The 72,089-nt window shown below is 37.9% G+C and overlaps 1 protein-coding gene and 1 long non-coding RNA gene across 5 annotated transcripts; one reads left to right on the top strand and one right to left on the bottom strand.

The window, feature by feature from the left end:
• Nucleotides 1–34,587: 34,587 nt before the first annotated feature.
• PTGFR (prostaglandin F receptor) lies at nucleotides 34,588–57,003 on the bottom strand. 4 transcript variants are annotated; one of them, XM_074877200.1, is made up of 3 exons: nucleotides 56,943–57,003; nucleotides 54,940–55,787; nucleotides 34,588–36,776 (listed from the first exon to the last, which is right to left on the bottom strand). In XM_074877200.1, exons 2-3 carry the CDS (start codon nucleotides 55,726–55,728, stop codon nucleotides 36,471–36,473), a joined length of 1,095 nt encoding a protein of 364 aa, XP_074733301.1. In that variant the 5' UTR covers nucleotides 55,729–55,787; nucleotides 56,943–57,003; the 3' UTR covers nucleotides 34,588–36,470. The 4 variants fall into 4 exon arrangements, with proteins under 4 accessions (XP_074733301.1, XP_074733302.1, XP_074733300.1 ...); XM_074877201.1 differs by lacking the exon at nucleotides 56,943–57,003 and having other exon boundaries at nucleotides 34,588–35,006; nucleotides 36,522–36,776; nucleotides 54,940–55,788; XM_074877199.1 differs by lacking the exon at nucleotides 56,943–57,003 and having other exon boundaries at nucleotides 54,940–55,788.
• Nucleotides 57,004–61,115: 4,112 nt separating this feature from the next.
• On the top strand, nucleotides 61,116–62,987 carry LOC141946490 (uncharacterized). Its single transcript, XR_012629851.1, has 2 exons — nucleotides 61,116–61,336; nucleotides 62,885–62,987. It is a non-coding gene; the product is annotated as an uncharacterized LOC141946490 (long non-coding RNA).
• The last annotated feature ends 9,102 nt before the right edge of the window (nucleotides 62,988–72,089 follow it).

Below are 72,089 nucleotides of genomic sequence, written 5' to 3'. Positions count from 1 at the left end.
TTGTAAGTTCTCAAAGTCTCTTCTCAGTACTTTCACTTATATCACTAAATGCTAATTCCATAGATTCCTTCCTGAACTTCCTAAACTACCTAGTAGGAAACCTTTTTATAAAGGGTAGTCTAGCTAGCCTGCAGCCTTGGACCCGATTCCTCCTCACCTCCTCAAGGATTTGTGGATTTTCTAGTGACAGAAAACAGGAGTCTTCAGAACAGAAGTCGAGGTTTTAGGGCATTTTCCTACCAAGAGCTCACAGGAACTTTGGACAAGAGACTCATTCAACTATTACCTAGAACAAGAGACAATTGTATAGACTTATTTAAACACAGAGGTCTTAAGCCTGTAAACTAAACTGTGTGAAACTGAACTGTGTGACCTACACATTTACCCAGAGCAATGTCAGATGCCAGAGCAATCTATCTGGCATCTTGCTTCCAGTGCCAACATTGCTTTTACCACCTGGCACTGAAACTCTGTAAGATGTAGCAACATGTTTTGCAGAAGCTGTTTGTTTTCTGGCCGCATGGGCAATTCAACAGTTTAATTCATAGCATAAAATGAAACTTTGTCTAATTCTGGGTGGATGGTTTTAGTTTTATTCTCTTCAGTTCCTCATTTGCATGGGGTGTTTTAGGCATTATTTTCCCTTTGTACACTGACCAATGAGAGCTACAGTGCCTGTCCCAGCAAGCTAGTTTTCCTCTTTACCTTCATTTTCCTAGTTGTATTTTTTTATGGTGAGTTCTGTGATGTTGACTAATGCGTCGCCCATCACATGTGTGGGGAAATCATCCCTCCCCCCTGCTCAGTATACATTTTAGCACTGTATTAAATTCTATTAATTTCTCGCTCAGAGATAATACCAAGAGTCCATTCACCCTCTCTTCTCAAGGTGCAGAGAGGAAGTGTTTCATGAGCACATCTCAGCCCCAAACATTTTTGAGATGACAGGGGAGTTTATGGTTTCTTTTTTCTTTTTTCTCATTTAAACATTTTAAGAAGGACCATAGGTCACAGTCGCATTAAAGTCTTTTTCTTTGGAAATGCTCTCGTTGCTACAGGAAGCACAATGGCTCATATGACTTAATTCTACCTGGAAAACTAACAAGTAAGTGATCATAGAATACCTGAATAGATTTTCAGTGATCAAACTGAGTCTTTTACCAGACAGGGTCTAACTTATGCAGCTTTCTTTTGTGTGTGAAAAATCCCATTTCTCTTTGTTCATTTAACAGGGAAAGTCACCAGTCCCAGGTTGTTACTGAGGCTGCTATTATATGCTTTAGGTTTAGAGCAGTGCTCTTAATACTGTGAAACTGAACCCTACCTCAACAAGCTTACCCATTTTCCTAGTAAGTGCCAAACAAATTGTGAGGGAAAAAGAAGAAAAGAAAAAAAAAGTACAGCTTGCAAGACAAGAATGACAAGAACATCATTCCCTATGGATTTTAAGGTTTTGGCATTTATTGATATTAAATCCCTTTTCCTAAAAGGAGAGATCCCTTATAAAACAGATTTATATAATTTGTGTGGTAATTTGTTCATACAGAGTGGAAGAGATCCACATTTAAGGGCCTGCTCTGCTCTTTAGGACTGGAATCTCATTCTTTCATAGACTACATAGCTGTCCACATTAGAGAAACTTTGGCAACTCTTTGCTCTCTAAAAATTATGGACTATTCCTATGTCCTGGTTTTGGCTGAATACAGTTAATTTTCTTCCTAGTAGCTAGTATAGTGTTGCGTTTTGGATTTAGGATGAGAATAATGTTGATAACACAGTGATGTTTTAGTTAGTATAAACACTGCTTAGTAACAAGTCAATGACTATTCAGCTTCTCATGCTGCCCTGCCAGTGGAGGCTGAGGGGCACAAGAACCTGGGAGGGGACACAGCAAGGACAGATGACCCAAACTGGCTAAAGGGGTATTCCATACTATAGGACGCCATGCCCAGTACATAAACTGGGGGGAGTTGACTGAGGGGCATTGCAGCTCAGCTGGGCATCAATCAGCAGTTGGTGACTAATTGTATTGTGCATCACTTGTCTCGTATATTCTATTATTATTTTTATTTTCCCTTCCTTTTCTGTCCTATTAAACTGTCTTTATCTCAAATCTTGAGTTTTACTTTTTTTTTTCTGATTCTGTCCCCCATCCCACTGAGGGTGGGGGAAGTGAGCGAGCAGCTGCATGGTGCTTTATTGCTGGGTGGGATTGAACCACAACATCCTATCAAGCCTTTCCATGGAAAAATATTCTCAAATATTTGAGGCTATATAAGTACAAAAATATTCCAAATAGGAAAAACTTTAAAAAAAAAAAAAAAGGGGGGGGGGGGGAGGGAAGCTTGATGAATGTTTTTAATTGAAAATTTGGCAAAAACAAGAACAACAGAAAAATTACATTTCCAGATTAATCTGCTCTTCCTAAATCTTGTCTGGGAAAGAGCCAGCATGAAAAAAATTGGAAAGTAATGAGACTACACATTTCCCACAATACAGGTCACAGTAAAATTAAATGAGTTTCCTGATATAAGATTCTGAGTCCCATTCCTCACTGCACCCTGATGATGTAAAGGCCTCCCAGGACAAAAAGTGTGGAGAAAGAAGATTGTTTTCACAGAACCCTGCCCACTGCTAAAAAGAGCATCTAAAAACAAGGAACTCCAAAACAGATATAAGAAAATAAAATGTATGTGTTTTACCTTTGAAATTCACATCTTTTATTTTTCCTCAGATATATCCTGTGAGTTTGAAAGAAGAGATATCACAAAAAAAATATAGTTTTAACATTTTTCAAAAATTAAGTTCTGTGTCTGAAGTTGTTCTGTCATCTTTTCCTTTATGGCAACACAGAAGCAGTGTATCAAGGTATAATCATTTAGGTATAAGGTATAATCATTTGCCTTAGTTCTTCTATAAGAGGTGTATTATCATAGCTTATTTTAGGAGAACTGTATGCATTAATGCCAATCTGCAGTAATTTAGTAGAAATAGGCATATTTAATCCAAATATGCTATACACAGTTTTCATATACACAAGTACTTACACAGCTAAAATGCGTGTCAAAGCAATTTTAGATGTGTAAATTTAGCCAGCAGAAATAAGCTCTGAATAGATTGTTCAGCTGGGCTAGACTCTTTTTTTCAGGAAGTAAATTAACTGCACTGAAATTTTTACAGACATGTGCACTAACAGTATATATTATTCAGAAAAAGAAAAAAAATCATATCCTAGTGGATTTTATTTTTAAAGTATTATATGTCAGTGTCCTACTATTCAGTCCATTTAACCTTATTTATGAGGTTAATTTCTGCCAGTGAAAAAGACAGAGATATTAGAATGTTCTTCAATGAATCAAAGTTATAACAAGATCCCTTTGAAACTGAAGTCACTAAAGTTCACACATTAAAGAGAATGTATGGTTGTATTGAGAAGTACTTCAAAATTGGCTTTTCACAATAATCTGGTATTAGTGGACTACACAGCAGCAGCACTGGTAAACTATTCATTAGTGATTAACTGATTCAATACTGATTATTCCTTTACAGGAAAACATCCCTTGTTTGAGTCCTGAGTACTACTTTCTCATCATGCCATTTGAGGTTACACAGCTATGAAAACCCAGTTGTTTTCTGAGGGCTGTCCTAAGCCACAGATTCATCACAGAAATCTCAACTTCGGTGACTATCTGAATGTTGAGTATTAAAGTGTTTAGGCTAAAATATATTAGGCCCAAGTCCTGCACCACAGAAATCAAACACTGACTTTAAAATTTCCATCCTTGACGATAATCAGATTTGACTGTGTAAGGTCCTAAGCAACCTGATCTAAAGCTAGACCTACTTAGACTGGTGGTTTGTATCAAATGAACTCTTGAGGTCTCTTCCTACCTAAATTATTCTGTGATTTCCTGGAAAAAAAATCAGTAGGTAAAATGAAAAACTGCGAAGCAGAACATAAGAGGTTTTCACAGTAACTACAACAGAATTGTTGAATAATATTGCTAGAAACAAGATTCTGAAGTGAAGAGACAGAAATAACAGCTGAAGAATATTTTGTTGAAGAGTTACTCAAGAGTTACTTAAAATGGTCAAGTGAACCTTTCAAGGCACATGATAGCACAGGCTTTATAGACATAAATCCCCTTCCTTCTCCAGCATTTTAAAACAACGGTTTAAATGTGCTACTTTTTCCCTTTCCACAGATATGGGGAAAAGGACTGCTCAGATCATCAGAATGAGTTAACTTCTTTTTCTTTTTTCTTTTTTTGTTTTAATCAAACAGCAAAACTTCTAAAGGGTATGTCACAAACACTTTGAACTCAGGTGGAGTTGAAAGCACCAGGACACACTAAATACCTCTCACTCTTAGCTGAGCACTAGGATGTGTGCAACAATTCAAGGTCTGAAATGAAAATTCAAAGCTTACAAGGGAATGGTAAGGAAAGTGCATGGAAACTTCTGGTTCAAATGTGTCAGACTTGGAACTTTCACCATCAAGTACAACAAACAGCAATACCATAAAATGCACTTCTTCACAGGGCAACACCTGCAAGCCTCAAAACAGAAAACATTAAAATGGTTACTGGCATGAAATATTGAGCTCTAAAGCACATAATTAAGGATAACTTTACCTGTCAGTATAAAAGCAACATTTTTTCAGGGATTGCCAGTGAGAATTTTTACTTATTAAAAAAAAAAAATCTATTGAAAACTTGGATGTGAACTGAAAGAAAACAATTGGCAGTTAATTGGGAAACTAAATTGTATTGTGGAAGTTCTGATTACAGAGACAGGCTGAAAATTGGATTTTTCTATAGAAATCCAGCTCTTCTGGAACAAAAAACCTTGAACTGAGAAAATAAGATGAAAGAGGGAAGAACTTTACTTTCGCCTTTCTTTTCTGGCGAGCTACTTTTGCTCTTTTGTGTCAAAGTAGTTTCTTGTCTCATTAGAAGGTTTAAATTGGTTACTTTTTCCATGCTCCATTCTGTGTCACTGAGATTTGATGTTCAGACACTGATCCTGATGCAGAATCCAGTTACCAAGGCAAGAGAAGCAAAGGTTAAAACACTTGAGATGTATGAAAGCTGGATTCAGCCTTCAAAATTTTATTTCATTTGCAGCTATATGCACAGTCTCCTGAACACTGTGATGGATGTTTATTGTTGAGAAATATTTTCAGACTTTTGATCCCTAGCAAGACTAAGGGCAGCAGATGAGTTTGCTTGTACAGTACAAGGCAAGAGGACATTGAGGTGAAAAAGGTGAAAAGCTAGAGATAGCACTGCACCAACTGTCTGAACCATCTTCTTCTCTACCATTTGACTTGCACCTGGGAAAGCACTATGGTTGTACCAGTGAAGAGAATATTACAAATATCTTTCAAAGGCATGTCCTTTGAACACAGCTCTTTTACCTCTCTATTAGCTTGGTCAAACAAGAGAACACAAGAGTTTTAACTCCAACACCCTCATTTTTTCTGTTTTCTGAGAAATAAGTCTTTCCCAGGGCATGTTAGTATATTCAAAGTCACAGCTCCCAATATATTTGAACTAACAACACTTTATCACCATTCCTTCCTGCAAAAGCTGTTGGCTCAGCCACAGTAGGAGGGAATGGGATTATGAACAGGACTCATGCCACTTGCAAGGCCAAAGCTTACCATCTATTAGACATACATCACCAGTGTTTGAGAAAGAGGAAAAAAAGAATACATTGATCTTGTGAACTCACATTGAAGGACAGGCCAAAGAAAAGAGTCTAACTTGTATTAGATGTAAACTACAGTCACTGAACGACAATAAACATGAATGTTTCTTGACCTCATTATTTTCCTGTGCTGTACTACATTTCTGAAGTATCAGCCTGAGCCTAAGAACAGTCAGAGTCATTGTTAGACTGGCACTTCCGGGTAAAAAGCCATTTGGAACAGAATGAACACCAACACATGAAATAAACCAGTAAATAAGAAACTAGAAAGTCAGAAAAATGTAACAGATGACCTCACCTGAAATGTTCTTTAAGATAAATTACTATTCTGGAAAGACTAACAGCACAATTCCAAAGTAACACAACCAAATACACAACCAAATAACACTGGCCATGAAAAAAAAACCAAAACCAACAAACCAAAAAAACTATTACTTACAATTTATTGTAAATAAATAGATACAGCAATAAGGATTCATAGTAACACTATTATTGCAATCAAAGAAAGCAGATGATTAATACAGTCAATAACTGTTTGAAACATCCTGTGGTTTGGAAATGCTCACAGCTAAGTTTAGAAGCTTATCACATAGCACTGCCAAAACAAAGTCCAGAAGAGATGTCAGCAGCACCTTGCTCTCTCAAGCTCCAGAAAACCACCACTGAAGTACCTCAGAACCAGAAACAGTAAAAGCCTCAGCTATACCTACTGTGAAGTAGCAATCACAACCAAAAGGGAGAAAGAGAAACTCCTTGACTTTGACTTTTGGTTACAGTAACAACCGTGACTGAAATGGAAAAAGAAACACACAGAAACAAGGACAAGATTTGTGCCTTGGATTTTCCCCACAAGGGAGGACAGAGTCTCACAGCAGATCCATACTCACCTGTGTGAGGAATCTAGGTGCTCCCCACTTCTGCAGCCCCTTTACATGCACCCCTGACTTCAGAGTGAGCCAAACAAATCCCTCTCTCCCTTCACTCCCACTCACACCCTACTAGCTGAAACTCCTGATAAACTTGGATTTGAACTTGGATACCAGATTGTAGTCCAGAGCTCAGACACATTCTCTGTTTGTTCACTTGGAGTGAGGAACAGTGACATCTCAAGTCACATCAACTATCTGCCCAGTGAATATAAATAAGTCCTTATACCTGCTTAAATATAGAAAGTTACAGTCATCCATTATGACTTTGACATGACTCTAGAGGCCTTCAGAATGAAAAAACAGAACACTGAAGAAAATCCAAAGGGCCTTCTCTTGACTAAGGATAAAAACATCACTATGAAATGAAATGATCGTTTGATACTACAATGCCACCACTTTTAATCATGCACTTCAAGCAGGTTTATAAAAACATTTTCAGGTTAAAAGGGAATTCCCTACCCAAGTAACAAAAGAGACTGCACTGGCTTATGAGTTCTCTAGACGTTCAGATGTTAGAAAGCAAGAAAATTACATATGCCATACATAATATCAAGTTTGGTGATAACATCACCCAAAAGAGAGCATGTCCCCACAGCCAATACAGATCAAACCCATTCCATCAGGATCCTAAGGTCAGAGTCCATGGCAATACATTTGTTTACTCTTGGTCCTTACACATTTTGCTACATCTTGCTATCAGCTCCTGAACACAACCTATGAACTATGGCATTTCCCTGATTCCATTGCAGGGAGCATTCCAAGCCCTTCAGCAGTATAACAGGCAATCCCAGTACCATACTGATTATTTTTTCCACCTTACTCCTAAGGGACTTTACACAAATAAGGAGAGAGACAGAATCTGTAGGCACAGTCTTTGGCCTTACCTATAGCTGAATCTGTACTTACAGACTGCTGCTCTGTGTGAAGTACAAGAGAGGAGTCAACTCACTGAAAAATTTGTTAGACATTGGGCCCAGTTACTGAACAGAATATATAAAGTCACCAAGAGAGCAGGAGAGAAGATATCTGTGCCTGTCCATAGTGTGTGACTCATAAGTGAGATTATTTTAACAGTCTTTCCTTAAAAATTACACATGCATTCAACTATGTTTATAAACCGCAGATTCCCACTCAAATTTATGAAATGTCACATACCTTGTTTGAATTAAGTAGTCAGAAAAAAACAACGTAATTCCTTCATAAACAGGTATTTTTTGGAGGAACAGTCACATCAGAGCAGGGGAGAGCTCTCCCTGTGTCCCGCATTCCACAGTGGCTTACGCTGACTTCAGAACTGAGAGATGTTGCAATACACAGCCTGTCCTCCAAGGAAGTTCTCTGCTTCAGATTCTGCATGGACCATTACATCAGCTACCACCAAAACTGAAGGTTTAGTGCTCTGCTCCACACTTGTGTGAAAATCCTACCATGTTGCTTGCTAAGCATGCCATGCAAGTATGTCATAGCACACACAGTTGGGTAAAAAAAAACTTTTTTTAAAAGATATTATTGCAGAAATTAAAGTTAGCATTTCCTGACTCTATTGCATTAATTTTTGAGATCATGTTTTGATAAGCTGTGTTTTTAGTTCCCCTTATGTGTATTTAAGAAACAATAAGAGAAATACAAATTATCAGATTTACTCTGAGGGGTTTGATAGGGAATTTAATAGCTGATGAAGGTGCAAGGGTTGTGGAGGTTAGTGGTTTTGTTTTGATTCCTTCAAGATCTTCCTAAGGCTCTGCACAGATGTCCAGAGACCATTTCCACTCCATCTTTTTATATAAATGACAGATAGCAGAGAACTGGGGAATGTTCTGTTATCCTCCTTCCTGAGGATGCACATCAAACAAGATAGCTTTCCTGTTCAAAATCTATTTCTCCATTTTCAGAATTAAAAACATCTGGGTTTCCCATGTCAACTCATGACATCTTGAAACTATTCTGAAATAAATGAAAGATCATTTTTCCACTGCTCAATATTCTGACGAAGGCTGAGGAGTAATTTTACAGTAATTGGAAACAAAACATTATTGATTGTAAAAAAATATTTCAAAATGGAATTTTTTTAAGTCAAAATGTTTTTCAGCAGCAATACATGACATTAGTTTCCATAACGTTTCCAGAAAAGGTCAGCCATCTCAGTGTAATTGGGCTATTTCTGCACAGGGCACAGGACTGGGCCCCAGTAGAACCATGTCCTATTTCCCATTTACTATTACTGACCTTCAGCACATTAGCCTCTCTCTGTGGACCAGGGATGCCGACTTGCAAAGGGCTTTGTAATAAGCAGGTGAAAAGCACTTATCACCTCTTAGTCTAAACCTTATTAATTAATGACAGAATAATTGGTTTGGTCTTCTTGCTCGTTAGGTTTTGATGTGTTAAATTGGTTTATCCTAATGGATAGATTGCTAATGGATCACTTCTGTGAGATGAATTTCCAGTCAATGAATAATACAAAAAAAGTGTTTTCTTACAGACATTTAAAGCATGTATGTAAGGCTGTATAACACAGGCTTCACAAATACAGTGTGAAGTACCAGGAAGCCTAATTTAATCTGCATCTAGTTAGTTCTTTCAGAGATGAGATGTGTGAACCTTGTTATCTCAATTCATTGACAGAGTGTAGGCGTCTCCAGCCATAATAAATCCTATCTTCCATTTCTCAAGCCAGTAATAAAGCATAGAATTCAATGAGTCTAGTTTCTTTAGAGTCCTTTGAATCATTCTTAAAACTCTATTATTTTGAAATGTTCCTCCTGCATAAATGATCTCAAATCAATGTTTTGCAAAGATACAGGAATTTGCTTCCCAACATGTAATAGAAGAAAACTGTCAGCTACAGAAACTGTTATTTTGTTAATAAATTGATAGCTTTTTTTCCCCAAAAATTATTTAGAACTACTAATTTTCTGTCCTGTTCTCATCCTGAGGAAGAGAGTATAAAAAGTGAAAAATTGTATCCTCCCACTGAATGTCCTTTCTGAAACAATTCATTACTTGCTGTTTTTAAGTGGGCATCACATATGACTCATGGTGTTAAGATATAGTTTGTCAGAGACCAAGGAACAAGAGATATCATTTAATTTCTATTCATCTTGAGATTATATGTACAGGGATTTGTGTGTGAGAAATAGGCTATTCCTTCAATTCTAAGTAAGCAAGAGATATTCAAATTAAGGTACAGTAGCCAGGGCCAGGAAGAGTCATTTTTCAATTCCAAATAAATGCTGTGCTTCCTTCTAATGCTTTTGCTTTGTCCACCTCCCCACATCAGTCAGCACAGCCACCACAGAAGCCAGAGCACCTCTTGATCTTTGCCCTCCCACCACAGCCTTGACACGACTTTCTTCTCTTCTCTAGTCCTTCCCCCTGCCTCAACTCATACTTGGTAAGGACAGAACTAGCTGGCAAGGTGAAAATACACAATTATATTTATACTGGGTCCTTTGATGCCCTCTGATTCTCGCCAATTAATAAGTTCCTTCTCATATTTTACTCTATTTTTCATTACTACAACAGTTAGACACCAGAATGCCCTAGACTGTTTTTTGTGTTTTCTGCCTACTTATCTTACGGGCAGTTCAAGTAGACCGACAGCAGTCCTGGAAATTTTGTCCAAACAATTTTTTTGTCTATGTAATCCTGAATTTCTTCCAATTCCTGTTAATTCATAGCAAAAAGAAAAGATCACTCTATGTTCTTGGAGACATTCTGAAGCAACTGTCATACATTTTAGAAGCATCTGCTATAACATATTGAATCACTGCCAGGCCAGAGCATTGAAATCAAAGATTAAAAACCAAAATTACTCATGCTTTTTTAATAATTAGAAGGAAGCAGGTGTTTGCATTGTTTCAGGACATTATTTCAGCACAGCACCATATTGCCCCATATTATCTGTTACAGAATTACCATAAACACTGTAACTATCTATCATGCCTATTAGAAATAACAAATACAGCAATAACTAATTAATTATAGTCAATATATTATTAATTATAAAACATAATGCATAGGAATTATTCCAAAATAACATGAAGAAGTGAAAGCTGCATACCACTAAAGTAAAAAGTAACTGTTGTGAACACTAAGATCCAGAGTGTGCATTAATACCCAGGGAAATGCATGAACCTGGATCAGAGCAGAGTGAGAGTGAGAACTGACCATCAAGCTCACACCATTACAATGAGGAAGTCAGTATCTGACCAGTGAGTATATGTATTAAACACAAACATCTGGTATCAAACTACTGAAAGACCACTTTATCTTCTGTATCTATGTAATATATATATTAATTTTCTTTTCTCCTGCTCTGATCCTGAGGAAGAGAATTAAAAAAGTGAAAAATTAAATTTTTTTTTATATATAAAAGTTATAGCATCTTTTTCTTCCTTCTTCTGTGGCTATCCTTTGGTCCTGAAGGACAATGTCTTCATACCTTCTACTGTAACACCTAAGAAAATGAAGCAAGGAAGAGGTGAGAGAGAGACAATATGAAAGAGGACAAAGGAGAGAATAAGAGAGGAGATAAAATTAAATGGAGAGAAAAAAATTGTTTGTCTTGATGATTTTATTACTGAAGCTTCATTTCATTCTGGTCCCTAGCATAAATGAGAGAGATGCTAGCTGTGGAGAGGAAGAAGGAGGACAGCATGTTCACAGCTGATTGGAAGAAGTATTAGCTAGTTTTAGTTTACAAAGAGGAGCAAATATGCTTACTGAACCAGCCACACCAAACACATGAAATTTGCTTTTGAGAAAAGGCACACAGTGGAACTACTGGCATAGAAAAGCTCTCAGGAGAGATCTATGAAAGTGCTTGCACGAAATATAAGTTCTATCACCATAACAAAGCAAGCAAAGGGCAATTGTTCCAAACACCTGCGTTCTGCTCATCAATTTGTTGATCACACCCTTGTGATTCAATTTTGTTAGAAACCTGATGATCTCCCTGACAGCCTTTCATTAAGCAGTAAAAGCTCCACACCCAAACGTGTTAGTGTTATATTCATGCATTAGAAAACATATGGCACAAATTTGTAATTTGAGTTCTGTGCCATTGCTATTGCTGTTAGAGGCCACCTTTCTACTCTAACCTCAGAAGGAGACAAGAAGTAAATACAGACTCAGTAATTTCCTGTTGGGCTTGCCTTGTTATGGTTTTACTAATTTATTTTGTCATGTAAACACTTTCACAGATGTGTCTGACAACCTCCTCTAGTTCTATTATACGCCTTTTCTCAACAGCAAATTACTTGTGCTGAGGATGGCTTGCTCAGTGTGAATGTTTTCTCCTTTTGGCATGAAGCACTCACAGAAGTCAAGGTTGGTATAAATTTGTATCTTAAAGGCCAACTTCTCTCCCCATCTGTCAACCCATGTAACCCCATCTCCTCTGCACACTGAACAAAATCAAAATCACTGGCAGAAAACAAAACAGAAGAAGAAAGCAGCAGAAGTCTGAGAAAGCAATAATAATGGCTTATCATTCATGGAGCCGCAGGAGTTCAATGAAGTGAAAGGGAAGTTGTAAGTTCACTTCTTAGATGGCACAGTGATTTGGAAACAGAGATAGGACTAAACTCCACCTTCTGTCCCTGCTAGACCACCAGGCAATTGGATCTCATCTTGTCATGACCTGAGCAAACATGTCAAAAGAGCATTACCTAGTTTCTCACAGTTTAAACTGCATATTTATTCGTAAAGGACAGCTTGTGATCCATCTGATTGGATTGCCATACAGTATGCATTTGTTATCAGAGATTGCAACTAGAATACAATATTTTATTTAATTCTTTTACATATAGCTTCAGTAAGAAGGGAATTGAGAACTAGCTTTTCCTGCAGAATGACCATTATAATTTATTTAGATAAATACTGGCAAATTAATATAATCAAGAGACTGTCTCTACATCAGGCACCATTCAGTAGATTTGAGAATGACATGTCATCTTGCTGAAGGGATGAGCCAGATGTTCAACTTCTCTGTTCAGAGAACTTACTAAATAAAGACTGATAAGAGAAAGTGGCATGAGACAGCTGGGACTGGTTATGAAGAAGATGCTGTTGCTCGAGTGATACAGGAACTTAAAGACCCTTTGAAACAAACGTCCATCAGACCTGTGTGAAACTATGGAAAAACGTATCACAGTAGGCAAAAGCAAGCTAAGACTTTTCTTTTTAAAAAAAGTCCCAGCAGCACTAACATACAAGGAAATAGGGGGACAGCAAAAGCAAAGATTGTATCAGCAAGCAATGGGAGTGAGTGAGAAGGAAGACAAGCAGAAGGTAGTTTTATTTCTGGATATTGCTAGTTCTGAAATAGTTTTCAGTAGGCCTTGGTCTGGTTAGGCAGAGAAATAACTACAGTACTATATACTGACATATGACATATACCACACTAAAAATGACAAGAGACATTTAAACAAAGTATTAAAAGGGAGTAGAGTCTGTGACTATTTTAAAAGTAAAGAATTAGTCTCTGTGGAGCTGAGCTCTTTCAGGCTGTGTTACAGTTCAGATCTACAATAGAACATTCAGAAGGACTAGAAAACTTAGGAATTACATGTTGGCAAGCAAAAGGTAGTCAAATTTGAAGGCTGAATGTTATCCTGACACCAAGGACAAGGAAAAATTCAAAATAATGTGGGAGATAAAGACAGAAATGTGCACTTCAATCTTCAAGACTGCAAAACAAAACAGAAGGGTAAAATATCACTAAACAAACCCCTGTATTTGGGGAAAGATGCAAAAACTTCAAAAGATTCTATCACTTTGCAAGAATTTGGGAATATCAACAGAGTTTTCACAGCGTAAACACAAAGGATAAAAAGAGTAACAGTAACTCCAAGGAATTTTTCAGAGAACTGGCAAATATTACAGCAGAAGATAAATGGACTACATCTGAAAGGCAGTACAACATTTAAATTTAAAAGCATACATTCTTGGCTTCACAGTAAGTGGACTCAAATGCCCAAGCCAAAGGAATATTTCAAAGTGCCAAAAAGTTTCCATATCATGGCTGACCTTTGCCCATTTCTACCACCTCTGGTTTTATGGAATTCATAATATTTTTCCTGCACAATAAATATAAACAATTAACTTGTCCACTGATGCGTTCTAGCAGATGGTTTTTCAAAACACTTTAAAGCCTCAATTAAAAACAGATTCAAACCTAGAAGACACTACAATGAAGTACTTTCCAGATCTGATAGCACAACATCATGTAGCAACATGGATTTAAGCAGTTTTCAGGAAAGTATGATTTGAGACATGTGTTACTCCAGCTCTCTGACAGAATTAGATGAACCATCTTTATTAACGTGCTAAAGCACACAGCTTTACAAACTGTAAAAAACTACAAAACTTTGTTCTAAAACAAACGATATCATTGGCTAAAGTCTTATTTAACTGAAAAAACAGGAGTACACTGTTTGAGAAGTCTGGTCACATTACTGAGAAAATGCAAATACAGAGGAAAAGGAACGCAACAATAAAGTCTAAATGATGGGGGTCTGCACTTTAAGCTGATAATACCGTGCTGGATATACTCTAGCAAACACTGTCAATGCAGATGGTAGCATAAGGTCCAGATAGACATGAGCAGATCAAAACTAGTTTTATTCCCAGAACTGAGAAAGAAGGAAGGAATGAATACTGATTTGGAGGTGGTGATCTCAAATGAGAACAAACATACCGCATACTTAAACAACTGAGCAGAAGAACTAGGGGATTTATCTTCTCCTGACAGCTCTGAGGCTGTTTTAGGAACATCACAGTTCCTCCCACGAGGCAAGGCATCATAGACCATAACAGTACATTAACTGGTAATTTAGGTAATGGAGCGCTTGTCAGAAATTGAAATTGTGCCTTTAACTGTTGCTAGCCTTATGCATACCTAGAAAACAAAAATGTGAGGAATCACTCCTTTAAAGAACTGTTGGTGAGGAGCTGCGGGGCTGGCTATGGTGGGAAAACATGCATACGGGCAAAAGCACAAAACCAGTGCAAGTGCATACTGTTTGTGAGTTTCTACTGAACACCATTCACCAGCATTACTCATTAGAAAAGGTGCAAGAGAGGAAAATAAACTAAATTTTTAAAACATTTACTTCTATGAAGAATTTTTAGTCATAACATCTGCAAGGAAAATGAATACCACTTGAAAAAAAGAAACAGAGGTCTGAAACTATTCTTTTGAATGCCATGGAGCTTCTTTAAATTCAGAAATTGTTTAGAAGGGTAAAAGTATGCTTGGGAGCTCCAAGTAAAATATTTTGGCATTTGTTTCATATTCTTCAAGCTAGAAAATTTGATGTCTTTGCTTGTGGTGAACTATTGGCCTTACAAACAAGTCACACATCTCACCGACTTATGGACCTTGCTATCCTTAAAAGAGGAAAAAAAATGTTGAAAGTCATTAATAGTACATGGTCTTTCTTAACTCCTATTGCCAATATGCACAAATGTTAGACCCCTTACCACATGAATTATACAGGAATCCATGGAGATCATAATCCTTTGCTTTGTTTCATATTTACCTTTCATTCTGGTTCTTCATTGTCCTTAAGTGAATTAAACCTACTATATGTGAAACTTGATCATTAGAAGGTATTGGGTTTAAGGTAGAAATTAATTTTAATCACAGTTTTTATTGTTTTTTCTTTGCTAGTAAAAAAATCAAACTTTTTCTCCCTCTTCTCCTCCTTTACAATCTTATGTTAAAAACCCATGATAAAACTGTTTCTTTTAAGAACATCAACAATTGAAGTTGCTCATTTATAGATACATAATAAGTTAGGAAATGAAAAACTATTTGTACAGCATTACAGGTACAGTGTAATGGACCACAGTGGCCCAATATTTTCTTACACCTACTAATACGTTCCTTGACCTCTAAATTCATTCTTAAAAATGTAAACCACCTAGTTTGTGAACAAAATCAAGCATGTATCTCCCAGATGATAAAATTTTCATGTGCTGTTGCATGTGCAATTATTAGGTGATGCCTGAATATGTTTCAAATAGGAACTTTTATACTTTATTTCACAAATTATTATAGAGATTACATTGAAATTCAGCTGCAGAGCATTTCCAAATGCCTTGCTTTTGGACCAACACACCTGTACTTCACATATCACAGAGAACATACACATTCAAGAAATTAGAGACAGAAACAAAAATAAGGAAAGGCATTTGACATTTCCCAGTCAGATTTGCTCAATAATATTTGTGACAGGAATTATTCTCTAAAATGTCAAACTCGAAGGGGTATACAGTCAGCAAAGTTTTAGGTATTACATGACTACCCACACCCTACCTATTTTGCATTTGTCAGGAATATTATTATACAGATACTACACAAAGACAACATTATATTGGATACATAGTTTCCAGACTATGCAAAATAATCCCAAAATAAAATTAAATTAGGTCAAAGAAATTTCACATTGGATTTTCCCATTCTATTTCAAAAAGGAAGAAAGTATTTCCTTACAGCTGCCCTGGTTCAGCTCTGTTTACATATTATGTCAAGTTTCCAAACCTTCCTTCATTTGATTTGTTGATACAGTGTCCAGTAAAATATTCTTGATCATTAACCAGGCCTAAATATTTTTTTCTGTTTTGTTTTACATAAACATGTGGTTGGTTGGTTTTATTTAATTCAGAACATTTCAGTCATCCTAAAAATTATGAGGTTCTTAAGGCATACTTGAGGATAATTCCTCAAAGAGGGATTTTCCTGTTTTACATATTAAACCTGTGGATGAGATGGAAAGTATGACCAACAGCTTGTTTTCTCGTTCTGCTCTAGACCCTTTCAGGACTTCAGAAAAAGCAGCTGATTTTCTCTTTTTAGATATCTGAGACACAGAGCACGTCTCCAGCTGTTCCTGGCATCACCTGGGCAGACTTCAGCTGCTCCTCTCCACGTGAGGAATTTTACCACTGAAGCAAAATGAACAAGATGAACTGATGGTCCCACAAGAGCAGCAATTTGTGATTCCATCTTTCTTCACGGGTAACAAGTTTCTACACCCTCTCTCCAGTTATCCATTGGGCTCTGGCTTCATGAGCCTTTGTGTCTTCCTTGTACAGGGTTTTAAGCACCCTGTCATAATTTCAAAATCTAACAGATGTAGTGATTAGCTTGTACTGACTCCATCTGTTCAGCTATGAACTTCTTCCTGCTGGGATTGTAAATGCAGATGGGAAAGAAAATTACACTTAATTGTTTTGGGGTTTGGGTTGGGTTTTTTTCATCTGTACAATCTTCTGGAAGCTGAAATACAAAACAACAAAAGAACACAAAAGACAAAAGCCCAGAGCAAACAAACGTAGCAGAATTATTGCCATCTAGGTCAAATAAATCTAAGGAGATAATCCACTTATGATAGTCCTGTGATATGGAATTTGAAAGGGAAAATAGTGTAAGCCATTAGTGGATGAAAGCTGTAACAAATATATAGTAACAAACTACCAGACATCATCTCTCATAAGTAATTTTTTTCTGTGCTTCATCATGTCTTTAGACAAAATCATTTAGATTTCATAAACAAAGTTCTGACATTGATGAAAGAAAAGTAATTATTAGTATGACAAGTCCATTACTAAAACAGCTCAGTTAATGTCTAGCTCATAAGAATTCCATCCCCACTTTCTCACTCAGCCAGAACTTTAAAATGTGTTAATAAATCTGACTAAATCCCCTAAATAACTGATAGAGTCTAATAATTTTAGAAACTCTAATAAAAGTACTATTGAAAATCATTAATAATTCTATACCTTTATGAGCATAAACCAATTTCAGTCACAACATGAAGTACATTGCAAGAATGTACTTTGTAATACATTTTTCAGTGTAACACTAATAAAACTTACATCGCCCATCACATAAGCAAAAGTGTCTGATGCAAAGTGTCCTGTCTGGTGATCTTGATTATACACCAAGTCCCAAAAGCCCCAGGTACATAGAGAGGGAAAGAAGAACAGCAACTTAGGTGTAAAGCTCTTCTCTGCAGGGTAAACAGTATGGGAGCAGGGATCGTTTTACTGGAGCAGGACAGGAAGGGAACCCAGCATATAGGCTCTCTGCAGAGTACCTGCATAATTTTGAGAAGCATTTTACTGTGCCCCATGGGCAGAGACTGAATACTGGCCTGTGTAGCATCAGTAAGGCCCATGAACTTAATGGCACAGATAGGAAATAGAGTGGGTTTTGCCAGTAGTTTTATACACCTCTGCTTTCTGTTGCTCAACATGGTGCAATCCTGGCCGAGAATTGCACCTGTCTACTCTCAGAAATTGTCATATTTGCCCTTAAAGGGGGGAAAAGACTTTCAGGAGTCTCCTGAAAGACTACACAGAGATCCAAAAATGGATTGCAGTCATACAAATCATGTCGCAATACTGAAAAACCCTTCACTTCACAAGGACACTCAGAAGCATCTCAGCTTTGGCAGAAAGATCTCTTTGGCCTCCAGCTGATGGATGAAGATGATTATGTTTCAAAGCTCAGGCATTTTTCTACCCATGTCCCTCTCTGATCCCCTATGTAGCTTTATAGTATGCTCAATACAGAGGTGCAGGATCAAACACCATGCAAGTATCTTGATACAACTTGAAGGAAGAGTTTCTTCTTCACTTATCCCACATCCCTTTACATAAAAAACCTCCACAGTGCAGCCTTCACCTAAGGGGAGGGAAACCCATCTTCATGCCCTTCTCTGTCTGACCAGTCCCAGACATTTTTCCTGGTGATATTGGTGCTCTTCAGGAAGGTGGAGGAATAAAGTTGGGAACCTCTCAAACAAAGCACAGAATCAGTTCTAGTTCCTCCATATCTGAAAGAAAGCTCTCAACAATTTAACAATTACAGTCTAACATACTAAATATTGCCTAGCTTGAAGGCAGGTCCATCTTTTCTCCCACTGCATTTTAGAAGAGTATCTTTGCTCAAAAGTCTGGATAAAGATGGGAGTATCGATCTTCCAAAGAGTGGCCTGGCAAAAGAAAAGTCCCTTTTCTCTTCTTCCTGCTGTGGAAAGCACCTGTGCTTAAAGGAGGGATGGGCTGAGTACAAGCTCTGACCTTAGCGGGATGTGACAGCAGGTGAACTCCCTTCAAGGTCCTTCAGGATCTTGCAGCAGATTGTGCCCTGATTGTTGGTCCCATTGTCTGAAGTCACCTCTCACAACTTTAATGGCAAACCAATGCCATCTGATTAGAGGTAGCTAGAAATCTATCAAATCAGAAAATATTGATTCAGAAAGAAAAAAAAAAGAAAAAAGCAATAATTTTAATAAAATCTTTTTCAGAAAAAAACAGCTGAAATCGTGATCCCTCCTATGTCAAAAATAGGCAACACACCTTCAAACACAGCTGCTAGTGCAAGTTATTTGTATATGGGCTTATCTGTAAAAGAACGTTTATCTGAAAGAATGACACAATTACATGCAATGATTCAAAATGAATCAAAATTCCAATAAGACAAATGCATGGTGTTTTCAGTTGCAGCATTTTAAGGTTCTTTTTTTTGATAGTAAACAGCAAAATGGGAAACAAACAACTTCATTTAGAAATAGCAATAACAAAATTAATAAAGATCGGAGTGCATGGCATGGCAGGGGGAACTAGATGATCTTTAAGGTTCCTTCCAACCCAAACCATTCTATAATTAATTGATCACATTTTCCTGTGTATTTAAACTGACTTAGAACACTTCAATGCCTTGCAACACTATGGGCAACACTTAGTGTGACAGTAACAAGTGGAAGTATCACATTTTCCCATGTGGTTTGTTAATTATAGCTGAATAAGGTGATGGTCAATATTGCACACAATTAAATGATGAGTTAGGTAAATTGAAATCCATGCAGAGTTAAAACAACATTCCAAGATGATGTTACCACATAATAAAATATTTCAGATGAGGATAATTATATGCCAGGCTAAAATGATGAAAATAATGATCCTTTCTACAGAGGATAGAAATGGTTTATTCTTCCCTCTGCACCAATAAGAGTACCAGTGTGACTTTTATATTGAATAGATGTATTTTATTTACACAGACTATTTTCACATAATTAATTGTTGCACACAGAATTTGTTCCTTCTCTTGATATACAAGCCATTTTAATAATTATAAAGGGAAGTGCAAGGTTTGGAGCTTTCTTCAATTCTTACAAATTAAAACCTTTATGCTGTGTTATACATACGTATGTGTGTGTGCACATCTGTTTATGTACAGACATACTCCTAGCAGAAAAGTAATGTTCAAATAATTTGACTCCACTACTTCAATATTGCTGTTATGTTTTCACATTGCATATTCGTTATTATTATTTGGAGTATGATGCCAAGCAAGCATATATTCTGTGGTAAAAATATGAACATCTACAAATACTTAAACAGATAGGATTAGTTTATTAGCAGTTACAAGACTAGCATCTTATGTGAAAGCAGATAAAGTTATGGGGTTTTTTAGTTTGAAACCATATTGTTGTTTCTAAAATTAAAGATTTCTATATATTCTTAAAATTTTGTATTCATATAATTAACTAAACTTGAATTCTGTAGAAGTAGGAAACAGAGGAATCAGGAAAATGTGTTACTTTTTAAGAGCTAATAAGTATTTCCTCTCCAAGAAAAAATGTTAGAAATTTTATGATGTTTTCATAGTCTTTTGTTCTCAAAAGTAAGTTTTATTTCCAAAAAACAAATTGCACTTTTGACTTAAAAATTTTTTTCTCCTAAAAGATACAAACCAGCTTACATGTTCATTGTAACTGCATCCGTAGAGCAACTCAGTGATAGAGGCTCTCCTGTTAGCTACTATCATTTTCCAGTGTTGTAAGAAAGGTATTTTTACACCAGTCTGGAAGTTCAGGCTTCCTGCAAGTAGCACTCGAAGGACCAGGATCTGTGTGCAGCTCTTTAACATGTGCTCCACACCACCTCATTTCCCACATGAAACCTTTGTGCCTTCTCGCACAACCTGTCCCTTTCAAGGGGACTTCATATATCATTCTCTTCATCAAAGGCAGGAATATGTTGCAATTCTGAAGGAATTCATAATGGATACACCCCAAAGAAAGACTTTCTGGCTGGTGAACACCTTCTCAATTTATTTCCGACGGGATTTTATATTTATCAAGGTAAGAAAGCAAGCTTCTCTATCACATATACAACTAATAAAAACCTTCATTAAAGATAAGGAGGTTTCAAAGTTAAGCACTTGGGAGTTAGAAAATGCCTAAATTAGTGTTCGCTTTGCAGCCAAAGTTTACACTGTATGTACATATGCACCACAGAACAATCCTTAGCTGTTTTTCCCACCAGCTGTGAGCCAAATAACATATCATTCCCTAGTCCCATCTCCACAGACAGCTGAACTGCTTCAGTTGAATTTTTTCCCAAAAAGATTCCCTTCAGGAAGTCACCCAACATGAGTTTTTCAAGCAAAAGGTTAATGTTTCAAAATTCAATAAATGTAACCGGTCATACTTTTAGTTCTCATGGAGTCTTCTCAGATGGTCCCATAGGCAAGATTGCCACCTCTTTGCAAACATGTATATAGACAATGAACATCCTTCTGGAGGATTCAAGGACACAGAATTCACTAGAAAAGAAAAGGGTCCATCTGTTGCCCAACTGACCTACCCTCCCCTGCCATACAAGGAGCAGGAAAGGAATGGGATAGGTCATTATGAACATTACACTTAAGCCACATAGTTATTTCAGGACTGAGATCACATTGCATGAACCTGATCCATGCAGCTGTTCATGACACCACCTTGAATGACTATAACCCATATTGAGATCTGCCTCAGGTGCTATGAATCCCCATTCAGTTGTGCTGACCTGTCCCACAGTGTTCCATTTCCCACCTGATCTCAAGACAGAATCCATGTATCTGCTCAGCAAGCCTGGCTGCCATTATTTTATAATCTGTATTTCTGCTTGCTCTTTCCTTCCAGGTCGAGCATTCAATATTATACTACTGTTTCATATCCATAGCAAACTAATAACCAAAGACGGGCAGGTTTCTTCAGGCACTTGAGCTCGGAACATGATTTAAATTCCTGCCCCATGTAACATATACTAACAAGAGGTCTCTATTAGATTACATGAAAAGGACTTGCAGGTAAATCTTCTCTCTCTTGCAATTATTAAATTTACTATTAAGATTACTTACAACTGAGCATCATTTGTATGATACAACTATGACATGTGATTACATATAACTCCAGCATTTTAATTCCACTAGAATATAGACCCAAACTGGCCAATTTGATTGTATACTTATTTCTTTCATCTTTATTTGAACCATGGGCATTTATCATGAGCCAATTTCCTGAATGAATGCAAGGCCATCGCTTGAATTCCATTACAACATGCAAAGGTTCACGCTGCACTGACACTATTTCTGATATTCCTGCTACATTATTTGAAGTTAGATAAGGTATCACTCCACTGCACGCCGGAGCATGAAGTGTTGGCATATCCTTAAATTGTTTGGGGTGGTTTTCTTTTTCCATTACATGCTTTTTATTTCCATCACTGTGAGAATAGAATCAAATCCAAGACTGAATCTTTTTGCAGATTTAATCATGTTTCCCTTGTTTTAATTGCTATTTAAAAGCATATTAATACCTATCTACATACCTATCTTTATTGTACCAGCTCAAATTAAGTAATTTCTTGCCTTCAACAAATTATTTCAAAGCAGATGAAAAAAGTACAAGTCAATGCTTTAGAAAGCACAGCTGTGGCTGAGGTGTATGTAAGCTCCTGGCAGCAGTCAGAGAGCATTTTGCTAATGACATCCAGATAGGGATTCTCTTTTAGCTCCTTATGGTTTTCACAATTTGAACTCTGAACTTTTATAAACTGCTGTTACACAAACTAGGCTCTTCCTCCCAAGAAACCACAACTTAAGCAATGAAGATCCAGCCCTGAAATACATTCAAAAGATTTACCATCAAGGCATGAGAAATAAATACCGCTCTATTCACCAAACATACTTACTGTGTAGCACACAACTGCCACAGTTTGTGATGGTAACAAGGAGGGTAGCTTACTTTGATGAAAGTTGGATGTCAAAGAAGTTATCTGGCCTTTGGAGCCTTAAAAGTACAGCCCTACATTCTCTGGGGGCTTTTGCATTTCAGCTATAAAAGCTCATAGGGCTTTTTGTGGCTGAGTTTGAATCATATTTAAAAAATGAAAACCATGTGAGCCTCTTTATTTTTACTGCCGTACCATTAAACATCTGTAGACTGTCATAAGTGGGTTTACTGACATATAACTGAAAGCAAATCCCTTTATCTTCTCACCAAGAATAATGACATTAAGCTGAGGTGATCATCATTAAAAAAAGATCTCCATGGCTTCAGTGCCCAAATATATTCCTGAACATTCAAGAGAATCAAAAGTTCTGTTTCTCTGCAGATTTAAAAAAAAAAAAAAAAAAAAAAAAAGGAGAAAAAAAAAGAGCATGGCATAAACACAGATGACAGCACTTGAATTTCCACACCAAATAATAAATGGAAAAATAAAATAAACTGTATTTCAGCCCTCTTTGACTTCTAAAGTGTAACAGGAAGTTGGACTTCACATAAATCTTTATCACACCTTTCAGGTTATTTCAGCAAACTTTTTTCTATTAAAATATAATACAAATAAAAGAGAACTAGGTGTTAGTAAAATGAAATAATTCAAAGGAATTCTCACTAGCACCTTCTAAACTCTGTGTCTCACTCTACATCTACTGAGAATCCCAAGATCCCACAAGGAAAAAACAGCATGGATAGTTAGGGAACGTCCTGCACTTGGCATTTTACCGTGAGTGCTACAGTGATGCAATGAACAGGTTATATGACCATTAAAAACCGTAATAAATGAAACTTTTTCAGCTTACTAGTGAACACAAAAACTTATTATGTACTACTCAATTGTGACTGAATAACAATTTATGCCCATCCCTAATATTTCAAAGATAACCAGAGCTTGTTTTTCAGTAAAAATGTTTTCATTATTTTTCAAATTCTCTTAAGGCTGCCTAAAAAAATCTTCATTCTGTCTTGCTTTTTCTATCCACTCCACAATTCCAGCTTTTCCCTGTTTAGAATGCCATAACACTTTTAACTAGAATGATTTAGTTATATTTATCACGCAAAGAGTTTTGAGTAAATTGGAAAGGTAGGCAGTCTGGAGAAATGAAGCTGGCTGGAAGCTTTGGATGTTGGCATAACAACATCTAGTTTTGACACTGAGGGCGGAATCTGTATTTCTTTGTTGAGTGAAAGACAATAAAGCCTTCTGGTGGGTTAATTTATAGCCTTGGGATATTTTTAAAAAACCAAGTAGCTACTTTTATGTTTTGTCATGATGTCTCAAGAAGACATTTGTCAGGTTAGTCCTTTAATGCATCAGGAATCTTGTTTACATATTAATAAATTTAGATTAACTGTAAAGATTTTGGTAAATATTTGTCAGGCCTTTGTGGATACATGTTAAATATAAATAGAGTTCTATCCAGTCAAACAAACTGGGCAGATTCAAAGGGGCAGAGCTTCAAACTGCAAATGTACATTTTTAATAGCACATGAAGAAACAGCCAGGAAAGTGTGGAGCCTGGGCGCTATGACATTTTTTCCTGCAACCCCTGCATTGTTTTGCTAAATAGTTTGTTAAATAGTGGCATGTTGCCTCACACATGCAGCGTTATTAGCTAACAGTGAACAAGTTTTGCATAAATTAATATATCGGGGGGGGGGGGGTGGAGGTGGGGAAGGGAGGGATCTACTTATTCATCTTCCCCAGGTAAGTAGAAACTTTCCTCATAACCATAGATGGAATGGAGTCCTAACTAGTAAGGATGAGTCCCTCTCATGCAAGTTGAAGAAGTCACCCAGACCCTCCTTTCCTCCTGATGGCACAACTTGAACATACTGTCTTCAGCACAAGTGCCATTACTGAGCATCGTTATTTTAACCCTACTCACCCATCTATTATTATCTTAGGCAGGCCATGTGGTTGTGGACTGTCATGTTTACTTGAGGCATTAGAGTAGGACTAACAGATACATTGCACTCATGAAAAACTGCAATGTGAATCATTATTGCTTAGTAGCGGTAGAATCATTCACTGTAAGTATAACTCATCCCCACACCAGATCAAGCCACTCTGAACTGGCAGCACTATTTGTTAATACTGGGGTGGGGCCGGGGGCAGGGAGGGGGTGGTGTTGGAGGGGGATGATTTAGCAAGCACATCATATAGAAGTCATGAAATGAGTAACACAGTCCTAGGTTCCCCTCATGTTGTCACTGTTGTTCCTTGTAGAGAAAGCAGGTAAGATGCAGCAGAGCTGGTCTGATTCCCTTGGCCAAGCAGACCCTCCTGGTAAGAGGATGGGAGCTACAGGTGCTGTTTGTGTCCCCTCAGAGTGTTAATTCTGTTCAGCATGTGCCCTCCAATCAGAAATTTTCTTTAAAAGGTGACAGTTACAATGCCTGTCCTTACTCGTTGGTTTGCACAACAGAAAGGCTGAGAGGATGGCAACTGTGAATTTGCAGTACTAACACTGTGTACTGCATTATACTCAGTCCTCTGCCACGTGCATTTGACTGACAGTGGTTCTCAGTTTATTTATTCTGTTGGAACTCAGTATTTTTGCATCGCTTCTTGTTCTGAAAGATATTATACATTGATTTTGCTGCTAAGTACTTATGAACAAAACAGTGGAGGAGATGAGCATTTCTTAGTCCCGAACATAAGCAGTAGAGATGGACAGCTGGGGGAAGGAACTGTGAAATAAAAGCATACCAGAATTGTAACAGTGTAAAATCTTGTTACTTCTACCATAAAACCCCACCACTGAGACAGAAAATACAAAGCAATTAGAAAGGGGAAGAAAGAGGCAGAAAAACTAGAGGAAAGATGAAAACCAGAAATTACAAGAGGGTTTGGCAATGAGAGTCCTGAATAAAGTGCTATAGGTAGGTTTTCCTCTCTCTATTGGTTTGTTTCCTCTGTTTCTTCTGTAGTAGACTAGGATTACAGATTAAGCTATTTTTCCATGTGAGTAAAAATAATTGATTCTCAATGTGGGCACCACTTGAACTTAACAAATCTGCATCTGAAGGGGCAGTCCCACTTTCATACCAAATGAAATGAAAAACAAAGTTTCTTCCATATTGGGTAGTGGAACATAACACTAGAAATACCAGCAAAAATCACCCAGCCCTGCTTCGATTTCTCTTCCATTTCACAAAACCAGCAGTATTACTTTCCATAGAAAATGCTAATATCCCTTGAGCATATTTAAACTTGTTAATCCTGTGTCCTCAACTCCCTCTGAGACTGCTACACACTAGGTGAATCCCTTGACATGGAATTACTACCACATTGCAGGTTGATTTTATTAAATCGCCCAGGGCAGGAAATCCAAGTGTCTCAAGCAAATGAAGAATTCCTGTTCTGCTCCTGAGAGCTGTACCTTCCACACAGTCTTGTTTGAGAGATTTCCTTGCTCTGACTGCACATAGTCAGCAAGGCCTGAGGTAAGTGGGAAAATTTATAATTAGTTACTGCTCTCATGTGACCTCAATCTCCCTGAGAAATCAGGATCCCGAGAAGAGTGCTTTATTGGAGCTGCCCTCTGGGTAGCATGTTCTCACAGAACTGTATTTCATGTGAAATGTTTTATTATTAAAAAATAATCTACCACACAACTGATTTTTTTCTCCTTTTTCACAATGAAAATAATCCATATTCATCTCACCGTCCCGGCTTCAAACCAGCCTTTCTTGTACTGGCCAGAGTATAAATAAGAGATTTCACCTGCCTCAGAAATTGCGTAGTGGATGTGCTGATGCTGGAGGCTCGCAGGGTCTTTGGCTGCTCCACCCCACCTCCCTAGGGTGCCTGCACGTCCTGGCCGCAGGGCTCAGCAGCAGCCCCTGGCTCCAAAGGGCTTCCACAGGCCACTTGCTGATACGCCTAAAGCATCACATGCCAGCCTCAGGAGTGTCACCCGGAAGGGGGGGAGCTCTGACAAGTGGGATTTATCTGGGGTCTTTCTGGAGTGACCTGCAGAGTAAAACAGCCGGGGAAACATTACCACATCATCTTGCCTCTTGGCGAGAGCACGATCACAAAGAATGAGTCTTCTGGCTGGGATTCTGTTGGCATGTGTATGACACTATCATTTAACCCACTTTATACACTTTTCCTTGTCTCCAGCCAAGTTTTTTCCTTGTTTGGCAATATGGATTAAGATACAGAAATATGGACTAAGCTTATGCATTCAGGCCATGGTACTGGACTCTGTCAAAAGCTATTTTGAAATCCAAGAAGGCTACATCTGTAACTTTCTCCATCTGTTCTTTGCATAATTTCCCTGAAAATAAGTATACCAGACAACATCACACTTGAGATTTTTACATTTTATGAAGTTATACTGTCTCGGTTTTGTCATTCAGGATTTTTCCAGATGTTTTGTGATCTCACTTGTAATTAACAAGATCCAAGTCTGACACTAGCACTGAGATCAGACTCAGACATGTACATTCAATAGTCTAACATAATTCTGATTTTATTTCTTTTTATTTACATCTCCCAATCCTTTTCTATGGAAGAAAATAAAAAATGCATCCAAATAACAACTTTGAATATCATCAGCAACTCCTAATAACCTTTTTAAAATTACTGCTTTATTAGATTTCAATGCTGAACATTCACACTGCAAAATTATTGTAATTCTGTATTTCTATGGAAAACATGTGGTGCACTGACACATACATCCTGGGTTGAGTCCCCTGTTATTTACTCCACAGTTCTGAAATTAAAGTGGCATTTTTAATTTTCTCAGCTGAGAAAGCAAAATGAACTAAGCAAAACATGGCAGTATGTATGACTGTGCAACACTAATTACTACACTGGCAGAAGCCACCAGCACTCACATGTAATCTTAAGAAGGATTTGTCTCAGGATGTTATTTTTCTACACATTAGCACTCTAAAGTCAGTCAATTTTCATGAACTACTGACATTTTAGCACTGGCAGGGCTATACGCAGCACAAACTGCTGAACAGAAATAAGTGGTTTATTGACGTAGTAGGTGATATTCTATTATTGGGATATCAGTATTATAGTAATTCATTTGGGCTTTTTTTTTTTCTTTTTATCAAAATATCATCCTCTTAAATTAGTTACAGTGAGTTGGATAATTCTTAATAAAGAAGAGACACACAAGTTGGAAGAATCATCCCTGCTTAATTACAGCAAAAATCATAGTTCCTACTTGATGACCTAAAGTGTTTTAAAAAGGAAATTTTTATATATGAATGATGCTTTCACTTGACAATTGTTTTTCCTTTGTTTGAAAACAGAAATATTTGAAAGAGTTTACAGAAGTTCAGGGGAGAAACCTGGTCCTCCTATATATATTTGCAAATCATCTAGTGCATTCCTTTCAGATCACTGAAAGCATATAAAAAATAAACTACTTCCCAAGAAGACACTCCTGTGAGCAGAAATACACCCACCAAACATGGTGAAATGTACACATTTATTTGGGAGTGAAATGAAGCGGTGAGTGATATGTTGTGGGATTAACTTGTGTCAAGTTGTGAGTTATTTCATGGAAGGAAGTAATTTAAAAACATATCAGTATTTCTTCAAGCATTGAATGATTTACTATAGCTCTGTCAAATCTTCTAGAACTGAAAACTGTTCCATCAAAGTCAATGTGAACTCTGACAGTGAATTCAAGAGAAGCAGGCTTGCACTAAGCATACCAAATAAAATGTAATATTAAACATCACAAACACTTTAAAAATCATTTTACTGGTTCTGTTGTACTGAACGAATAAAACACCACAGCAAGAATTATAGTCTCTCACTAAAATGGATTAACGATTTCTTGGAAGAGAAGATTACTGAAAAGTTATGAACAAAGACTGACATTTCTGTATAAAAATATAAACACTTCTTACATACATGAGAATAGTTTATTCAGCATTGAAGGTTAAATCATTCAAACCACTATCCTTCATTCTGGCCGCCAGCTCCTACTCATGCACAATATAGATGGGTCACCCAAAGAGTAAGTGCAGAGGAGATGTTGGTACAACACACAAAGCATAGCCCTGGGCTGCAGCTATGATGCTTTGATTTGGCAGTCTTCAAACAGACAGCAGTAGAGAATGATGAGTTGTGATTTCTCTTATGCAGTTCATTTTAGAATTATTTTTTTAATTAAATAATTTTACTTTAAAAGTGACTGCATTTCTTTCTTGGGGATTTTTCTCCATTTCCCGAGAATCCTTGCCATTTCCACAACGTGAGGCCTTGCATAATGGTTGGGCAAAAGCGGGAGGCAGAGGATCACTGAAGTAGTAAGGGGTTATTTCTATCTTGTCAGATTCAGACATCTTAGACTTCTTAACTAAAGTGACAGAGGAATTTTTTATGCTTATTTTCTAAAGCTCATAGTAAGAAGAAAGTGTTGGGGTTTTTTTATTCCAGCTTTTTCCCAGAAAACACTTACCATTACCCTTTCATATGCGAGTTTCTGATTCTATGGACTGTAGTACAGCAGTAAAAACTATCTCCTGGTTAAATGTATTTGCAGAGAATCATATAATACGTGGCTGCATTTGGAGGAGATATATCTGAAGGAGACATTTTATTTTACATCGTGTAAAATTTTATACTGCCATCACATTCTCTTAAAAATCACCCTTTCTCTTCTGGGAGATTATGTAAAACCATAAATAAGCAATTTTAATGTGTTCTGTTAAATTTTAAGAGCCAGGATGTGCAATCAAAGAGAGTATTTTGTTTGGATTGCTTGAAGCTGAAATTAAAGGGGATCACTGCTGGTCTCCCACAGTAGCAGGCAACATGGGCTGGAAGAAGGGTAACTGCAAAGAACTTCCAACATCAGAAGTATAGAGTGCACTAAAGATTTTCTCAGAAGGCACAAGTCTGTTGACAGAGTAAGCCCAGCAACCAGAAATCCTGCTTCATCAGCAACAAATACTGATAAGAGAATAAGCTGTACTGATGACAAGCCTGACTTGGGACACATGGCTGAGAATTGTGCAAGAAACATGAAATTATTTAAGTTGGAAGTGATCCTGCAGGTCATCATGTCCAACTCTGTTCCGAGCAAGGCAAGCCTTGAAGATGGGTACGACCTTCTGCTTTTGAAACTTGATGGTGCAGCTTCCTGGAGTTTGTCACCATGGAAAGAGAAATCTTGTCGACCATAGAAGGGCTGGTAACAGCCAAGATGGAACAGCCTTAGATATTGTCACCACTACAGTAGAAAAATACCAGAGAAAGAAAACAGGAAGGTCACATCACGCACATACCAGATGAATGCATCAAGTTCAAGGTCTCATACTCATAAAGGGATTTGTTTGTCATGAGTTAAGCAACAATTGGACCCCAGGGCTCAGCGCAGTTTTCTGTTGAGGGGTGAGCACTCCAAACATGCATTGCAGAGTCATGCTCCTTCCCTGCTGGGGGGTCAGTCACACTGGTTTTTGCAAACAAGAATATCTTCAAGACAGATGACAGATGCCAAATTACTGTTTTAGGAAGTGGGGTTGAATAGCTTCAGGCAATCATGGATTAAAGTTCTGCCTTCATCTTCCCCTCATGGCTTGTGTTACACAGACTAGAAGGAGCAGCAGATAGCATGTGGTGTTTCAGGTACCTGGGGAACTTAATGGATGAAAATTAATGCACCCAAGAAATTACTAGAAGTCACTGCTCATCAGGATTTACAAAAATAAAAATTTTAATCCTGAATTGGAATTTAGACTTTATCACTTGTCCGTGCCATTGCAAAAGTTTATCTTTAAGCTACCAGGCTGCTTTGGCACGAACTATTGTAGGTTCTCCTGCTGGAGCCCTCACTTCCACACAGCTCTGCCTTCAGTGAGTGTGAAACAAAAATAGGACTGAAACATGTAATCCAGTGAAGAAATTGTTTCAGATTACAAATATCTGAATTTATAACTGATAATGGAATTTAAAGTATTTTTCCTCTGCTAGCTTCAGAAAAAATACACATACACACAAATTTTGCTGAGAATGGTAGCTACTTGGTAGCAATGTTTTACTGATAACATTTTTTTGCCTCAAGTATTTTAACTTGTCAACTTCCTACTGGCAGTAGATTTAAAAAAAAAAGTGAAGTGGATTTATATTTGCAAACTTTTGTAGCATGTATTTACTTTGCAACCATGGTGCTGAAATTAAACAGCTAGATAGATACATGTTTATATTTCTGCAACCACAGGACTTTTTTTTTAAGACTCCATGAATATGTTGATAAGAAACAAAGTCCTTAGTATGTCTATGTCACTCTTTAACTTATCCTAATTATAAATAATTTTTTTAATTGCATTGGAAATTATTTAATATTTAAACATTGTCCAGTCACTTCAGACATCATCACGTTTACAGGAGGCAGTAGAAGAAAGGGACAAGCGAGGCAAATAGATTTGTTTTCAAAGTATCATCATTGGGAATTGCTGAAATGTTCACAGGAAGCCTTTTTCCCCACACAAGGAGGGTCAGATCTGTTATGGCAAACAGTTATGATTGACTAGACATCTGGTATTTTTGTGTTATTAATTCTTCCTATAACTTGCTGCAAATACTATGTTTATTTGTTTTCTTGTTTCTTATAAATAAGTTGTACTGAGTAAGACCTTATGTTTTAGGTTTTGCACAATTTTCAGGCTCTCTGATCAAATCCCTAGGTTTCCACCAATAGATATATTCCTCAATTGCACTGCCTACCCCTTCTAAACATAAATCACCTCTAAAAAGTCATCACACTACTACATTTCTCCAGAGCTGGATAGGACTTTTTCCTATGGTATTTCTCTCCTTTAAAAGGAAAAAAAAAAAAAAAAGTTAGATGGAAAAGGAAGACCTTGTTTTTGGTACTGAAAGAAGCATAGAGATCAGACCTGGAAATACTCACACCTACGTTCTCCTGTTCTGCTAGGGTTGGATCCTTTCTGCACACTCCCTAACTCAGAAAGGGAAGCCTAATGTTAAGAATTTGTACTCAGCCATAGGGTTTAAGATACTTTATTCAGAAACTGTGGGTCACAGATGTATATTGTATCTATCTGCATAAAAGCAGAGCATCAGCTACATAAGGGTCAGACTGCAAATCTTTTTGATTTGCCAGACTATTAAAGTGAAACAAAAATGAGAAAAAATATGGATTACTACTTACCAGAGAAGAACAAATCACAGATGATAAAGAAAAAACTGCAACAGTCATTGCCTTTTTTGGCCTTCAAAAAAAAAAAAAAAAGTAATTGTGAACTAATTAGTTTAAATAACCAGGAAAGCTTGGAAAAGCCTGAAGAAAATATGAGTTAATGAATCTGTGAGTTACATTTAAGAATCCTATAACGATAGGCAAGTGTTGGTCCTGCTCACCAGCCTGATCTCCTCCAAGGGCATGAGTTCACAAAACAGCTGAGTAAAATTAACAGCTCCTCAGCAAGGGAGGTCTCATTGCCCTTGCCTTTGCTGATGTACTTCCCCTCATTCTCCCTTCACTTCACACTTGCAAAATTTCTGACACTGCAACTAGAGCAATTCAACTTGTTACACCTGTAAACAGCTACTCCCTCTTTTCCTGCACTCATTTTTTTTGACATTTTTGCAAGTTCAGTCAACTCATGGTGCATTCAAACACCAAAACTGGTGCAAAGGCAGCAGCAAGAGCACGTGGCCAGACACACTGTCCTCCCAGCCATGGTTCAGCCAGCTCATTCCAAAAGCTCCCCAGAAGCCCAAGAAGCTGATGTAACAGCAGCCTAGTGAACATTTTGGTGTAGAGGGGATTGTTTACTTGACAGTCTGAATTGTTGTATTTACAACAGAAAAAGGTCTCCTTCCAAAGCATCCAACTGGATGTACTAATGGTTATGAGAAAATGAGCCATGATAGTGGTCGTTCCATGTAGAGAATCAAACATGATATTTTTCCCATTGTTTACCCAGCTCCAGGGTCTGAGAGGAGACACACAATACACCACCGCTCCCCACATTGCTGCATCCACTGGTCACGAGCAACCCACTTTTGAAAAGTCATTTTTATGACAATAAAAAGCATGCTGTTACTGAACCAATCAACATAGCACTAACATGAAATATTTTCTGAGATACACACTCAATACTATCTGATGGTCAACGGGTACTGGAACTCATAACTGTTTTTTTTCCTTGCAGCTATTCCTCATCACAAAGCAGTAAACTCAGGGTTATCTCAAGAACACAAAATGCAACTGCTTATATTAAATAGCCCCTCTTTTATCTCATCTTTGGAACAGCATTGCACTGTTAGTATTTAAGATTTCCTAGTAAGTATTAAAATTAGCTCACATTCAGAAGGAAAACATTGTCTGTTCAAGGAGTAAACACCTTCCTCAGTAAAATGCAGCAAGACTGAACTGAAAGTCATTGTTTACTGAAATCAAAGACCAGTTTTGCCATTTTTAATGGTGGCAGATCATAGAAGTTTAAATTGAAAAGCATCTGGGTTTTTTTAGGAAGCAACAAAAGTTAGAAATTCCCTTGGGATTTGAGTGCTTTTCTCAGAACTCAAGTATTGAGAATTAAATCTCATGCCAATCTATGCAGTTAATCAGCAGTGTGCTGTGCCACCAGTAATATCCTGGGGGAGTGTACCAGCAGGCAAAGCACGTCTGAAAGGTCCCAACATCTTGTCCTAAAAGGTGTCACCACAGCTAGAGAACTGGTACATATGTTCCTGAAATCATTCCTAAGATATTCGACTAAAGTAATAAAAACACTTAAATACAAATATCGGAAAACAAACACACAAGGGAGACACTTTGCCTCAAGAATCAGATCAAAAAGACCTTGAACCTTGCTCTCCATCTTTGTATCTGGGTAACAAGCTACAGATATTTGCCTAATCCTCATGATGAGCAACACCTTACTGATGCTTTGCTTCAGCAGGTTGATTCAGCCCGGGCTAGGGCTTCAGTGCTTCCTTACGTAGCCTGCCATTGCTTAAGATCCCAATTAGACTAAAATATTCTCCCATCCTGAGGATTTCCTTGGTCATTAGTCAGAAATGAGATTCACTTTCTTCCCACCAGAATGCTTATTGCCCCTGTCTGCTCTGGAGACACTAATTACTGCCTAATAGTAAATAGACAGCTCGTGACTGCTCACATCATTAGCCAATCTCTAAAGAAATCCTCAGCACATTGCTAAGCAGACTGCCCTTTTCTCCCTGCCTGGACAATATCCTAGTGTGAAGCTGTCCCACTGGTTTTTTTTATAATCTCATATTCTATAAAACATATAATTTGCTAATCATACAACACAGCATATTGCTGGCTCTCCTGTGAGGTGAAACACAAGGATAATCAAATCACTTTCAGTAGTAACAGATCCTTGGGTGACTGTATCCTGAGCCGCCACTGCAGGCTACCATGTCACTGGACAAGAAAAAATATTAACAGCAAAGCTCACTTTTTTGCAGGATTCATAGCGTATGTGAAACTAATGAGTCTGTGTAATCATGTTGACAGATATTTGGATAAAAACACTTTCATTCCAAACATGAAGCTCCCTCAGCTCCACTTTTATTTGCATTTTCTAAGCATGGATCATCAGAACTTGACCTTGTCTGCCTTAGACCACCAGCTGCACTGGGCTGCTCATGTGACAATGAAGTTTACGAACACGCACCTCCTATCGAATTCTTGCTGTCCTCCTCTCTACCTTCACAACTGTTATCACACATGTGAACGGCAGTGGCTGGCTTGAATCCAGTGTGAGGTTTTTTGTCATAAGGATTACTTTTAACAGCTTCAGATCTCTTTTGTTATGCAAAAATATCATAACTCTCAAGATACAGTTTGATAACTTTAATGAGGCTTTGCAATTTACATTCAACATGTATTATTACACAAAATATAAGAAATCACATATACATATAAACTTTTCTTTGTTTGTTTTACAAGTCAACCAGTATGAACTACACAAGCTACATTTATTCACATAACAAAATGGATCATTGACAAGCTTCATTCACCGATCAAATATCTCAACAATTTACAAACCAACATTTTTTTGCAGCTGCTAAAACAACAATGTTCCATAAAGAACAAATAATTTATGTCAACAAATACACTGGCATCACATTCTATGAAACGAAAAAGCTGAACTGAGCACTGACTGAACGCTTCCAGATTTCAGCAGAACCAACATGAAGAAACAGTACGGAGCTTATACCAGCATCAAATCTGTCCACGGTTTATCAGCTCTGTGACTGAGAAAATAAATCACATACAGAAATTCTTTAGGCTAAATTAAACCGTTTCATTTCATTACAGGGTTATTTAACCCACTTATTTTTCAACCTTTTTAAAACAAAAAGGAAATAGCTTTTAAAGCAAAAAAATGAAATATTTAAACCTTCCGGGTTTTTATTTTCTGACTTAAACTATTCTCACATACAACATGAATTTTTAGCTTGTGAATAGTTTTGATCCCTCAGACTGTCTTCTTGGTGAATCAGTTTTTAACTACTTTGTCCAAATATAACAATTCACTAATGTAGTTATTTGAAGTAGGTAAAAATAGCAGAGACACTTCTATCTTAATCTCTCTGCTACAAAGTCTCTAATACTCTCATTTTTGCTTCTGAATACCATACAGTCACAAAAACCAAAGCTTCTTTTAGCAGCATTAAAGGTGAAGGGCCTCCTACGTAAAGTCCTGGAAACTTTCACGTACCTTCAAATATACTGAATGTCCTCAGCTCTTCAGACACAGACCCTGCAAAAACTGAGTGTGCAGTTTGTTTTCACAAACAAAACCATGCTCCCAGTGCAGTTCCCTGCAGAGGTGCTCATTTGGTCACCCACATTTTTCATGAGATGCGTGTGACCTTTTACAAATGAAGCAGATACACCTCATGAGCATTTCAATATATGCATTAGGGGAACAGTTCAAGAAACTTCCTTCAGTTTGGGGGGGAAAAAAAACCAACCTACTCTTTTTACAGACTGACAACAGCTTTATGCCGGTTACTTTCACAAAATTTGTTGAAAGGAGTAAAAATTCACCAATAGCTCTGAAAATGTAACTATAAGCAAGCTGAGCTGATCTGCTTCTGTGTTCCCACAGGGAACCTCATGTTTTGTCAGTGATTTCAGAGGAATGCTTACACTGATGAAGTTTGAAGCTCTCTCAAGAATTCATGGAACAGCAAATAATTAAGAAGTCAAGTCAATGAACCAAGCAAACTGGATCATTTAATAAGCTGGGCACAAGCTAAATATCATTTATATACCCAATTGAATACCCTTATGGAAAAGATGGTGGATTTTACCCTAGGAAACAGTGACTCTGCAAATGATTTGGGGGTATCACTGGTAGATAAAATCTGCTTCTTCTAACAGTTACCTTGGAGATCACTTTCGCACTTGCATATGTTCTTAAGAAGCCTGCTAAGGTAAAGGATTTGGTGTGGCGTATTGTAAGGAACCCTGTCCACTTTAGTACCTATGATTTATCATTCTACTACCAGTTTTGGAAGGGATGTATTCTAAAGGGAATTAAAACATTCAAGTGCATCTTTTGGAGTAGCACTATCAAACCAGTAAGCAACAAGAGCAAACCACTCACAATTTAAAACAAATGCCAAACCACTGAGCCTTGGAATTCATTTGAAGGTATTGCCCGTGTATGAGCGTTGCCTCCCTCATCTCTTCATACACTGTGTTTAACTTTATTGCCCCACAGAGCTGAGTGGCTGTAGGTTTATTTGTTTGGAACTTACTGGTGACTCAGATATTGCTGCAACCTTCAAAGAATTCTTGATGGAACTGAGTTCCCACATGTGTAAGTTTATGATGTGCATGCCACAACATCCCCTTGTGATCTTGTACAGGTTTTTAAGTACGGCTTTCCGGAGAAGAATGTACACCCAGGGATCTAGAATCTGGTTCCATGTTGCCATTCGGAGAGCAAAAAGTATAGTTTCACAGGTCTCCCTTGAACGACTCTCATTTATCCCAATTCTGGCCATTGTCACCTGAAAATGGAACATTTTAAAATTATACATCGAAAAGATACACCAAGAAAGCATGTAAATGAATGAAATCGTTTCAACATTATCTCTAACCTTCACATGTTCACAGCATCAATGCATCCCAATTGCAAAGTAAATACTTTCATGCACATTTATAATCCTAGAAATCCTCTAATGTTTCACATAGGACGTGCATATGTCTTTGCTGAACTACTTCTGCTGAACCTTGAGCAGAGGATGGCAACCAGCCAGAGAATACCATCCAAAAAACAGAGCGAGAAATGAAATTTAGCCAGAATTTCAGCTAACAATGAATGCCAAGACTGTTCCAGGGATTGATTTTTTCAAGTATATAGGCTACTGGTAGATCAGAACATTTTTATGAAAGGTATTTATTTTTTTCCATTTTCCAAATTCAAGTCTGCATAAGGAATACCAGCCCCTTGATTTCATCAAGAAGATTCACAGGTTTTAAGCTGCAACAGAACATAATTTATTGACACCAGAGGGTTTAGTGATTTCTAGGAAAATTTAAGCCATGGTGACAAAGGCCACTGAAACCCCTCCTCTTGCCAGTGGAGACACAGTTTCATTCACCTGTGTAGGTGCTGCACATGGACAGACCTCCACCAGTAATAACACTGCCAGAGCCAAGTTTCACATGGATGGAGGCATTAGTCTTCCAGTATACCTCAGCAGGACTGCTTCTGGCAGAGGATACCCAAGAGCTACACCAGCCCTGTAAGTTGTGGCTGGCCTCTCCATTTTGCAGAGCTGCAGCCTAGGCTTTGAAACACCAGACCTAGTGAAACACATACCCTGGGGCTCCTGCCCAGCAGAGCCCTCCTTTACAGGCTTTCTGCCACTGAGGTTTTGTAACCTGAGTTCCTGTGTGAAGAAAGCCTGACTCTGCAAAGCCAGGAATCTGCCAGAGCGCGGTAAATTATCTCTCTCTATTATTAATGTTAAAAGCACATGAAGACTTTTTTGGTAGAAAGATGAAACACTGTAAGGCTTTCAGTTCCAAAGCCTTTAAAGTGATACAGTTATTTAACTAAGAAACAGGATATTTTACAACTGATGCTACAAGTACGCTGATTTATTGGGCTATGAGAGGCAGGGCCAGTCTGTCCGAGTGCAGAGAGTCGTATTTTCACAAAGATACATTGTAAAAAAAAAAAAAAAAAAAAAAAAAACCACTAAAAAATAATAATGAATGAAGAGAGAAAACTACTGCTCAAGATTCCAGAAACCTATTTTACTCTTTTACTCCTTTTTAAATGTTTCTCTGTATTTCTGGGCCCTACCTATAGCTTGTGCAGGTCACCACATCTGAGTATAAACTTGAGTGGAACAGAGTGAACACATAAAAGGAGACTGTACTTGCTTGCTTAAGTGTTTGATGAAGCATTTCTGTACGGACATCTATGGGAGCTGCGAAGAGAGCCCCTAGGAACATTCCTAAGGAAGCTGGTAAAACTGGCAGAAGCACAGCTGGGAACTGGTGTGAGGAGGAGGAGGAATGTCTGAGCACCGAGCCAACGCAAACACTTACAAGTCAGTTCCCTGAATCTGCTTTTCACCCCACAAACGTTGGGCGCATTCCTCTCTGACATCAGCAGCCCACCCAAACTTGGACAACTCCTTTGGCTTCTGCACAGGATGTTTTCTCAGGACAGTCCTACATTTTATTTATTAGAGGTCCAATACCATAAGCCAAACTCAGACAGAATACTCTTTACTCATGCAAGTAGAACTGGGCAGCAAATGACAGCACAACAGAGCTCACAGAGCAACGTTCTTATCCGATATACCACATGCTTGACTTAATACAGAGATACAGTTTCCTAATCTGCTTCTTGATGTTCTTCAAAATTCCATTTGTTGTTCTTCTCTTGCATTCTACAAAGTTAATAAATGCCAAATCCAATGCAATTCCATGCCCGGAAAAGGAAGCAGTAGATGTTGCTATCCAGGAAAAGTAGATCCATCCAGATTTTGTAAAACTGTATTATCTTCTCACATGTTATCTAGCAAACTTGTGAGATGCCTTTCCACTTAGTAGTAATCACATCTAAGTGAATCCATTTGTTTGCTGTTCAACTTGCTGGCTCACCGTAAAGTACCTCTGTTTTGAGTATGAATTTACATAAAGTACATCAGGACAACAAGGAAATTTGGTACATAATTTTATGGATTCTGATACTTGGAGAAGCTTTATCCAGAACATATTAAGTTACCTCTTCTGAATACTGGATATACAAAAAATAATATATCTGAACTCACAAGCAACAAGTAGAGCTTATGTACATAGTTAAATGCTTAAGCAATTCAGCTGTGAATCCCTGTATTGAAAGTAATAAAATCTACATTACCTACAAATTTTGTTTCATAAAATAAGAATTTTCTAGCCATATTACTTATTTCATTTGGGAATGTTACGCAGAAATTAAAAAATGTTTCCTTTTGTATCACTAAAACCAACATAAATAATACCCCAACTTTTTGAAGGTCTGAGAGGCTGAGATTTCTGTATAGGCCTGCACTAAGAGAATCTCAGTCCACCCCCAAGCATGAGCAATTTTATCCTAAACATTTGTGGCAGAGCACCAGTAGTGACAGACATGTTAGCATCACATTGTCTCCAAGTATGAAGTGAGATAGCTTCTCATTCCTCCACAGAGCCTGCACTGTACTGGGACCTCTTCCATGTCTTCTGAGAAAACATGTAAGAAAATGGCAAGCAACTGAAGCCAACTTCATCAAAAGACAGGGCAAAGGGGAAGCCATGTCCTGGCTACTGGAGCCTTTCTAAAGTCATCTGATGATTTCTAGAACAAGACCCTAAACTCCAGCTGAAGAAGGGTAGAATGGAGTGAGGCCAATATAAATTATTATTTCTATTAAATTTTCATGGTCAATTTTTAATTTAAATTTAAAATCTTAAAATACTATTCCAAAGTACTATTGAAATCATAAGTGACAAAAGGGCCTAATATGCTACCAGCTGTTTAATAAAGGATTTGTTTGAAGAAAAACATACAGACAGTCTATATTCACTCCCTAGGTGCAAGAAAGTCAAGTCACAGAACTGACACAAGTCACCATCTCAGAAACTGCAACCAGAGCTTGCTGCAGTGTTAAGCTGACTTCTGGGAGCAGGACCTCCTCTGCGGGCACAGAAAGACACTTCTTTTCTTCTTATTTGACTAATACTGTTTAATAATTAGTTGAAAGTCAAGGAACCAATTCAAAGACTGACTTTTATTTCATCCCTGTAGATCCACCAAGTGACTATGATGAAGGAATTCTGTCTTCTGTAGCCAGCAGTACACAAGTGGGGAAGAGGCAACATGATTGCATCATACCTAGTTGCCTTTGATCTCCACAACTGAATTTAATATTCATGTAGATTCAGCAGTATGACTTGAAAAATTAATCTTCAGCTGGTAAATAATAAACATCACTCATGACATTTTCTAACATATTTAGAAATGTAAAAATCCAAGTAGCATTTTGCTGAATTATACAATGTTTACATATTAACACAGGTGTAGTACATGTCCTTGGTTTGCAAAAAAATTGAAAGTATCACATGATGTAACCAATACAATTCAAACTTTCTTTAGGAAAGTAACTACAAAAGCATAAATTTAAAAGCTACTTTTTAAATCAAGGCTGCCTACTTTTAAGATATAAAGTTACTCTGACTTGTATTAGTCCTTGATGGCTTAAGCAAAAACTTGAGAATTCCCTGACCCTAAAAAAAAATACAGAGAAATCAAATTTGCATCAAGCAAGGACTTGACACAATACATTAAACTTCTCCATCCTTTTTGTCCAATTTTAGGCTTCACTAAAACCAAAGCTCACTCTGCAAGATCCAGAAATTTCGATGGAAAGGTTTTAAAAACATTTTGAAATTGGTGACTTCTACAATTTTGCATCTAGCAGATAGCATCTGTCCCTCAGGGACAAAGCTCACTGCAACAAACTGAAAAAAAATTGCTCCAAAGCTTCGCACCACTCTCCAAATATAAACAGCATCACTTTAATTTCCCTTCCGATTGGATCTCAATTATATGAGAACAACTAATAAGCTAAATGGCAGTGCTGCTTAGTCACATTCCTGTTAGTACTCAAGGACAGCTAGTCAAAACAAGAAGCAGACTTTACAGCTAGTTAGGAAATAAGACAAACTGTAATGCTATTTTGATGCATTTCACCACATCGGCTCTAAATCCAGGTTCTATCCTCGACTTCAGGAAACTGGATAAAAAACAGTTATCAAGAGACTGACATGGAAAGCAGAGCAGGCAAATATCAAAAATTCTCTTCCTCTGTAGCTCAGCCTTCAGGCTCCACTTCCTTGTGGGAACCTTGCAGACCCTCCCAAACCTCTTCCTCTTCCTTTGGATTTCATTACAAGCAGTTCTGAGAATTTCCATTAGTGGAAGAAAGTCCATGTTTTTTTCAGTATTTGCAGAGTACTTATATTTTATCACTGATAGTTCTGTTGAGTCCAGAGGTGCATATCCCCTTCTCGCAGGACTCACAGTGGTATTCCACTGATTATATCCCACTCCATGGAAACAAAAAATACATAATTATTTTGAATTTCCAGAAGTTTTTGGAACTGCCGTATTTATACATGCTACAAAGAAGCTGTAGTCTGCTACAGGCAAGAGCTGATAGAAGATGATACTTTGTAGTATGCTATAAACACAAACTTTAAGAAAAAAAAATGCAAAAGAGAGGGAGAGAGAAATCCAAATGTATTTATCTTCACATTTTATGTACCATTTTATGTCTCCTAAGAACAGCCATTACAAAAGAAACAGACAGCAAATTGCCTATATCATTGCTATATAGATATTGCAGTATATAAACTAAGCATTTGTTGCAACAAAGCTGAGTATGCTTCATTTTATTTTTTATGTGATTCTATATGTCAGCTTAAAAGCAAGAGCTTCCAAGAAAAATACGTAGCGCACCACTTCTGACATCAAAGTGTTAGTACACACACTGTACTACTTATGCCACATAATGCTTTTTATGTTCTAGATCTGCAACATGTTCTTCCCCTAATGTTTTCCTTTCCCTTTTTAAAAAAAGACAAGAACCATACCAGACGATCATTTGGTCTAGCAAGTAAATTTTAAGTGGGTATAGAGATTTTATAAAAACTGTGCATTTAAAAAGGAATTTAAGAAGACAAAATGCTTTAGCAAGTTTTCCTCCACATTAAAGTCCAGAGGGTACTTTTAAGAGGATATGTAATATTTCCATGTGTAAAGTTTTGCAGGATCAGCTCTTCACAAGTAGCAGCAAAATAAGGGAGTCCCCTTTTCTCACTTCTGTGAAGAAATAATAATGCCACTAAAAATTAACAATGAATCCACTGGCTCACTATTCAGTTGGGGAAAAATCTGCGTCTAACTCCCGAAATCAAGTTCTAGTCCAAAACAGGTAAATCAAGGCTGATAACTACTACCTGCCATGATACGCATCCCTAAACATGCAAGTTTACTTGTTACCTGTTTTACCTGTTAAAGGCAACTAGTCTGAGAAAGACCTTTCCCCTATCAGGGTCGCGTTCTCTCTCAAGAAACACAGAACCCAAATGAGAAACAGACAGAAAAGATTCGGATGACCGGAGGTACCTGAGGTTGCAAAAACATTTTGTAGAAGTTTATTTAGCCTCCATGTGCTCCATATTTACCCTCCTTAAAATGGAGCTGCGTAAACCTTTTGGAGGTACTGTAAAGCTAAAGTAAAGGTGCTCAGAGGTGTTCCTAAAGCACTACTGATGTGATAAAACTCAAAAAAGTATAGACAAAACAGGAAAACACAACATTTGCCACAAGGCAAATGAAAATAGTTCCTAATATTTCTTTCTCAGACACAGTAGATTCTGTGACCAGGCAATTTCTCACCAGGTGATGATGCTGCTTAATAAACATGGTACCATTTCAGGATTCATGTGCCTTGTCTCATGTTAGCAAGATCAAAGCCTTGAAACAGAGTGTCCAAGCACCCCTCTGAAATGGTAGGGCAGATCTCACATCAACTGAATGCCAAAGAAAGGACTGCGGTGTAGCAGCATATATACAACACTGCAGCCATTACATTAAATTAATGCTCTGTGGGTGTTTGTCACCCAGCAGCTCAGCTCCGTCTGACCTTGCTATATGATCCCTCCTTGCTGAGGCTGTTCAGTTCTTCTGAGCTTTCTGCTCTCCTCATGCAGACTCATGCAGAGGACTCACCGTCTATTGCACTCCATTACTGTGCCATTAGAGTCAAGAGTGACATTTTCACCATCTGTGGTTTTACAGTTTTATGCAAAGTATTTATGGATGGCAATACACTTTCTGAACAAACATTTGGAAACATCATTTGAAATGAGATTTTTATGTATGCAAGAATTTGTCAAAATTACTGAAAACAAATGTAAAGTGCCACAACATTATACTCACTGTTTATATTTTATTAAATGCCTTTGGCATTACCATGCTCTGTATAAGGCAGGAATAAAATTATGAAGTAAGCCTCATAAACAGAAGGATTTTTTTGTGTGCATAAACTTGCAAACATTAACTGAAAGTGAAGCTTTTATTTTCTGTCAACTTTCCAGAGAGGCTGTGGATGCCCCTTCCCTGGAAGGGTTCAAGGTCAAGTTGGACGGGGCTTTGAGCAACCTGGTCTAGTGGAAGGTGTCCCTGCCCATGGCAGGGGGGTTGGGACTAGGTGATCTTTAAGGTCCCTTCCAACCCAAACCATTCTATGATTCCCCTTAGACATTACCTATTTGCATCTGTTTTGCCGTAACATAAATTCAGATTGGACTTGAATGAAGCATTCCAGGTCACCTCTCTTTTGTTCCTCAAAAAAAATCCAGATATTTCTAGCTTGGAATGAGTTTTTTCTTTCTTTCCTCTACTCCATGACAAAACTAGAAATGCTTTGGTTCAACTAGCTGGCAATGTAATTACTCTCACAGCTCAACTGATTAACTCATTTGAAAGGAAAGCAAAATGGATATGGATAGAGAAGATTTTTAGCATTGAAAACAGTAGATGACTCACTTCATAATGAAAAGACATAGTGTCCGTATCAAAGTCAAATAAACAACCTGTTTCCTGAGCAACATGTTTTAAAGTTACAAGAAAGCCTGCTTCCATTGAGCGAGGAACGTATTGTTGCCTAACAACAAGGCCTACAACAAAAACCTCTTGTACAAAAAAATCAATTTTACAGATAAAATTAAAATATTCTTTACCCAGAAATGGTGAGAGAAACTTCACAGGACAACTGCTAGACCTCTTGGGACCAGAAAACAATAAGTATTTCTAATACTGAATAGTAAGGACCATCCTGAGAAGCACAAACAAATCAAATAAATAAGTATTTAGGGATGTAAGGACTATACATATTCAGGATCCATTTATTCCTCCATTAGGGTCAGTTGGGTAAAGCTTCAAACCCTGGGAATAGCCTATTACGTCTCTTTTCTTGCTCTGCTTTTTCAGGTTTTCACACTCATTTGGAAAACAATCACATTTTTATTGGTTAAATAAATATTCTCATGCTTTAGGAGCAACACCACTTCTCTCACCAATACCCTACAAATACCCAAAGAAAGAGTGACAAATAACACATAATACTGGGGAGGAAGAGAACTGTCTGAATACAGAAAAAAAGAGACAATATACAGACAACCTGGAGCAAAAAGGAGCTGCAAAGGTCCATAATTATATTAACAAATTCAGCATTTAATTACTATTATGCCCAGGATCAAATCAATAGCTTAGAGGTGAACTGTCTTTTTAAACATCACCACGTTCATGCTGCTTCATTACTAAAGACATCCTCCACTGTATTTACATGTCTGAGGAGAGATACAATATAGCCTCAGCTACCAGAGGCAAATCCTCCACTTACATCTTTAAGAGCAAGAAAATGTTCTTCTACAGGGAATGCAGAATCTGCCAATTCTTACCTGGCCATTTTTTTAATTCTCCCAGATTTGTTACTTTTGTCTAAGAAACCAGGAATTAGGCTGAATTCTCTAAGGGTTCCTTGGACAGGTCACTCCCTGATTTCAGAGGAACAGCACATACGTGGAGGCTTTCAGGGCAAATACCACTGAATCCAGAGGTATCCATACATATTAGAAATGTTAAAAGAAGGGAGAAGAATTTCACAGTGAGTCAGTGATGATATATAGTGGCCTTTTCACCTCTTCTAGAATTCAGGAATGCAGATAGCTTTGATGTGTGAGGAGCCTGCAAGACCAAGTAACAACTCTAAAAAAGTAAAAAACCTGCTCTACTGTCTACCAATGGAGTCAGAACTTCAATTTAATTATCTGAGAAATTATGGAGTTTATTACATGGGTGTAGGGGGAAAATAAGGAGGGGAAAAAAAAAAGATGTATTAATTTGTAATTATATTTTATGTATGTTTATGCTTACCATGTATGCAACATACACAGTGGAAGAAACAAAATCTTTTTAAAGATGGATTGCAGTCATAGTCACCTAATGACTTGGTGCTATCTTGCAGTATTTTCAAATCTGCCTGGGGGCAAATGAAGATGTGATGTGTTCCTTTCATGTTATTTTTTTAAAAAACACCTTTAATGAAGTGACTTATTCTATACATCATTCTGAAGAAGTACACTAAGAAGCTATGAACAGAAATATCAAAGCTAATGAATTAGCAATATATTTACCAAGCTGGTATATATAATTTGCAATTTTTTTTTTTAATGTTGGCAAATAAATTAAAAGGGACTTCTGTGCAGTTGGACCACCTTTTAGGTGGAGGAGGGAAGAGAAAAATCAGATCTCCATTTAAGAGTGATTTATTTCTCACTACTTCTGCAAATGCATGCTCCTGGTAAAAATGGGAATTCAATTTTATTTCCAACTCACTAATGAACTGTAAATCCTAAAACAAATTGCTACCGCTTACATGGATCCTCACGTCCTTCCTGCTTCACCTTCTGTTTTAACACCTTTCCATGCAGTAAGGCAGAAGAGAACACAGCTGGCCACATCCCTGCCAGCACAAGAGTCTTCCTCCCCATGTCCTGATGTTTGTCATAACATGGGTGACGAGTTGCTCACAGGCAGATTCACAACATGCTTTACATCTCCCGTAACACTGGGGTGGCCGCACAGCCATGCACAGCCAGCTTATGCCAGAGTTCAAGCCACCTGAGGCAGCTGGCAGCACACAGGTCTGGGACAGCAAGTAGGGGACCAGCTGGAGATCAGTCATTAACTTCATTTCTCCAATGACAAAGAAATCTTTGGTTTCTGTGAGTTTAGTATTGAGACCTAATTGTCTTACAAACCTCACTTCAGGACATTCCTTACTCAAATGCTCATCTTCAGACTTCTTTGGGAAACCTTGCAGAAAGACAACTCCAATGCCTTTCAAACCCGCCCTTAGCACATGTCTTTGAATAAGGTCTTCACAGGGCTCATTAAAGAGAAGAGCTAAGAGCGAGCTTACGAGCTGCTCTGCACTCCCTGCTCAGTCTGGAGTAGATAAGAGCAATCCTTCAGCAAGAGACAGTATATCACCTACAACGCAGCTCAGGCTCATTCAGTCGCTCAGCTATTTCACCTCATCCGATATGAGAATTAATCCAAAAGAATGAGTCGCAATTACTAAAACCTTACTGTAATTCCTGGTGTAAACCCTTTCTGTAGTGTTCTGCTACATGACTGTTACTATTTCTAAAAGCACATACACAGAACACACGACAGAATTGTGCTCCTGCTCTGCTGGGCACTGTGCACGCACACAGTAAACAGGCACCTTCCTCAGGGAGCTTGTAACCCAAGTTGCAATTGAGCAATTTCTGAATATTTTAATGTCAAATTTAAGTCTTAAGAGCACATGAAATAAGAATTATTGCTCTGTTTTAAATCTAAACAGCATATTTCCCAGAAGAGGATCCAAATAATGCGTTCTCTTAGACATGAGCTGATTCTACACCACTACTGAGACAAGTAACTTCTGCTAGAAAGCATTTATAACCACCATGAAAAACTTACAATTGTGAATTAACAACATACTAAATATCTCACAGAATATATGAACGTATATCACACCCTGATGTCTGTCATGTTAAACCTGGTGAGGATGAAGGACTTCCTGGAGTTGTTCCATGTGAGTGTATTTGTCCCAGAGATTTCTCAGCAACAAGTTTACCATTTAAAGTCTTTAGACAGTCAGGAAAGAGAGCTTTCCTAAAATAACCATCCAACCATGGTTATGCCATGTATAATTTTCCAAAAATGGTTATGCAGTGTATGGTATTTTCAAGCAAGAAAGGCCTGAATAAGTGTAATATCTAGGAAATAGGAAGAATTCTCTCATTTCAAACAAAATTGGAGTGTATGTCAAATTGACTTGCTTTCTAATATCAAGCACAGAATCCAAAAACTTTACCAATTGAATAAATAAGGGGAGATTATGAATGGCAAATTTATTTGGCTGAAGTTTTCAGAATTTAATTTTTTGAGATGGCAACTTCAAAATTGAAAAAAAAAAAAAGATTTTCTGTGAAAGTCACTGACATCTATTTGGAATGAAATATCGTGTTTCAATTTATAGATCTTTATGGTTTAATTCTTACATATAATATAAATTTAAAAATCAAGCAGCAAGCAATTTTGAAGTAAACACAGGGCCACGTTGCTTTGAAAATGCAATGTTCTCACATGACTGGAAACTGCCTTCCTTACTTTTTCTCTCCCAAACAAACCAATCCCATTGCATTCTGATGGCACTGCATTTTCAGAAGAAGGCTTTACATAAGTTTTTCCAAACAGCACAAGTAAACGTAGATAACAAAAACTATAATTATGCTTCCGCAAAAGCCTTTGGTAAAGGACAATCTGTCAATCTCAGCTCTTTTTCCTTCCCTGGTTCACATCGTTACTGCAGGACAGTATGCTGACCACCATCCATTTCTTCTCCAGAACTTCTTTCCCGTTGAGAGAGTATCTCAGTTGCTCAACTCCCTGACTTCTGTGACAGGAAGGTAAACACTTGAATTACAAATATAGCCACAATTAATATAGAGTTTCTAAGCACTCTATGATAAACTACGCCCTGGCCCACACTTAAAAACATTTTTTTTAAATGATTCATATTTCTCAGAAAGGCGAAGGCCTGTAAGATCTCTACAAGCTGTAAAAGATGAAAATAGGAACAGACTGATTCTGAACACAGAAGCAGTACCTTTGAAATTCAATATAATTTTAGGTGGGTATACTCTAAACCAATGCTCATTCCATTTCTCATCTAACCTGGTGGAAATTTGCCAGCTGGGCCTCTTAAGAATCCAAAATAAAAGAAAGGTCTCTACAACCAACTGTCACATCCCGCTCAGATGAGGGAGACAAGTGACTCAGATTCGCAAATCCCCAACGGAGCAGACACTAAAACAAGACATGAACATCTTATCCAAGGGTTTCTAGCATCGTATAAACACATCTGAATAGGTAGATTTCATTTTTAAATGCATTGTATTAAATTTTGCTATTCTCTCTCTGCAAACACCTGCAATTTCTTTCCATGGAGTATTTTCATGGTGGCATCACAAGCACGCTCAAAATTGTCTGAGCTGCTGCTTAAACCTTATTCCACAGGAAACTAAGCTAAAAAGACATTTCTGTCTTGAGACTAACAAAAACTTCAATCAGAATGAGTGTTCTCTTTCCTCCTAACCCCTAAAATCAGCTATTTATTCTAAAATATCTTTTGGGCCATAATTTTAGGAATTACAGTAACATTTCAGCAATTTAACCTTGAGTATCAGAAGCTCATTCAGAGGAACTTAAGCAAGAATAGTAATTGAATTTGCAGTGTTAAGAGATGTATTGAGAAACTCGGCAAGCAATTAAAAGGTCATGATATGAGGAAGAGTGAGAGCCCTTTTTCTAGTGTAGCTTGAAAGACAAGCAAACTCATATGAGATTTTTTTTTCAGTTTCCAGAGGAACTCGGGGAGCATTTTATTCAGTCAAACAGCCGCTCCTGATCTGACCTCTTCTGACACAGCAAGGACTGGAAGAGAAGTAACAACCTGCAGTCGACAATAACCATTACTGTATTGATGCTTCAGACTAGAGATAAAGAGATGTATCTAGAAGGCCTGCTAGCAAAAAGCTTTTTTCCTTTCCCTATGAAACTGGTTCATTTATTAAAAGCATTGTGGCAGAAATGGGCTCCTGAGATGGGTTTGCACCTGACTCAAGAGATGCAGTGACAACATCTAACAGGTACTTGCATGGGCGTCCTGCAGCAGGTCACCTCTCCTGTACCACTCAGTCTGCCACAGGCAGGGTGTGAGCGTAGCCCTGACCCAACTCAAACTACATCTTCTGTACTCTGACAACACAGTCCATTTTTGTATGGTGTCAACAGACAACTGTTCTAGCAAAACATGACAAGAATTCAATGACAAAAGCCAGCACAAACATAGTCATTATCATTGATTATGTCCTTTAAAATCTGAATCTTGAAAATGACAGACAAAGTGCATTTTTCCCTGTGAAAGTAACTTTTACAGCAGCATTCAAAGCTGCAAGGTTCACTAAACATGTTTAAGAGTATCTCCCTCAGTCTTCAGAAACAGATGACTGGAAATTGAAAGCCTAATTTATTCTTTTTCAACAGAAAAGATCACTTTCCTTGTTGACAGTGCCTGTGCAGGCACAACGAGCTCACAGAGGCTGCAGCTTTGACTAACGTGTTTTGATAGTGTAAGAGAATTCACTTGTGCAGAGCAGCCACCCATGAGATCTGGGGTGGCTGTACTGTGCATGGTGACAAGGGCCTCGCTGGCAAAGCACGGACCTGCATCTTGGGACGTCTTGTATCTGCTTTTCCTCAGTTGCATTTTCTGATTATGAAAATCACCAGTCAAGCACAAGAGAAGGGACAATTTTTTAACTATTTTGTTGTAGGGACAACACAACTAGAAATATTTGAAGGCATAGAAACAGCATTAATAAAGCAACGAGCTCATATACATGATGCCCATTGCACGTGTAAGCATAATGTAGCATAACAGAAATTTAAACTGCCAGCTTAATAAAGAATACAGAAAACAGGAATGGAGGGAGGTGCTTCAAGGGTAACACAGGTATGAACTCCCAGCAAAGTGTCACTGTGCATGCATATACATGACTACACATACAAAAACACTAAAATGAGATGCACAGAGGATTGCCTTGTACAAAGCAGTACCTTATACTGTATGCAACTACATGGCCTAGAATTTAGTTAGTGTAAAACCTGCAACCTACTGACCTTCTTCAGCACATACCAACCATAAGTCTGTCTCAGCACCCGAAATACCTGGTGGAGCAACCAGGGTGGCATGGAATGGGGTTATTCCACCAAGAGCCTCCCTGTTAATGCACCACTGCCCTTCTCATCTTTTCCGGCAGCATATTCACTGAAAGGACCACTCAGACCAGCTCCAGAAGCTTCTAGGCTAGAGTGATTCAACAATTTGTAAGCTAAATGTAGCCCTAAGTGCACAAAAACCAACCATCAAGCCTCGTTGCATGAGACAATCTGAGGACAAGAAGAAGGCAGAGCAAATTCAGAGAGACACAATTAGCATAACAAATTGGAAAGGGAAGAGATTACATGAGAAGAGACTGCTAGAAATTAATCTAGGCAGTAAAAATCAACTGAGTAAGAGCTGATTTAATCATATGAAATAAAGAGCTGAGGTCTTTCAAAAAAACACCAGGAGTGGCTATTTTCTGCAGTAGAGGGGAGGTAAAACTGGAACGAAAGTAATCAGATAACTGCATGGAAAAAGATCTTAACAAGAATAATTTGAATGTAGAAGTATTTTTCTCAGGATAAGACTGTGTTCCATACATGAAAAAAATCAGACATTTCTCCATATCATAATTTGTTCCCATAGATAAATTCATTCTGAAATAAACTCCTCCTGTCCATAATTACAGGGAGTTCACTTTGCTACTCCCAAAAACAAAATTTAAAATATGTTTATCCCTTGAGCCCCATAGAATCTGACGTACTGATCAGAATTTGCTCATAAGAACACAGCTCCAAAAACAAGCTGTTTCATGAGAGGCCAGACATCGTCACAGCCAAAAACCAGCTTTATATAACAATCTATTTCATCAGAGATACTTATCACAAAATGCTCCAGCGCAACTATTTGCTTTGGGAATCCAACCCCTAGGCACCAAATTTATCCAACAAAATTCACATATCCCTAGCAAAGGGCTAAGACTTTAGCAAGCATGAAAAAAGGTGACTTACTACACCGAGAAATTGATGTTACTATCTTTGGAACATATTTTCCTGGAATGACCCATCACAAAGCAAAATTATTTGGACTGTCACAACAAATGTGCCTCTGCAAATCATTGACTACTTAGATTACCGAAAAACTCGTGAATTTCACATGTTGCTTTTTTTGTGAATTCCCTCCTGCTCTCATCTCTTCAAAAGGAGATAAATGTTCCCCTATAAGGGAAGAAGCAGGGAGTACTCCTCATTCTGGTACTTCATTAAGGAAAGATTCCCACACAGTGACAGAAAATTTGAAAAAGCTGCTCACTTTTGAGGAACAGATGAGATGGAGCTTCAGGAAAGAAATCAGAAGGAAAAGAAATCAGAAGGAGGAAAAGAAATCAGAAGGAGGAAAAGAAATAATCAGAAGGAGGAAAAGAAATAATCAGAAGGAAGTCCCTGTCCAACAGCCCCAGGCAAAGCTCCACATGAGACACGCCATGGGCTCCGCTTCTGAAAAACTCTCCAGATCTGCAGGAGTCTTAAAACAGAGGTGGTGATTGATTATAATATTATATATTATTATATGTAATATTAAATGTTATATATATATACATTTATACACATATATAAAGGCAACAAAACAAGTTCACTACCACTGAGCAGGTGCAGAAGTCAGTTCCCCACCAGACAACATAAAGGATGATTCAGGGTCTTGTGCTTCTAATGTCACCTAAAGGTGATTTTAGCACAGGACAGTGACTGAAAATATTACTCCACTTGGGGGGGGGGGGGGGGGGGGGGAGTCTAATAGTGAAGTAAATCTGCAGTTGGATTACAGTATTGGATAGACTTGATTTTGGTACATATGACAACTGACATAACACCAGACTAGATTAAAAACAGAAGAAAAATAAACAAAGCAAACCCCTCATCAGATGGAGAATCACACCAAATAAATCCAAACTCTTGTATCTGCAAACTACGTGTGGCATAAACTGCATCGTCTTCCTCTGCTTTCACTTCCAAAGGTTTGTTTGGTTTCTAAGTGCTTTGGTTTATTCACTCTCAAGTAACATTTTGTTTTGTATACTCTTTGGGATAAAGAACATGAGTAAAATTCACAATTCAAAGATTGACACTGACTTCTAGATTTAACTTCAAGAAAAAATTAAACAAGCAAATGATTGCAAAATAACCATGTATTTAGCTACTTTACCAAATAATTTCACCTATGAACACCTGCTCATATTTATTTCAAAAAATACTTATTTTGGTATATGCTGATTATATTATAGAATGTAAACCATTTGTTTCACAAATTAAAAGCCCTGAGAGGTTTCAGATAAATTGGACAAGTTGATTTGGATCAGCAATTCATCGTACATCACACGCCTTGATAAACCCTGGATCTCTTTATTGTAGCTCTTCAGCAGTACGTTCCTGGCAAAGCTTTATTCCACTGCATCTGTATGCTCCACCACAGTCCAATAAAGCTTGATAAATTAACACTGCACTTATAATTCTGCCTGTATTCAGTGAACAGAATATCAAAACAAAGATTGAGTAACTCAGATAATTAACTTTGATGTAAACTCTACAAACCTAATAGCTAAGAAAGGTAATGCCTACCAAAAGGATCCCATCCTATTGCCCTTCCCAGACTATCAAACTCTCTGGCTTAAACACTAATCGTTCACTTCCTTGAAGCTTTGTTCCAAGAACTAAATCCTACCTTACACTAATTTTTTTTTTAACTTCTCGTTTCTAACATAAATTTGTCCCTATTGCAGAACTATTTTCCATACTGCCAGGCTAATTTTGGTGATAGTTTGTCTGTTCTCATTTCAAAAGAGATCCAGAAGCAAAGCGTCACGAGCCCAGAACGCACAGAGACCACTGACAGATTTGCCACCCAATGAACCAGAATTGCTTGTGGATCACCTCCCTCTGCAATAGAGTCCCAAAAACTACCAAGTACAAAATTAAGCAAGAAGCCATTCAGTGGTCTGCATCGCCAGCTGATGAAAACACCAAACTGAAAAGGCTCTGAAAAATTTTGCTGCTGAAATAACAATTCATTGTCAACTACAACTTAGATGAAGTTAAATACTTTAACAAAAGTAGTGCTGTGATTTCATTAAAGATTGTCAAGATTTTTTAATTATGTTTTTATAAGTAATAAAAATTGAAAAGCATAACAAAATTACGAACACTGAAAAAACAACCACAGTAGTTGCAGTTTAGTGTTCCTTCACATGTTGAATAAACGAAGTATCTCTCTTGAATTAAAAAAGTCTATAGCTCTTTTGACACTCAAGGGCTTTTTAAAAATCACAGTAATTCCAACCTTTAAGGACAGTTACTTTATCTGAAAATAAACATCACCAGAGGGTAATATACTGTTTTTTCATTAAAAGTAAAGCCACAGTTGATTTTCTTGAAAACCATTCTGTGGCTTGCCCCAGACAAATTTCAGGAGGTGTCTGGAAGTAACTGGAAGGAAGTTCACTACAAAAGCGTGCTACGCTGTTCTGACAACTTTGTTTATAGCCTATACACTACAGCCATGACACTGACAAAACCCAACATGAATTTAAACTATGCTGCAGAGCAAGCCTCGAAAAACTCTGTGTGTGTGTGTGTGTTGAACAAAAGTAAAAGAGATTTTGTGCATTTCAGTGAATCAGAGATTTGTATCCAGACTCTCTCCTTGAAGCCTATTAATTCAATGCTACCTGCCAGATATACCCAACTGCTGCAGCTAATATCAGTATCTAATTTTGAACTAGTTCAGGTAACTCCATACTATACCATAGGCAGTGAGTAGATTAGATATAGCTGGATCTGATTCAGATCTCAGATTTAAATTTCTATATTTGTAAGCTCAAACCAAAATTTCTCCTCATTCGTATCAGTGGAAAACTATGGGACCTTGTTTCTAAGAAAGAAATTAAGATCTCATATTATTTGCAACTTAACCTCTCTCACCCTAGTAAAAAAATAAAATTTTCTTCAGTAAAAAGATTCACAGTTAATATCAGCTTTATAATGCCATCATACAACAGGAGCTGTCAAAATCCTTCCCCTATCATAATCCTGCTTCCTTTGACCCTGCTCGCTGACAGAGCACACGCTAACATGAGCAACACTTACCGCTTTGGAAGAGTCACAGCAGTTACCAGCAAGCAGACCTAAGTTACAGCCAGGACAGCTGAGAGAGCGCACCAACTGCACGCAGCAGTTTTGCTAGTATCTGTCCAGATTACAAACCCAGCTTGGTTAGGTCTAAACCAAATTTTTATTTTAACCCACTGCCAACCACTGGTTTTTAACATGACTCTAAAACCTTAATACCTTTAATACCCTGCTAATGGAGTAGAGGATTTTTATGTTCTTAACTGTTATCTTCCATAACACAGTAGCAGTAAACTGTAATAATAACAACAGAATACCATAAATAAAAAATTATATGAACCACAGTACAAACTAAGCAGACTTGCCACTCCAAAATTTCACTGAACTTTTGAACAAGCTCAGTATTTGCTCTGATTTATTCTAGCCCCCATTCTGCTACCACTGTCTGCTTCACAGCACGGGAAATACTGTCCTCACAGTCCCTACATATTTATCCTACTCAGTGTATTTTGCTTCTGATTAGAAGTGGAGAATAATTACCATTTTTGTTATAGATGCACAGGTACATATATTCTGGGTACTATGCTGTAAAATTAATACACAGAAGAGTGAATGGAGCTGTTATCACAGCTAAAAGCACCTTAAAACCTGGAGATAAAAAAGTATTACTTTTATACAGTGATGTGCATTAAAAATTGGCAAACACATTAGGCTCTTACCAGGAATGGACTCCAGCAAATGCAAGAAACACACATTATAGCCAAGAGCTGAATGATCATTTCAAAATGATGAGATCTGCCTTGTCTTTGTTGACTTTTAAATTTGACTCTTAAGAGGGTAATTCCTGTGACAGCATTGCACAAGAATGAAATAGCAAGGGCCAGTAACCCAAGGCAAGAAAAAAGTAAGAGATAAAATCTGTCTTCCCAGTCCTCAACATGTTCTGTTTTATAGAAGCACCAGGTCCTCGATGCTTGAATTTGATAGGCTCTAAACCTAAGAATAGGCAGCAAAGCTATAAGAACAGCAAACAGACATACCATAGTCAACATCATTTTCACATGTTTAGAAGTCATTTTTGTAGAGTGAAATATTGGCTTAGTGACTCCAATGCACCGTTCAACAGCCATCACACTGCCCAGGAAGAGCGGGCACAAACCAAAGAAAACCATGCAGATGCCAAAAACACTGCAAAGAATGTTGGACTGGTTAAATCGAATCCAGTCTTTATCTGATGCATACACAAACACCGCAATGGCTCCATTGATGAGATGGCCGAAGAGATCTGTGACGACCAAACCACTAGCAAGAAGCAAAAAGGAGGCTTTTGATTTCTGTCTAAACCTCTGATATGCCTTCAGGAGAATTGCTATTGCAAGACTGTTGGACAAAATTCCCACCGTCATGAAGATTATCGAAAAGAAAACTGAAATCTTCTTCTCTGTGTGGCAAGTTGTGTTTTTCAAGATTCCAAATCCAGCCAGCCCTGGTGATTTTGAACTGTTCATGGTTAGGAAAGGAGAGGCAGCCCTCAAAACATTTCAGCAGTCTTGCAATCAAAAGGCATCTGCAATATTAAAAACAAATATACACACACTGTAAAAGGCATACCACTGTTCAAATGACATTTGAAGCAGAAATTCCATAATATTAGTCTGTGGTACAAATCTAATTTCCCTTTTTTCTGAGTGATATGATATGGTGTCATATTTTAAGCACATCAGTCACAGGATAAAACAATTATCTGCATGCATTATACAATGCAGATATAGCGTACAGTATCTTTATAGTCTCTGCATATATAAGATATACAAAATAATGTATAAAATATAGAACGCTTATGTACATATAATCAGAGAAACCGTACAAAACATGCTGGTGGTTAAACTACATATATAAACAAATGCTTTTGCAACATACTCCTAGAATGAAAGTATTTATCAGCCCAACCACAGTCAAAAGTGAAATACTCTAACTGGAATGTTTTGAGATGATAATCACACTCCGTTTTTCTTCTCACTGTTAAGCATTTATTTTCAAAACAATGTCCTAACATCTTCCAAGTAATTTTCCTCTCACAATTCAATGTTCTAAAGCCTTAACCTAACCAACACTGAAGTCTCCAACTTCCCAGCTCCCTCTCTGAAGCACAAACTTAAATTTCAGACGCTCCCTTATTCAGAAGCCAATTCTACAAGTTTCTTTACACTTTATCTCCCGTCTATACTCTCAGGACACTCCTGCTGGCAAAAACTTCCCGTGCAGAAGGACGAGCAGCTTTAATAACGCATGTTACAAAGAGCCGCCGAAGCCTCTCAATCACTGAGCTACATCAGACACGGCTACGCCGGGACCAGCCGGTACCTCCATCCTTCAGGACGGCAAAAGGGGAGCGGAGCCGGAAAACTCCCCGCACGGAACGCCCGCGCCCGCCTCCCCTTCGCCTCCCCTCCCAGAGCGGACCCCGCGGCCGCGCGAGCACGTGGGCAGTCCCGGGGGAGCGCGCCCGAGCCCACGGGGCTCCCGACCGCCGCCGGCAGCGCCCTTAAGTGCCCGTCGCTGCCGCCGGGGGCGGGACGGGGCAAGCCCGCCGCGCCGGGCACAAGTGCCACCGGCCGGCACTGGTACCGGCCCCGACCCGCGGCTCCGCAGCGCTTCTGCCGCCTAGCCCCGCCGGCGCGCACCGCTCCCTCGGCCCCGGCCCCGGCCCGCCGCCGCTCACCTCCGCTTCGCTCTGCAGCGCCCGGGAGAGGCGCAGCCCCGCAGCGCGGTGCCCCGCTGGCCGCCGCCGCCCGGCCCGCCTCACACCCCCCCCCCGCGCCTCCAACCCCCCGGCGCCGCCCGCCTCCCGCCCTCCCTCCGCCTCCCCCCTCGGCCTCCCACCCTCCCTCCCCGCCGGCCGCCCCCGACCCCGGGGCCCGGCCACCCCCAGCGCCGGGGCCGCCGGGCTGCCCGTCGCCGTCCCCCCGGAGGGCCGTGCCGTCGCGCCGCGAGGGTCGCTGCTGCCCCCCGCGCTGCACAGCGGGGGGGTCCGTGGGCGCCCGGGGACGCGGCACCTGCCCCCTCCGGCCCTTCTAGAGGGGGCTGCGGGGCAACTGGGGCAGCCCCGCGGGCGCTCGGCGTTGTCCCCGGGAGGTGAAGGCCCTGAGGTCAGGCCGCCCCCCGCCGCGGGAGCAGGTTGCGGCGCAGGGAGCTCGCCCCTCGCACGCCAGCGCGGAGCCTCCGGCCCCGCTGTGCCGGGGTGCCCAGAGGTGTCTCCGGCGGGGAGGGCCAGGCTGCCGTGTCACATCACGGCGCCGGGCGACAGGGCCACCCCAGCCGGGCAGGATGAGCTCTTGCCCCACGGTGCTGCAGCCACAGCAGTCGCACTCACGGGGCAACCGGGAGACCGCAGCCGTCCGCAGCCGCAGCCTCCCCCTGCACTTTCCGTGGGCTCCTGCCCGACCGCCCTCTCGGCCAGCACCGGGGAGCTCGGGCCGGGGTGGCCCCCAGGAGCGCTGCCCGCGGGGGCAGCTGTGCGCATCACCAGACACACGCCCCTCGCACCCCCCGGACCGTGCAGAGGTAACCGTGCGCCTTGGCCCGTTTCTCCACCGGAGCAACATGACAAGACCACGGCCAGAGGAGGAGTTAATGATACTACCGATAAGGCTCGAGATCCAAAGGTTCTTCGTTTCCCATCACATACTCAGGCTGTTACAACTTGAAGTTATAGATAACTTCTAAGTGCTTTCATCCATCAATGTCCAGGACTACCAAGCAGGCCTGAATGGGAATTTTTATTAAAAACTCTTAGTACAGAAATAAACCAAAATATAAAATCAAGGTCAAAATATCAAACTGTAAAGTATTACAGAATTTGTCATGGGCAAGAATGATGGAGAGCTTGCATTTGTGTCCATTGACACAGCCTTGTGTTGTACTACTCCTAGCTCCACAAGGCAATTATTTAAAAATTAAAATACTCAAACCTGTTACACCTTTTGCTTACCTTCATATCATGAATACTATGGATATAATTTGCCTCTCCCTAATCCACCAGTGAAGTAATACAGGCGAGCTAAATCCATTCTTTCAAATAGTATCTCAAGTCACATACATAAACAGTTAAAAGCACCATGCAATGGCCACCTTCCTCAAAACACTCAGATTTTGGCATCTTATCATACAATGAGCAAAAATGGTCAATTTGGTCTGACTGGGACCTATAAATGCCCAGAAATTCTTTTTAAGACAACAATAAAATATAAAAACCTCTCAAAATATATTCCTGCCCATTAAAGTTCAGAGGAAAAGAGTATTTTATGTTTCCCTGCCCAGAAATAAATGGAGACGGAGATCTCAAACTACAAACAGCTTGCACTGTGCCCTTCCTTCCTAGCCAGATTTCTTCACCCATTCCCCCTGAAATGGGGGGCAATTCTGTTTGAAAAGAAGCAATGAAGCTGGTACTTAAAAACCCTGAAGTCTGGGAGGTAGAAGCTAAAATGCCATTATCAGGTAGATCAAGCCAAAGAAAAGAACAGAAAAACCTCAAGACAGATGTTTCAGTGTGCTTATAAAAATGTAGTTAGAGTAAGAAAGGAAAACTCCCTTGTAGAATGCATCCTGAGAAAAGCAGTGGTCTGCTAAAAGGAGGGAGAGTGACATTTCAATTGCTGCAGAGGTGAGGAAAAGAGAGCAAGAAATGGTGTTAGGAAAGTAAATATATAAACTTCCATCTCTCTTTTCAGACAACCTGTACAGCTACACAAAGTGCTACATCACAGTTTTGTACTGTTAGCAAAGCAGCAGGCATGTTAAGCATCAACATAAACAGGACAGATATGTCTGCAGCTCAGCCCTGAACACATTTGTGTGCTCCTGCTAAAGAATAACTGAAATAATGGCTACTCTAGAATTAGATGACTTTGTGGTCTTATGGCTAAGTAGGATGGTGACTTCAGAAGATGTTGGAGGAGTGAAAACTGGCAATGACACAAGCGTAACTAAGTTTTTCATAGTGACCGATGGTCAGCATTTTTAATTCCTGTAAACATTTCAGTAGCAATGTCAAAGGTGGTAGAATGCAAATATAAACAGTATCTCTTCCTCTTTTGTCATCTTCTCTTAAATTTCTTGTGCAGCCTTCAAGTTACTATATACTTTTACATTATTCACAGTTCTTGCTGCAAAACACTGAAAAGTCTTTTTTTCTTTGTACATGACAACAGTAAATGTCATCTTTCCAACTAATCGCATTTAGTGAAATATCAGTGATATAATAGTCTTTAAGAGACAAAAGTAGTAAATCAAAATAACTATATATGGAAATTAATAAAATAGGATCAGATTTGGGGCACCTCAGTCAAATAAAACTGTCAGTGAAAATCCTTCAGTTAAATGTCACATTGTTCAGGCCATCATTGTTCAAGACAAGACTTCTGAGCTCACAGACATTGACAGAGAGTCCTACAGCACTCATTGCCATGAAGGGTTAGAGTTACTGTCTTGCACTTCTTCAAAATCAGCAGTCCTTCAGGACTTCCTTCTCCTCTGGAATTAGTGTTATCCCTGCCAACCCATGGAGCAACTTCTATCAAAGATCTGACTATACAAGATGAATGAGGTATTCAAATGAAAAAGCAGGTATTCAGATGAAGATAAGAAAGGAGATTTAGAGTGGATGGGATTTACATCAGGTGATATTATACATTTATGATGCATACACACCATTCTAAATATTGTATGACTGAGAAAAAAAAATTAAAAAATGAATGCAAATGATGAGCTTCAAGAGGCCAATAAACAATACGGAGAGGTGAGTTGGGCAGAGGCTTGCTCTGTTCTGAAGTTAGCAATAGGCAGACAGCAGAAACATGGAAATGAAAAAATGACTCCTGAAAGTCTGACTCACTCCTTAAGAACACTAGCATTACTAATTCTTCTTGTATTTTTAGTGGCATTATTCAGTATTCCCATTATTAGAAAATTAAGAATAATTTACATGTCTATTTGGAGGTTGTTGACTTGGTTTTACAGCAGATTTCTGAAGAGACTGTGATTTTAAATCACATATAAGTGACGGACAATTCGCAATATCATTTCATGAAACAGTTAAGACTGATCAAGGCTGATTTTGCTTTAGAAATTAGTTGCACCTCATGTCTGGAAAATATAGGCAGAAAATTAGGTCAGTAATATGGAAGGTGATGATGTACATCATAAAAAGAAAAAAGGGCACAATAAAGGATGTCACCAATTCTTAAGCATTTGAAGGCTCATGTAAATTAAACAAATAAAGCTTTCTTGAAAGCACTACATGACTGTCGTGTCCCCTTTCAAAATCAGGTATAGTTTCTGATTTATGTATTGGCTTAATAGCATTAAGAAAAACTGTGTAAGTTTCTGCCCAAGCTAGAAAATAGACATTTTATAAGAACACATGCACTATCATATTGGTGTGCAGTTAGACAGTGTAGGTACCTGAAGCAAGCAATGGAAGTTGCAATATGTCTCCTCAAAGATCTGGTCTCAGGATTCTGGGTTTCTTGATTCTTGAGGAGGGTGGATAAAATACAAACTTTCAGTATCCTGTCATATTCAAAGTACTCATTTTGAAATATATTGAAACGATTATCTGATTAAAAAAAGTATGGTTCAGCAGAACGTACTGAACAGCTCATCCGTGGCTTTGTCATTCAGATAACTGCCACTCTGACCTTCATGCCTCACCATGAAGTAGTTCGTAAAGCAGTCACAAATTCTGGCATAAGTACTGCCTGAATTGGGACACTGGCCAATGCAGCTAAAGGAGGAAATTCCTAGGTAGTTAAATATAAATTAATGGTGTTTTGTAACAAGCCCCAAATCAGTTCAGGAGGTTAAAAACACCAACATGCCAGTAGGCATTCACTATCAGAGTGGAATAAAAACAAGAAAGGTCATCAGGAATCATAACAACAAACATTCATCCTTCTGCTGAGATTTCTACCTGCTGATATCTGAAAATGGACTGTTTGCTCTTACTAGAAGTACAGCTGTGGATAATGGTGTTTTATTTTCTAAACATCCCTATCAGCAAGGAAGTTCAATTCTTCGCTTCTTGATAATGAGACATGCCTCCTGGTAGATGAGGTAAGAGTTGCTGTAGACAGCACAAAGGCGAAATATTCACTGTTTCCTTATGAAGTTTGAGGGGGGGGGGGTGCAGAGTTTTGCTAGAATTTGTGATGTTCATATTTGCATTGTAGCTCTTTTCACTAGGAAGAGCAAAGACAGATTCTCTGTTTTAATATAGGTCTTGAGCCTGTCACAAGAAGAGTCCAAGAAGTCCCTTCAGAGGCATTCCTTTAGCCAAGGAATTTTGCTGCAAAATGGCTGATGACCTTATTGGTACCAAATAAACAGATTGTTTCTGAGATACCATCAGACCTGAAAAGCAATTCCTTGATGAGCAGACCAAAAACATCAGCTAAACTTCTGAAACAACTGAATTTGACCTAGTTGCTGTGGTCAAACCGTGTTAGCAGAGGAGAGAGCTCAAGCATCCATCATCCAGCTATCAAATACGCAGACAAAACTTTAAGTGGAAAAAGTTACTAAACCCAGAAGTTTCCAGTCTAAGTCAGAATATTTGCAATACTCCAGGATATGCAATACAACAACAAAACAAAATGATTCTTTACTGCCTTATTCACATTTGTTCTTAGCAATGTTTGCATAAACATAAAAATGAAGATGCTGCTTATCGGTCAGATGATTCACTAACAGATCATGCCAACCAATGCTAAATATTAGAAGTGGCTAGTGAAGCCTTTCATTATGACAGTTTATTGTTTTGAATTTGTTCCTATTTAGTGATACACTTTCATCTTAATCACATACTGTCACTCTAAAATTATTTGATTACTACATACAATGCCTAACTTTGTTATAACAAAGAATTGGAGGACAGTAATTCCCCTTCTTTCTTCTTCACTTGCAAACCTTGTGTATCTGGTACTTTCTTGATACCTTTTTTTTTCTGTTAAGTCACTACAAGGAATACACAGGAGATGGTTAGGATCCTTCTGCGTGTAGTTTGATTCTTTCTTATATACAGTTTTTGCACTACCTCGTACAAGTATGCCCCTTAGAAATGAGGGAAGAGGAACAGAATAGCAGCAGGTGTGTCTCTGAAACATCTTTTAACTACTTTTTAAATATTGACTATGAAATAATCTGAGGATGTTTTTCCTATAAATCCACAAATTTGCAAGCATTCCCTTCAAGAATTTAATGAAGAGTAGATTTAACAGTCAGAAATATATTTTTTAAAGTTCAATATGATGTTTCAGAATCAAGGGTTATCTCCTTTACAATTGTATAAAGTCCCCATTTTTTGTGCTACCATAGACACAAATCCTTAAGTGGCCAGAGGAGCCACATATCGCCACTACTAACATGAATCTTGCCTGGTCAGGTGGGGATAATTTGCAGTGAGAGGGCTTAATCAAGACTGGAAGTACTGTTCTACCCATAACAATAACAGTGTAATTTTCTTTTGTTCATTTTAAATATGTGGGACAAAATGTTCTCTCTTATGACTCACCTCTTTAATATTCTGACACATGAGAACAAACAATCTACAAAGTGATACTAAATGCTGAGCCATATTAACTCCTTTTCTCTTCCATTCTCCAGAATGGAGACACTGCAAAACCAAGTCAGAAGAAATCTTTCATCAAGTATTCTCTTCAATCATTCTACTCAAGTCAAATTAAATAAAGAAATCATTTCCTTCAAATTGTCCTAACCTATTATATTTATGCCATGTGACATAATGGCCAAAATAAGTCCATTACACGAATAGATCTCATTAACAATATGCCCGCTGTATGCCTTCAACTTCTGTGGTGTTATTTATTTGGTTTCTTTGCTTGTACGCATGTTTAAGGATTTAATATGTGAAGTTTTGATAGATTAAGCACTTCTAAAGGATATTTTGAAACTAAAGGGTCATATTGTTCTATTGGTTGCAAACAGAATTTCTACAGTGACTTCAAAGAAATAATTTACTTAAAATCAATGCCCCTTAGTTCACTGGGTTCAATGCAAGTTCTAGTAGTCATGCCATATTACCTTACCACCTAGTTTCTGATCTAGCTGACAGGTAGAGAACTCTCCCTTCAGAATTCACCAGTTTCACAAACAAAAAAAAAATCATATTCTCTCAAATTTCAATAAATAGTTACAGAATTAAAACACCAAACAATGAATGCACTAGTTATGATCAGTGGTTTTAAAGAGACATTTTTCATTTCTCTTTTTAATTATGTGATTTTGAATTCCTTTCTTTGGGAGGTGTGGTCTATGTATTACTTTTAATTGTGGCTCAGAAGAAGGGTGAAATGCTGTTAAATGAAAAAAGTTTTCACTTAAGGAATATGGTAAAGGGTGATGTTATTGAGAAAGGTAACTCATCAAATTAGTTACTAATCCAGGATTCTTCTAATTAAGAAGTTAATTAAGAAGAGAGGCAAATCACATTTAAAATACTATTTTTTGTGGTTTTCCTTAAAAGGGGGAATTCTAATCCATTCTAAACCATTAACTTTGGCAGAAGGGTAGAAGGAAAATCTAACAATTTATTGCTAGGCAGGTTCAGTGGCCTGGAGACCTTTCACAGAGGTTTTAGCAGCCTCAACCCTGCAGGAGGCACAGCTGAAGGTCATAAGAGGCCTGTACAACTCCTCAAGAGCTGTGATCATGCCCCACACCTACTTGCATGTGAAGTAGTTTACATATTACAGCCTACATAGTACTCAGTCTGAAGTTCATCACTCATTGCTACTGCAGAGAAGCTGAAGGGTTTGGGGGAGGAGGTACGGGAGGGATGCAGGTTACAGGAGAAAGCTTGTCAATACTGTGATGGTCTTTCACAGCCAGGGCACAGTCAGGATGGTATGAACAGTCACAGGACTGACCCTGCCCTGAAGAGTTTACAATCTGCGTAAGTAAATAGATAGAAGAGGCTGAAACATTCTTCTCCCAAGAAACATAAAGCAACCCTGGTCAAGTGTCATCTTCCAATATGCCATGCTGGGTCCTGACAAACATTTATGTCAGGTCATTAAGATGAAACATGATGCTTTCAGTTTCAGATGCATCTATTCCAATTCACACATGAAAAAAAAGACATTTGAAACTGATAACTCACTGAAGAAATGAAAAATGTGATCTGTTGTTTCTTCTGAGCAGATACTAATAGGACAATCAAAGCCATGACTGAATGAAATTCTTCCTTTCTCTTTAATAACCTGTAATTAATGTTATTGTTTGCAAAAACATGCATGCTTTTCCATATGCCAGTTTGGTTACAAAATCACAGTCAGATTAATATTAGTTGTTCCTGATTATCAAAAGTATCAGGAAACAAAACACAGCTGCATATAAGAACAAAAACAAAAGTGTCTTTTCAACATAGAACCATTTTGCATTTGCAAATGTAAAGGCAGACAAACTGATGGAGTTCTTTGGGTTAATAATTTCATCATTTATCATAAGAGCTTTCTAATCATACCTTTCATAGTCGATGAAGATTTTCCAACTCTTACATCTGCTATCTGCAATTCTGGAATCCTGTATCCTGTATTCAAAGGCTTTGAATTTATGCTCTAGAAATTTGTTAGCATTTCTTCCACATCAAAGAGAAGTCAAACGTTTGACAGAAATTCTATTTAATATATCAAATGTGGAAGAAAGTTAAAGAATACTTGTAATTGTGAATACATTAATTAATAGGTTCTCCTTTCTGAGACATAATGGAAAGCTGACAGTTGCAAATCTAACATGGCCAATTAAATATACTTCTCTTTTATAATTGTTTGGGGGATTATATAATGGGTTAAAATAAATGAGTATGAAACAAACATTTCTGAAAAGGGTCATCCAGTTGTAAAGTCACTTTCCAAATACAGAAAATAAAATTGTGGTCATAACTGGAAAATTCCTATAAAAGTCAGTGGAAATGATGGAAGAGATTAATTTGGAATCAATCAGCATTGTAACCTTTACATTTTTATATCATTAGTTAAATTATTTTATCCTCTTCCTTCCAAAATGCAAATTTAACAACTATTTGGAATGGTGGAGGAATTATTTATATTTTAATAATGGGAAAAAAGGTTCTATCAAAATAATTATTACCCATCTGTTTTACAGTGCACAACACCAAGATTTCTGGCAGCATATACTTGGCAGAACTCTGCAGTTTTTGCAAGCTTTAGTCAAAGAGACTTCGACAACTTTACTTTCCTTAAAAAAGTAGAAAGATGTTAATAACCCAAAAATATTACTTCTTAACTGATGTAAGTTCTCACCAAGACAATTTTCACCGAACTATGCAGTAGTATTTTTGTGGATTTTTATTAAAGATGTTAACATAATCCCTTCAATTATAAAAGACGCTCAGTAGAGTCAGAATGCTGGTATTTAATGTTAGTCACGTAGTGGCATATTCAGAACCCTTTTGCTCTGTTGTAACAGTGAAGAATGTATTTCACTACATCACAAAATCTTTAAAAGGAGCTTCTAATTATCAGTGAAATTTCCCCAAACAAGAATAGAAAACATTTCTTTACTGAGAGGGTGGTCAAACACTGGAACAGGCTTCCTAGAGAGGTGGTCAATGCCCCAAGCCTGTCAGTGTTTAAGAGACATTTGAACAATGCCCTTAATAACATGCTTTAACTTGGTCAGCCTTGAAGTGGTGAGGCATTTGGACTAGATGATCATTGTAAGTTCCTTACAACTGAAATAGTCTATTCTACTCTAATATATACTAGCAAGTAGGCAGGTTAGTTTTGATTTTCTGGGTTTTTTTCCTCTGATTCTCCTCTTATAATTTTTCATATTTTGAAGTAAAAATACCTCAGTGTTATTTTAAAGTATATCGTAAGATACAAATCCAAAGTCCATTAAAAAGCAATAGGAAGATTTCAGTTAACATCAGGGGGCTTTGGGTTACAAACAATATAGATGCCAGCTGATTAGCAGAAAAAGCAGCCCTAGAATAGCCAACTATTATATTTCAGAGATACAGTTCTATCCCTGAGCCATGCCACCATAGCTAGAGATTGATAGAGATGCAGAAATACGTGATTGCTGCAGATAAATGATAAAAAGTTATCTCCATATCTTATCATCCAAATGTGAGAAAGAAATTTTGTTTACTATACACCAAAGTAAACTAAATGAAATTAGAATAAGGCAACAGCTTAGGCAAGCAAATCTAATTATAGAAAAAGCCTCATGTTTTCACAACATGTTTTTTTCCCTAGAATTGCTAGTATCTTAAAGCAAAGTGTGATCTTTAAATTTTAGACTCAACATCAAACCACAACCAGAAGCAGGAACTCAGCTTCAAGGCTTCCAACTGAGTGAAAGTATTTGGATTTCCTGGCAGAAGATAATTTTTAATGAAGAAATAAATTCATCTTAATGTAAAGAAAAAGCACTCATTTACGATGTGGATAAGTTTCTCTGTTGATATTTAATTAAGAATGATCTAATTTCTTTTAATAAGTAATTCTCACAGTGTTGGCTTACCTCAACTAATATCTATGCTAAAGAAAGGTGGTAAACAAGTTTATATCTTTAATTAGAAGAAATTTCATTTTCAGAGTGATAGGCAGCCATGTAACCATTCAGCTCTTACTAAATTAATACAATCTGTATAGATATAGCCTTAAGCCAAGCAGACAATTTACTTCTGAAATCTCAATAAACCAGTTGCTCTTGATAAACAGTGGGATTTGATAAACAGTGGACTAATGAAAGATAATGATATTTCCAGTAATAGCATTAGTGGAGTTTCACTGGAGAGAAGAGAGAACAAGAAGTTGTTCAGAGAGGAACTAGACCATCAAAGCCTTCAAGCATATTATGAAGGAAGAGAGCAAAAAGAAATTCACATCTAGTGCATGTCAACACACTGATTTTCTTTGGCTTTGTTTTCTGGAGGGCAGAGGGTTGGATTTCTAGGACAAAGAAAGTGTTCAAGTTTGGGAATGGACCTCTGCATGACTGGATTGACCAAGAAAATCTCAGATGCAAGGATTTAGTAACCAGTTTAAAGATAAACATTTAGTAATGTGTCCAAAGATACAGCAGCAGAGACAAAACAACTGTGAATTAGAGTTTTGCAGCCACACTCTCCAGGTACTGATGCTTGATGAGAAAGTTGAGGTTTACATACTCAAAACAGAAGCATGTTCAGAAGTGTCATAAAGGTTCTTAGAGAGCAGTCACACTCATTTATATATAGATATTAGATCACATATATAAGTGAGTACAAGCACAGAAAGAGTGAATCTGACTTCTAATGTTTAAAGAATGGAAAACTCTGGGCTTTCTTCAGCAGCCTGAGTCCATTTATAATGCTACAAGGTTGTAAAAACATGATAAGGATTTTTTTTTTTAAATCTTTAATTAGTAACAAATCAATTAGTAGCTTTTTAACATTCTGATTGCCTGAGGTCATAACTAGTTAATAATAAACCCAGAAATTATGTATCAGACTTCTACTTTCTAGTTTAGGAAACTGGAGTAGGCCTAGAGCTGTTTACTTAGTAGAAGTAAAACACATGAAAAATTAAGGAAATGGAAAAAAAAGGTACCAAATTAATCTGTAATACTAGCACTATGTAGCACTGCAGTGAAAACAAGAGAGCCTTTGAGTATCCTGATTTGGGTTAGAAAAGTGCTAAACAGGGGTTAGTCTGTAAGGCTGCTGGAGAAGTACCATTTCTGCTGAATTTTGACTAACTAATCAAATATCAGGACATTTATAAGAGGACATTTATAAGAGGACATTTTATCTCATCCTGAGTAACAGCTTTGATTCTTCTACTTTCTAACATTAAGTAATTGGCCAGTATGAGGTCAGATTTATTTCCTTCTGAGAATTACTTACCCCTTAGGATGAAGTACAAACATTGAGCTCTTATCACTTCAGGTCCTAGCACACTTGAGCTGTACTTAAGAACTAAAAACTGCCAGTAAATTTCCATGTTTTCATTTTGAATGGCTCCTAGCCCTCTGGTTTATTTTTCAAGAGGATCAGTCTTTCCCACTATTTTTTCTTAGCTTTCATAGCTAATTATCCACTCTTTCTGAGGTCCTCTGAAGATCTCCATGATGTCTGATAAAAGCTGACTAGCAGAGAAATTGTCTAGGAAAATATGTTACTGTTCCTCATGGCTAGAAAAATTTAGATTGCTCAACCTTGCTACCATAGATGATGATGAGTTTGGAATGAATTAAATAAGAGGAAGGATTAAGGGGTTAGAATGTGAGTTTTGAGGAAATACTGTAAATAAATCAACACAGGCTGGCTAAACAGAAATTAAGCAAGAGATATGATTACCTTCTACACGAGCATAAATATCAAAAACAAAAAAAGAGGAAAAGAAACTGTTTAGGGTGAAGCTGAAGGAGACAAAACTAGTGCTAACCGGACTAGATTGGGCAATGGAAAGTATCAGAAGAATGTACTAAAGGCGAGAGGTGGGTGGTTGTGAAGTGTTCTGGTAAGGGTGCTGGTGCAACCCTGAACAGGATAGCCAAACCTGACAGCCAGGTTCAACCACATAAATTTTATTTTATTTTATTTTATTCAGTGGGGGGGTTTAATTTATTTATTTTATTTTTACATTTGAAGTGTTGGGGGTTTTATTTTGCTTTGTTTTGCCTTTATATGATTATTTTCATCCTAAAGACCAGAAGAAAGATGGTGAATCATTGAAGGCAAGATTTGCATGAGTAGATTTTTTTTTTTTCCTATGGGACTGGAAATGTAACATTTACAGAAAGACAGTGTGATTTTTTGGAAAGATACTAGCAAACTGTGAAAGACAAGAAAAGAAATTTTAGTGTTTAAAAAAATATTTTTACTTAATATTTCCCACTTTCTAATAATAAACACTACAGTTTTTTAAAGTTCTACATCTTAAATAGTAACAGCTACATTCTAAATGTAAAATAGCATGCACAAACATAGAGCTCAATTAGGAATATAGAAATCAAGAATAATGATATTACACTTTTAGACTGATTACAGAACTTGTATTTTTTTCTAAGAGAGGATCAATTTAAAATTGTCTATCTAGTATTTTTCCTTAGGAGCTACACTTTTCAGATGTATTGATTGATCAGAATGAATGAAATTATGTTTTTTATTTTTACTCCACTATTAAGTCCCAAGTTAACCTGGGACTGTACATGCCATGATAATATCATACTTGATACAGATCAATGTTCAATAATAACTTTTAAAAATTCCATACCTGAATGAAAAAGAAATAAAATTAGGAACTTGTGGCTGCATGAAATCACTGTCTCTTTCATGACACCTTCAGAGTCAGAAGGCCAGGAGAAGTTATTGTTTTTATACCTCATGCTTCCATGTTTCTCTTTGACAATTTTTTTTCATAATGTGAATGTGAAAACAGCATATGCCAGCAATCCCAGTAACCGCAGTAAATGTCACAGGCAGAGGAGCACATATCATAAGCAGCATACAGTATTAAAAAATAATAGGTCAAAGTGACTCAGAGGTTTTTTAAGAGTACTGAGCACAGTATCCTTTCTTTGCCAGAATCTACTCTTTGACAAAATTCAGTGTGATCTTGTATTTTTCATCAGCTGTGTACAGCAAGTTAGATTTAAGGTTTTGCTTAAGGTCTCTGTCCTTATATTTGCTAAGGTATATTGACAATAGAATAATAAACTGGAGATAAATTGCTGAGGACCTAATTAGCTATGTAGCAATTTAGATATATTCAGAGTTACCTGTGGATGGAATGCATCAATATCCATGAGCTCTTAATATATCCTTAAGATGTATGTTATCTTTTTGGGGAATATATTAATTGTAGCTGAATCCACAAAGAGAGAAAAGTTTTTCTAACTGAGCCAACATTAAAAAAAACCCAATAAAACAAAAACTAACAGTAACAGGTTATGGGACAATGTTCTTTTTAAAAATTCAGATAGAAAAAAGTTAAATTTAAGAAAAAACTAATGATCCAAAACATGTTTTTGCTCTCTTCCTTCATCATCTTAAGCAAACAGCAAATTAGCCTGTACTTTCTATAAACAGTGTCCACAACTGGACCCTGCATTGACGCTGAGGCCTTTGGAGGACCAGCTTGTTTTGTGCTTGGCACAACCCTCTTGTTCACAAACTGTCGCACTGTCCCATTGCTGACCCAGGTTTTCAGGTTAACCACAGCAGTGTTGGATGTGCTAATAGGAAAAAAATAGGAGAAATATTAAAAATAATAAAATCTGTTAAAGAATCATTTTCCTTAGAATTAGTGGCTTTCTGATTCAGAGTAAAAATGAGTTACAGCTTGGAACACAGAATATAACGATGCAACAGTACCACTGTTGATTTAGGTTTTACTAACTGAGCAATCAAGTTACTTACCGTTCCACAGTTCAGTTCTCACTGAAATAAAAGAAAATCATGGTACATTTCCCCAGAATGTTTGGGGACAAACTGTACCCAAGAGTCTTGCTGGTGCAGAAGGTAAAAGAGAGAAACTATAGTTAAAAGTTGCTTCATTGAAACACTAGCAAAGTCAGCCATGCTATTAAATTTCTGGTGTGGATATAGACAATAAAACAAGGTCTACAGAAATAATTTGGTTTAACAATACAGGACATCAACGACAGCTTTCTAACACCAGATAATTTAGATTAAGCAGTGAATCCGTGAAAAAAAATAAAGTATTATGGGTTACATAAAATTCATCTACATGCCCATGATTTCAGATTTAAAAGTTCCATTCCACTTTATTTTTGAAGAAAACAATTGCTTGGGATATTTAATGTGCAAGGTTTAAGAACTTAATCAGCTATCCTCTAGAAAAATGCTACTCCAAGCTAATGGATTTTGGCTAATGAAAATGATTCTGTAGCAGAGAAAATACTTTGTCACAGTTTTTTACGCTTTCATGTATAACCACAATGAGGTGGCTATATTTCAGTGCCCTGATAAACTACAGGATTGCAGAATATCAGGTTTTTTGGCTAGATTTAGGACCAGGATTTCCCCAAGAATAGTGTTCCAGCTGTGCAGTTCAAATGACTCTTCCCTTGGCTTACATCCAGTCTCAGCCAATGCGTCTCCCAGCATCAGGTAGGTTTCACTCGGTATTTTGAACAGTACTAATTCAATACCACTGGTTCCAAAACTAGTTCTGACTCTCATTTGTTAAATGCACTCTTTTAGGATCAGAAAAAGAAAATTTCTTTACCTGCTTTGCAGCATAACAGTACTTAGAAACATTCCTTAAGGCAGGAGAGTGCAGGAATAGAAAAACAGGAACGATACAAGCATGGGGATCACACCTTGCTGCTTGATTTGACTGCCTGCAGCAAAACAGGTTTCTATGCAGACTCAGTGTATAGATCATCTAGGTTACATTTAGCTACCTCTGTTCCTATAGTTCTTAAAGTCATGCACTCTTAAATACCACTTATGTCATTGTTCAAGTTCTCCTGGTGACCATTTAGACAAAGTGGAAGGGCAAGCTACCAAGCCTGGGGACAATTATAATACTAAGAAACAATTTGTTTTTCATTTTGTAAGAGACTTCAGGCTTGAAGATCAGAAGAAAAAAAAATTTAAAATCACTTATATCAAGCAATACACCAAAACCCTTCCTCTGGCTAGAAAATTGATCTAAAAATTAGAGGGAGAAGATATATTACTTGCTTTAGTAAACTGTAAGTGCTAATTTGTCATGAAATATTATATCTAAATAAGCTCATACTATTTGCAATTATGCTGGAATACAGTTAACTCAAGCTCAGATTCATGCCACTACATATTTGTCCC

This window comes from Strix uralensis, chromosome 8 (genome assembly GCF_047716275.1).
Source record: "Strix uralensis isolate ZFMK-TIS-50842 chromosome 8, bStrUra1, whole genome shotgun sequence".
Taxonomy (NCBI): domain Eukaryota; kingdom Metazoa; phylum Chordata; class Aves; order Strigiformes; family Strigidae; genus Strix; species Strix uralensis.
This window is presented reverse-complemented; position numbering and strand designations above follow the sequence as displayed.

Coding starts and splice junctions, on each gene's coding strand:
- PTGFR (XM_074877200.1), bottom strand. CDS start 55,728: ATGAACAGTTCAAAATCACCAGGGCTGGCTGGATTTGGAATCTTGAAA. Junction 36,777..54,939: donor TTTGCTGGAGTCCATTCCTG/GTAAGAGCCTAA, acceptor TTCCATTTTCAG/GTGACAATGGCCAGAATTGG.